We start from the raw sequence: 72,089 nt of genomic DNA, 5'->3' as shown, positions 1-72,089 counted from the left end.
AGACAAAGATACAAGCATTCAGGAAAGGAAGTTGTATTAACATTCAAAAGATGACATGTCGGCCAAAGCTTACAATTGTTCCAAAAAGAAGAAAAACAAAAGTACAAAATACAAAGGAAAAGGACATCAAAATTAAGACTCTTTGGCAACACCAGATGGCTGGATTTGAAGTTCAAAAGACTGCTGGGAGGACATCTCGGCATCCTTCTCAGCCGCGAGCTCGGCATCTATTTCTTGAAGGGTTTGATCGAGGCTCTTGTCGGCGAGAGGCACGTCCGATGATGCCTTCTCAAGAGTAGCATCCTTGGGAACCTCTTCACCCTCCTCATCTTGAGTCAAATCCAGGACTGTCTCATTTGGAGTAGGGGACTTGGCCCCAACAGCTTCCTTTGACTTCCTCACCAAAACTTCTTCATCAGACTCAGAATCGTCGTCGGATTGGCTTGGAGTTAGAGGGAATGACGGGGCGAGGACGTCAGTGTTCCTGAGGGGGGAGTCCTCGAGGATTTCAAGCTTTTTCAGCAAAGTCATCCAACCAAGGGTGAAACCCTTGTTGCATGCCTGCTTCACCTGTTTTTCATAATCCGCCGTGACATTGGCCACCCCCTCATTATATCCCTTCTCATCGGCGGCCTTGAGCTCAGCATCTTTCGTGGCCAAGGCATCCTGCAGCTCTTTCTGGTCCTCGGCCATCTTTTCTTTGGCCTCCTTCTTCTGGGCCACAAGAACTTTGTTAATGGCCTCAGCGGCATCCACTTTTTCTTCGGCATCATCCTTAGCTTTGACAGCAGCCTCAGCCTGGTCTGTCAAAGTCTTCATTTTTTATTATAAATTTTTATTGGTCTTTTGCAGTCTAATAGCCTCCCTAGTCTTGTCGACCAACGCCTTCCTTGTCTCAAAAGATTGCATTGAGAAGGAGTGCGCGTGCTGGATTGCCTAAAAAGCAATGGACAGAGCAGAAGTTATTAGAAAATTTTCTAAGTATAAAAAAAAAAGAAAAAAGAAAAAAAAGATACCAAGCGTGAAGACTTACTTGAACAGAACACTGGAGCATCAGTGCAAAGTTTTCATACTCGCTCATCTCGGCGTTTCGGTCGAGATCTCCAGAAAGGAGCAAAGCTGTGCTAAGGGCAACACCGATGTTAACGTGCACTATCGCCAGCTCTAACTGGTCTGTCCTCCAGTGTGATTTGGGGGGCCTAGGGGGAGTCAGACTTCATGGAGCCTGAAGCTATTGCAGAGGACGACCTTGTCCTCTTTGATCTTGTGGACTCGGATGGTTGGGCCTCGGCAGGCCTCTTCTCAGTGGCAGATGGGGCCTTATCACTCTCAGCCAATTTGGAAATTGGCAAGGTGTCCTCAGTATCAATCTGAGTCACCGTTGCCTTTGGCTGAGCCTTCTTTGTCCTTTTCTGTTTTGGCTTTGGCTGAGATGATGTTGGTTTAGCGTCAATAGTGGTCGGGATGTTGGCCAAGAGGTCCTTAGCAACTGTTTTCTGGTGGCCCATCTCAGCAGCAAAAACTATTCGGCGTCATCGACGGCGTTGAGATGGCGGGATCAACTGTGGAGCCGAGGTAGATGGTTGTTCAGTTGGATCTGAGGTTGACCCCTGATCTGGTCGAGATGAAGAAGCTGTTGGAGGAGTTGTGGCGGAAGGAGGAGACTTGCTTTTCTGCTTCCTTGGAACGTCGGAAAGCACTGACTTATAGGTCGGGATGAAATTGAGCAGTAAAGGAGCTCTCCGCAGTTGGACAGGCAAATCCAATAGCCTCTTCAAGTCTTTGCTGGGAAAGAGGGACTGGCGAAAATCTTTTGGTGGTTGAGGAAGAGTTGCAAGAAAAACAGATATTAGAACATATAGAAAGAAAGAAGTATTAAAAGCTTGAAAAAAATAACACTTGGCTCTTACCATTACCCTCTACAAATACTGTTCAGCTGAGAGAGTACAGGTGAAGGTCGTCATCTGGAGCAAACTCCCAGTTGCCCGAGACAATAAAGTAATCATCCCCGGCTCTCTTGTTGAAGTCTGGAAGGTCGGCAACCAGTTTGTATTTAGTAGACCTTAGTTTGAGGTAATAGACATAGCCTTTTTCTAATTTAAGGCCACACATGGTGTAGCAATATTGGATGTCGGCTAAGGTCACCCTAGCATTTTCTCGGCGTGCTAAGGCTATGATACCGTTAATGACTCTGTATGAGTTAATGGTTAACTACATCAGGTTAAGCTTGTAATAATAGAGGACTTCTCAAAAAAGGATGTCTAGCAGAAACCTGAGTCCACACTTAATGAAGACAACAACAGGGAAAGGCATGAGGTTTACATTGGGTATAATGGAGTCATTTTCCCCGGCCAACCTTAGATAAACGTCGGCCGAAATGTCAAACTCCAGCCTGAAGTGCTCTAGTTTGGTCGGGGTATCTACCCTATGCTTCCACATACCCATGACGTCGGCTTAAATTTCAAAAGTTGGATTTCAGAAAGAAGATGTTTTATAAAAGATTTTAGGAGACCTCGGCTAAAACCTAAAAAATGCACTATGATCAGAATTTGTGGGGATTCTAAGGGGAACTCGTTTTGATTTTTTCTGAGGTTTGTGGGTTCTACAAGCAAAATCCCAAACCTAGATCTATGGAAACAAAGATTGAAGGTACGAATCTGGAAAAGACACAGAAAACAGAAAACAAAGAACGTGTTTCAGAATCAAGAACAGTGATGAACTATCAAGAACACTGTGATGAAGTATGCACAAGGGTGTGAGGCCAAGAACAGCGGCAAAAGTGAACAAATTTGTGAGCAATATGTGTATTCAAGACACGAATTGGGCAAAAGCAAAAGCATAAAATAAATGTGCCCAGATACGTGATTTATAAACCAAAAAAATTGAGTCGAACAGCAATGGCAACAAATAATGAAGCGAAACTTCTTGAAGAGCAACGAGAAATTGAAATAAAAGGGAACTGTGACTTACCCAAGAAAAATGAAGCCGAAGTAAATTTTCGCCGGTAACCGGAAGCAAGGAAATACGGCAGAAACCTCGCCGGAGGAGAGAGTCAGGCTGGTCGCAGAAAGCTTCGTGAAAGCAGCATTGGAGGACTTGGAAGAAAAAGCTAGAGAGAGAAAAAGCTTCAGAAATAACGATGTAAAGTGAAAAGACGAAGAGAGAGGACACTGGTTTTGTCAAAAACCCAAAAAGGCGGCAAAAATGGAATTGATGAGCCTAGAACGACGAATATGTCAGACGGCGCACGCAGGCGCGAGACGACTTACAGGTGCGTATCAAGTACGATCCAATGAGGAGAAGACGCGTGACAAAAACGGTTGATGTATTGTGCATAACAGCTCACACGCGTGATAAAACTCTTGGAGTTCTTGGTTTAATGAAGCAATGACATCGGCTGATAGGAAAATCTCGGCTAAATAAACTTGAATAAACTTGGTTAAAAATTCTGAAGCCTTGATATGACAGACTACAGGACCTGGTTGTGAGGAGCCGGTGTACTGTGACCTCGGTAAATTTATGATACAGCCAGATAGCCGACATGAACGATATAGGTTCCATCACCTCAGGATGCCGAGGTAATAGAACCTAGGGGGCAGTTGTGGGAATATATTTTCTGAGTACCAACACGTGGCCAAGGTGACGCCGACGTGTCAGCCGAGATGCCACGTGTCCTGGTCATGACGCCAATGTGATCTCTTCTAGGCTGAGGTTATCTCCGAAGCTATCGGAATCCGGGATAAGCGGATAAGGGACAAGAGTTCTAAAATGAGGAAGGACTTCAGCCTGGATAAGGATAAAGTTCTTAGGGAGTTTATCTTTATCTATGGGAGAGTCCAAGATAAGCACTGAGTAGAAGTCCATTGAAGCTAAGCTTCTATTCAGACTAAGATTGAGTTAACTATAAAAGAGAGGCATCCCCATGGGTCTAACATATGCAATTTATATTTTGAACAGGGAGTTAAGTACTTGATTTATCTTTGAGAGATAACTGACTTGATCGTCGGAGTGCCCCCGGGTGGACGAACCACCGCTGGAATCTCTTCTTTCTATTGCAAGTTAATCAGGCGCCATTTATTCTGTCAGTGCTCTCCAACTGAATATTGAGTTGACAGTGTGGTCGGAAATCGACATTGACACACAGTATGTATCATTATTGATCAAAAGTGAAGGCTTGAGGCAAGGGTGGGGGAGGGAAACTCATGAAAGGTGGTGACTCAAGAGGTTTGACTGTCACAGGTGGTGATCGATTACAACGATAAGCAGTGCTGGAGATATGGGAGAAGAACAAATGAATGAAAAATTATTTTTAAAATAAAACAATTTTTTTATTTCTTTTGAATTTAATGAGTTTTCTATACTGCTTTTATTTGTTGAAGACGATAATAATTGTCAAACATGTAAATAAACAAAAGAAAATAACTATTACGATTCCAAACAGCACCTTTCTAGAGCTGGTTTTTTTTTTTTTTTTGGGTGGGAATTTGACTATTTTGGTTGACTTTTTGACTATTTGACTATTTTAACTTGGTTAAAAAAATTATGTTTGTAATGATAGTTGGCTTCTTTTTTTTTAGTTGATTTGATAATTGTGTGGAAAAAAGTAAAATGATTATAATTTATATATGACATTTTATTTTATTTACTATTTTAACATCTTTTGTCTTTATTAACTATTTTAGTAAAAAAAAAAACCCCAAAAAAAACTACATCCCAAACAAGTTTGTGAAAGTGATTAAAAGTAAGCGTTATTTTATTTTATTTTATTTTATTTATGTAAAAAGATTATATTTTTGCCAACATTGTATTTGTGCATTATTATACACTTTTGTGTTTGTAGAATTATCTTAGTGATGAAACAATCTTGGCAACTATAGGTTTAGGCCTCCAGGTTTTTTTTTTTATTTTATATAATTTATTTATTTATGCCCAGAACACTCCCAAAACAGGATCCTTAAAGATCTACCCTTACAAGTCAAACTGGAGAAAACCAGACGATCCACCTATACCGTTAGACTTCCACTTGAATAATAGGGAATTTGAACTGTAATCAATGAGGAGGGGAACAAATTCTCTTACCAACTAGGATGGCCCCTTGCTGATGGCCGCCAGTTTCCATCTGGATTAGAAGTGTTGTTTTGGCTCTCGAGGTTGATTACGGATTTTATTTTGATGATTTAAATTATTTATTTTATAAGACTCTTTGTTTATATAATCTATGAAAATAATTAGGTCGATCCTATAATTGTAATTGGTTTATTTTATCGCATTTGACTCTAACAAAATGAATGACAAGTGTTTTTTTTTTTAAAATAAACTATTCATTTTTTTTAGACGCAATAAAATGAAGATGTTACGATTATCAACTCAACTTAAATTTTTTCATGGACATTATACATGGAGAGCCTTACAAAATAAACTGATTAATTGAATTATAAAAACAAAACTCATAGTAAACTGCATGGGTTCAAACAATACTCTCCAATTCAAATTATAGAAATAAGCCCTAGGAAGCACGAATATGGCGATACGAAAAATTTTGAAAAACTAGGATACGGGTACGGTGGGGATACGTTCGTAAAAAATATTATTTTTACAATTTTTAGTAATATAATATGCATAAAATAAAACCTAAAGCAAAAGACAACTTGATAAAAAAAAAAAGAAAAGAAAAAAAAGATTCATATAAAGCTAAGAGTCTTTAAGGTCAATAGCTTCAACTTGTTCCACTTGTTGAACCTAAACTTCCCGTAATGTAATATGCATAAAAATAAAACCTAAAGCAAAAGACAACTTGATAAAAAAAAAGAAAGATTCTTATAAAGCTAAGAGTCTTCAAGGTCAATAGCTTCAACTTGTTCCACTTGTTGAACCTAAACTTCCCGTACCTGAACTCATTTCCTAAAATTTATAAATTTGGTAAAGAAATCAAACAAAACATTAATGTAGTTATCTTTTGGCATGAACATTAAAAAAAAAAAAAAAAAAAATCAGCAATTCAATTAAATCTCTTAAATCTTTAAAGAGATAATCTGTAACAAGTTACTGAAGGGAAAACATAAATTAACATTAAGCAGAAGATGCAACACAGGTATAGAAAAAAAAAATTAAGAGTAAATTTTCGGTTACTATTTAACAGGACTGGAATAGAGTAAATATACCTCGGATTAGGATTTCCTTTTAGCTTAGCTGCCAAAAAAAAAAAAAAACGAAAAAAGAAAAAAAAATAAAGAAATTCAAAGGGGTCAAAGACAGAAAGAGTAAGTGAGATTGAGCAGGAGGGAGAGACAGAGAGAGAGAGTGAGTGAGATTAAGCGAGAGGGACAGAGAGATCGAGCGAGAGGGAGAGAAAGTGAGATTGAGCGATAGGGAAAGAGAAAGAGAGAGAAAGAGAGCGAGAGGACGAACCTTGTTCAACTCCTCCTCCTCCTCTTCCTCATCTTCGCTACTATTCGTGAACCTTGCGATAGAGACAATAAAGACTCCTCCTCCTCCTCCTCCTCCTTGTTGTTGTTCAAGAGCCTTGAGCTAGGGCTTGGTTGATTTTTTTAATTTATTTATTTTTTTTATTTTAGATTACCTTTGTTATTTTACATTTTGACCCATTATAAGTTTTTTAAATTATTTTTTCGCCTCGCCGTATCTCGAAAGTATCCTAAACATATCCCTGAAGTATCCTCGTGTATCCCAAACGTATCCAAAATTCAAAAAATTAAAAAAAAAATTGGGATACTTCTTTGCCGTATCTAATACGTATTTCGCCGTATCAGATGTGTATTCATATCTGATACGTATCCGACACACGTACGGGGGCCGTTTCAGAGTATCCATGCTTCATAGAATAAGCCCAACCTATGTGTGGATTAACCCCTTATCATTTGGAAATAGCTACATATTTATAGACTAAAGTGCACCATTAGGCTTATGAACGATTTAATGAAAAATGTTAAAATACCCATGTATGTAAGTAACATGTGTGTAAATTACGGATATTTTTGTCATTTGCTTAGGAGACAAAATTCACTTTAAGCTCCTGTACTTAAATTATTTCATGTGTGATTTATCTCTTCAAAATTTGAAAATGAGTATATAATCCCCTTATGTCCAACCTATGTTTTACACTTACTATTAAGTTGGACGGAATGTTTAACGGTGTACTCTAATCCATAAATCACTAGAGGACTATGTGGATTATTTCCGAATACGATGGAGTAATCTGTACATGAGTTAAATCATAACGAGATAGAGCGAAATTTGCCCCCTTTTCTTCCGAGGTCAAAAACAAATAACAACTTCAAGCAAAAAAAGAATGTAATCACGCTTTTGTTTATATGTAATATGTGTTAACATATATGGAGATGGAAAATAAATTTGACTTTTGGCAACAAAAACATAGAAAATAGTAGTAATTAAGGGCACGAGCATCCCCACCTACAATGTCAAAAGTCAAGCTAAATCCAACTCACTCCACAACTACCAAATAGTACTACTAAGCAAATCTAAAACTAGAATGCTTTGCTAACAATGAGCTGGTTTTCATGAAATCTATGACTTCTATGTTCCTCACGAGCCTATTTAAGGCACTGTTTGGTCTTTAATTTCCAAACACAAACCCTTACAAAACCACATATATACATTCCTCCACAACAAAAGCAAAACCTTCAAAATGTCCACTACTCTCCTCTTCACGGTCATCCTCCATCTCCTTCTCCTTCTCTCTCCCCCTTTGGCCTTGTCACGTCCAACAAACACCGCGTCTAGGGTTGTTGCTGCCACGAGGCCTCTGGGGTCGAAATCTCAAGACTATGTGGATTTCAAGCCTGAAACAAGCCATGGACAACATGACTCCTTTCAAAGTAGAGATGTCAATGGTTGCTTGCCTAAAGGGCTACGATACTCTTCTGCACCTAGCCGGAACATAAATTATCACACTTTCGGGTCAAACTTGTGTTCTTCAGGTAAACACATGACTAAACCATGAGAAATATTTGTATTGGGGTCAATTTGGAGGGGTTGTTATATGTTAAATGAAGATGTAAGTCTTCATTCTTTTTTTCCTTATTTTGTTTTTATTTTTTTCTTAGTGATATATAGAAGTCATAAGTGCAAGTGTAAGAATACTTTTAATAGAATGAAATAAGATACGTGAAGGATAATTATTTTCTATAAAAGTTCCAATATAGCATTATAAAAATTCTTCATTACGTTGCTTCAAGCTACAATGTTAAAAAATAAAAATTAAAAAAAAAACAAAAAATATAATTACATCAATCAAATGCATAAAATTCTGAAATAAAATAAAATAAAATAAAATTGCAATGCAATGTAGTTTACCACCTCATGGTTTATTAGACCTTAAGCCATGCTTGTTTTAATTAAATTGTTGTAATGTTTCACACACAACTCAAATAGTCTATATGAGTCAAAGTTAGGGGTCTGAATTTTAAAAAATGAATTGCTGGTTAAAAATTTAATTTTCCACTCTTCCTTAAAATTGCCTCAGAATTTGGTCCCAAGAATAAATCTTGTAACATGTGGTGGGATTCACCATTGTTAGTAGTTTGCTTTTTAATTGAATTTTGTGCACGTAAATTACTGAATAAATAAAGAAAAAGAAACAGTTGCAAATTGGGTTCTAAATCTATTCAAGAAATTTAAGAAACACAAAAAGGTAATTATTTATTTTTGGAGAAATTACCCCCTGAGTTGTAACTTCAAAAAATTATTATATTTACGCTATGTTTGGTTAAGGGATTTGAGGAGAGATTTGGAAAGAGAAATAGAAAAGGTAAGTGAAATGTGAATAAAACATGCCTAAATTTTACTTAGTTTCACACATCTTTTCTCTTTCCCTTTCTAAATCGCTTCCCAAATCCCCCAAACCAAACATAACATTAGTAGTTAGTTATTTTTGTTGACAATACTGATCAGTTATTTCCCCTTTATTTTTCTTTGGTGCTTGGGTGCACCTATGTAGTACGTATCCCAAGCCTTGGCTTGTTGGGTAGCTGTATATCAAAAGGTTAGTGGTAACATAAAAACCTAGATTCATGTTCATTAATTGTGGGTCTAATTCTTTTTATCACTATGTCGTTTTGAGAAAATGTTTGCAGATCTCTTTCAAATCCTCACATTTGAAGGCCTCTCATCTCTGACATCGCAGTGAGCTTATGACTACGTTTATGCTAATGCAATGTTCATCTCTTAATTTTTCTACTAAATATTCATTCACGTGTAATGTTAAATAGTGGTTCTATTTATAATATTTTTTTTTTATTACTTTTTAATAATTTACACATCAAAGTATATATATCTCAACTAACTAGGTCTAACCTAGTTGATCACCATAACTTTTTTAACGGTTTAATCCTTAAAGAGAGGTCGTGAGTTTAACTCTTCTTAGAGGGAGATGAATTAAGAGGGCAAGCACTTGATGCTTTGTGTTGGACAATAATAGTTTTTTGACAATTTTGTTCGAAATTAAAATGGGATCCAACTACTGTTTGAGGAGGGTCTGAGTAGTTTTGTATTCTCTTGAGTGAAAATGTTACAATATAAAAATAATGAACCAAAACCATTAGATTGTGAATGAGAATTGTCTCATAAAGTGAGCATCAATAGAAGTTAGTTTTGGGTATGGCCCTAGGCTTGGACTTAGACTTAGTCTTAAGCCTCCTTTGGGAAGAAACTATTTTAGTAACTTTTTGACGTTTTGGCTAAAATATGAGATAAAAAATAAAAATAAATAAAAAAACTAGTATGTTTGGAATGAATTTTTGATTTTTTACGAAAATATGTGCAAAAAGTATAAAGAAAATGAAATCTTTGACTTTTTGGTATAGATTCTAGACATTTTGATTTTTTTAATAACTTTTTAACTTTTAGGTTAAAATAAGCCAATGCTAAACGAGGCCTCAGTCTTAGTTTGGACTGTAGTATAAAGAAAATGAAATCTTTGACTTTTTGGTATAGATTCTAGACATTTTGATTTTTTTAGTAACTTTTTAACTTTTAGGTTAAAATAAGCCCATGCTAAACGAGGCCTCAGTCTTAGTTTGGACTGTCGTAGGCTTGTATAAGTGCATATGTTGAACTTAGTCTTGTGCATGAGTCAGGTTATGCTATGTTAGATTGGGTTTGTCTTATGCATATGTTTTAGACTCGGTTTAGATCAGGTTGTGCCCAACACCTGTATCAGTTTTGCAACCCATCTAGTTGGATTGTTTAAATAGCATTATATATATAATGCAAGGGAGGTTTTCAACCTTTGTAACTCTCATAATTTGATGAAGGAATTGATGATCATATTAATGGTCATAAGTTTTTAATCTTTGTAACTCTAGCCCTAATGGTTAGAGTTGACAGCCTTAGTTAATGACAATTTGATGATCCTATGAATGTTTGCCTTCATGGCTAAGGTTTTCACCTACAAGTATAAAAAGAGGCTTTCCCCTCCAACTTGGTAGGATAATCTTGGAGAAATTTTTGATGAAAAATGAGATGGTGTTTTGAGATAATAAAGTTGGAGATGATTTTTATACAAAAGAATTGTTTTCTATTTTCTTTGTGCTAGCCCCTTCTTTAGTTCTTGTTAGAGAGAGAGTGTTGTCATTGTCAAATTCGCCGAAACTATTCAAAATGTGTTTCTGCATGAGCTAGCTTCGACCATCATATCTTGGAAGACAAATGCTGGCATACCTTCAACACCTATCAGGAGGCGGTGAATCTGTTTTAAGGAAATTATGATATCACACAGGTTTCGATTTGCGTCTCTTATATTTTGTTCTTCAAACTTTTAGATTTAAAATATTTCTTGTATATTATTTTGTATGTCTATGTGGATCAGTCTTGTAATATGTTTCATGATGTAATCTAGTTCATTCCTATATTTTTAGTTTTGTAATTTATTCTGTATTTCATTCTTTAATTAAAAAAAATATTTTGTTATTTCTATTTAATTTATTTTATATACTTTTTTCTAGTATTATTATGGAAAAATGCCAACACTTTGCAATGGGTGGGGAGGCTTTCTCGCATGCTAATCTAACAACTAACAACTAACAACTGACTTTCGCCGATCAAAAATAATATATACATCCCAATGAAATGATCAATCCATTCTATCTCCATTTTAATAAACCGAACACCACCTCCCCCCCCCATCATTTTTTATCAAGCAAAACCTAGCCTATGTGTTAGGGTTAATTATAATTTTAATCTTTATAATTTGATTTAAATTTCACTTTAATTCTTATTATTTCAATTTGAATAATTTCGTCCGGACACTTTGAGTCGAGTTTCAATTTAGTCCTTTTGTCTAAATTTTTATCAATTTTGTCGATGTACACACTTTAGAAATTGACAAGTGTCCTAAAATTATTAATTTGAACCTCTAATTTGAATGGAAATACCAAATTGAAACAGCACTTATGGTGTAGAGACTAAATTATTTAATTTTAAAATTATAGAGATTACAATAAAATTTAAACTAAATTACAAGAGTAAAAAATATAATTAACCTTATGTATTTATATTGGAGTATTCCCAAATCCTTGCAGTACAAATACTATTGACATTCAAAAATTAACGAGTTAATACATGCATGATCAATAAAAAAATAAAATAAAAAAAGGAGAGTGGGTGTGTGTAGCGGACAAGTACACGGATCATGAGCCATCACACAATAATCAATCAAAACGGCAGCCGTAACCACTACATTTACCTAATCAATAATTTTGAGTTTTTTATATTGTGTTTAGATTATAAATTTAAATAAAATTTAAAAAGAAAAAAAATATAAAAAAAATGTGTGAAATGTAACTGTATTTAATTCATATTTTATTTATATTTTCTTCTTCTTTTTTTTTTTAAATTTATATCTTAATTCATAAACTAAACACAACACTCATGATGTGTACTGGATAATAGGAGTGGGCAACGGATATTCCGATCCGCCCTAGCTGACCAAACAGAACCGATCCGCCGTATTTTGGACGGATGCATGATGATGAATGGACGGTTGCGGATTGATTTTTTTCAATCCGCCTAATTTTGTACGGATGGCAGATTTAAGGTTCCTTTCCTCACAACCGAACCGCCAAACAGCGACCACCTCTAATAATTTGTAAAACTTTGTGTTTTCAATTTGTTTAGATATTTTATTTATATTTTTAATTGAAAAAGTGTTTAGATATTCTGTTGTGTTTTTAATTTGTTTTCAATTTAGAAATTCTTTTATCAAATAGCAAATGTTAATATTTTGTATTTTTGTCAAATTACATAGTTTTTAAATAAAAAAAAAAGTATGAAATGTTTTGATAATGCATGGTTTTTATTATTGGCATTTGACAATTTACTTGATAATCTTTTAGTTATATTGAGTTGAATTGTTATCCAAAACAAAATTTTGACAAGTTGTGGTATTATATTCAAAATTTGTAAGAGTTTAAACCGCCAAACCAATTCACATCCATCCGCCAATCCATTTAATCTACATCCGTCCATCCAATGGACGGATGCAGATTGATTTTTTTTCAATTCGCCAATCTAGTGGACGAATAGCAGATTGGAAGTTCCCCGACCGCAACCAAATCGCGACTACCCTTACTAGAGAATGCTCGAGTAGTATAGGCTTTGTTCTACTATAATAAATCCTGGAAGTGGACAAGTCTACCCTTTCTTCATGGGGGGGAGACAAGTGACCATACTTCAAAAGTGACTCTTCTAGGTTGGGAATGTTATGCGAGGGCGAGTCCAGATCCTCTCCAGCTAGTGTCTCCAGCCATTCCTCCTGTCAACGGCCAAGATTTGGCCACGTCACTTTGGGCAAAAGTTACAGCTCAAATCAGATGCTTGCTAATAAAAAAAATAAAAATAAAAAAAAAAAAGATACCAATGGACGACTCGTTGCTGGTTCACATAATAGGAATGAGTTTGTCGTCATCAATGCTGAAGAGATTGGACAAGTAAGTGCCCTACTAAATCTCTTTCTTTTTCTGCTAATCTACATTAGCTCTTATCTCCTTTTCAATTTCATTTTTGGGTTTGGAGAGCTTGAAGATGTAAATCTTCTAAAAATCTGATCTTTTTTTGCTTTTCTTACTGGCTCTAGTTTTGTTTTTTGACTCCATTTTCAGATTTGGAGTAGACCCAGTTGCTCCTTTTCAGTTTATATAATTTGGGTTCTATTTTTCACTAAATTAATTTTAGTGTTTTTTTTATGAAAATGAAAACAGTGAATCTATTTTTTTGCTTATTGGTCAGTGATAAATCTGAAGTCATTGTTAGAGTTTAGGCTATTAGGCATAGATTTCTGTTGTTTTTGTGGGATTTTTCTAATTTTTCATTTGAATCTTCAGTTCTTCAGCTCTATAGAACAAACCCATTTCCAGATTTAGGACCTAGTCAAAAAGACTCCCATTGCTTGCAAATTTTCAACTTTGTCTGTGCTTTTTCTTATTTAGAGATTTGAACATCTGAGCCTATGCTGCTTCAGCTCTCAGTTGGGTTTGTTGATCTGATGCAAATTTACATTGTCAATAAGATAGAGGGAGAGAAGGAAAGATCGTCGATGTTCACCGCCGACTTGGATTTGCCGCTAATCATTGTTCACTAGAGCTTCGAAGAGGGAGGGAAGAAGTAAATAGGAGGGAAGCTTTTTGCTGTGTTGAATGAAATGAAATTCAAATGTTTTTATTATTATTATTTTATTAGCAAGCATCTAATCTAAGCCGTAGCTTTTGCCCAAAGTGACGTGGCCAAATCCTGGTCGTTGATAGGAAGAATGGCGGGAGACACTGGCTAGAGAGGATCTGGACTCATGCGAGGGCTACTTTGGAAATTACATGAGGTTATTCAAAATTTATTCCATATTTTTAAAGTAAATCTAGGTTTGAATTTGTCTGCTTAAGTTCGAATTGAGCATAATAATTAAATTCAGGTTAGATCTTAACTGCCCTAATTAACAAAATTGTCCATATATTTGATCTTGTTTTTTCTTGGCACCTAGGCTAATTAATTTGTCAGAGTTAGATCATATTCACCTTATTTTGGTTCTAATTTTCTGAGTTCAATTTTCTAAAAATTATATTTTGTATTTTTCATATTTTTCTCATTTTTAGTGAATTTTTTTAATATTTTAAGAAATTTTTTTACTTTTTAGATACACTCAATATAAATACAATTAAATAGTAAAATATTTGGGAAAAAATCTTTAAAAAAATCACTAAATACCAAAAATACAAAACAAATATGAAAATTCAATACATTTTCCTATTCTTGTGTATTTATTAATTTATTTTTGAATATCTAGAAAGTAAAAAAATTGCTTAAAATATTAAAAAAAAATCACTAAAAATAAAAATATATATATATGAAAAATTAAATTCAAAAAATTGGAACCAGATAAGTCAAATTTTTAAAAACATAAAAATAAATAATTTATATGATGATAGAAAGAGATGGGGAGGATAGAGAGCGACGGAGAGGATAAAGAGATAAGAATTGAGGAACCATTGTTCTACTACAGTAATTTTTGTTATTTCAAAGTGAGAAAATAAATGTTAGGTTTTGTGTTGTATTAATTGTGCATATGATAAGTGAATATGGCTTGATGACCCATATTATTTTAATATTATCGGATGATGAATAATTTATATGCATATTTTATATTTTTACACATACAATTCGAGCTTCGAGCTATCCGATATCTTTATTCAAGCCCGATCTAAATTTAATTTCATCTTTTGATTTTTTTGATTTTTTTTGATTTTTTGCCATATTCACATGAATTCAAAAACAGCAATGGTTGGTGGCTCGAAATTCAGTGACTCGAATGGCTCGAAACTGTCAAAACAAGGTCGTTTGGGCGCAAAACAAGCCAAAACAAGTTTCGAGCCGAGCCACTGATTTTATAAACCTCAAACATTTTGCATTCAAAAATATACTATCCAAATCTTAAAAAAATTTAAAGTGCAGTCAAGTTGCTCTGGTCAAGTCGGTCCCAATTGCACACATTAATCAACCTTCTTGCTGGACTGAATCATGTTGGAAAGCAGTACCCAAGGCCTGCCCTGAACTGATCATGTTGAAAAGCCCACCAAGTCTCCATTTTTCCAACATCCAGCCCAAAACATGGCCCAATGGATCAAATTCAACACTACCTATTGGTCCTGTAGCCCAATATCATGTTAGGGATCGGTAACATCTAGCCCAAAACATGGCTTAATATCATGTTTTATGTAAAATTTGGATCTAAGTTTGTTATAAACTAAACGTGGTTTATGTTTTTGGTATAAAAAGGAGCAAATTACACGTAATCCCTCTCATGTTAATTTAGGAAAATGATTCCAAATAATTTACTAAATTTTTTACCAAACCTCTCACAACATCCATGTGTGTGTCTCACACAAACACACATGGATGTTGTGAGAGGTTTGGTAAAAAATTTGATAGATTATTTGGAGTTCCTAACATCCCTCGTTAATTTATTCTTTATATTTTTTTTTTATATAAAGGAGCGGACTAAACTCACAGCCCCAACATGCTGCAGATCTTGCCACAAAATGGATCGACATAATTGCATTAATTTTGTCTACGATTTTTCAAATTGTATGAATTTAGTCCAATTGTTATTGCTTTGATCAAAATAAAACCAAAGTCAATGAACAAAATAATTTATTCTCTCTCCTAAAATGTAACTGAGGGGTTGTGTTCTAAATAGAGTGTTGCTATTAGCACTCCACTTATTATTTTGAACCCCTCATTTTTTTTATATATATATTTTAATTACAATAATAACCTCAAATGAAATTATTAAAAAGGACATCAATTATTTTAGGACATCCCATCTTACAATTAAGCCCACATACCCACTTAATCATAAGATAGGGTGTATGAGAGTACACACCTTCATCACCACCCACACACTTCAAAACCTTCAAAACTTGCCCACCCTCAAAATCTTAAGAATCCTCTGTGTAACACCTCAAATAATTCCATGTGCCACAACCATATTATTATCCAATTTTGAATGTCCTAAGTCAAATTAACTATCTTATTACATAAAATACCTAAAGTGAAGCTTAGAAATGAGTACTAACTAGAAAGTTTTGAACATGTGAATTTTATTGTTAACTGTTCAGACTTAGGAAGTAGTCACCTCTTCAATTTAGAAAGTAAACATGTGCCAAATCAGAAGTATTTATACGTGACGTGGTTGAATACTTACTGTTAGGTTTTATTATTGGCAATCTTGTTTGACAAGGATTTCTTTAAGAAGTTGATTTTCTTCTAAAATTAGGATTACTTTTGGATTTCTATAAGTAATTGGATTTCTTCCAAAACTAGGATTACTTTTGGATTTTCTATAAATAGTTGGTTTTCTCCCAAAACTATTTAATTCTTCCAGATCTTCTTTTTGGTTCTTAAGGTTTATATCTGGGGATATTTTGTTAGTTTTCTTTGATATTTTGATTGAGTATTCAACTCATGTTTTAAAGAGTATACATCAAAGGTTTTGTTTGTTCTACAAAAGAGAGAGTTGTTTTTCGGTGGATTCTGAAGAATTCGAGCCTGAAGCTTTGGTGGATTCTAGGGTGGCTCATCGTAAAGGCAAATCCGAGGTGAAGACGGGTTGGAAGAGGCACATAGAGGTTGGTTCAATTAGACGTGGATTCGCTAGGTAATTGAGAGTATACCTGTGTAATTCCTTTAAATCTTCTTAGTGGATTGTTTTATGGCTGTTGCCCGTGGTTTTTTAATCACAGTTGGAGGTGTCCAATTGTGGTTTTTTCCACGTTAAAATCGTTGTGTTGATTTGTCTTGATTGTTTGATTGGGATTGTTATATACTGCTTAAAATTGTTACATAATCACAAATCAATATCTAGGAGATTTCTAGATTTTTCAATTGGTATCAAAGCAGGTCGTTCTATTTTTTTTAAAAAAAAATTCTTTTAGAACGAGATCTTATTTGACTTGTGATAATGGATTCAATTCGTGAGGGAAATTCTATGGTTCGACCATCACTACTTGACGAATCCTCGGAGAGTGATGATGAAGAGCTTGAGCAAGCTTATGAAAAGTTGTATAAGGAGTCTCTTAACTTATTCAAATTAAATGACAAACTCACAAAGAAACTCAAAACATGTGAAAGTGAGAATGTCAAACTTAAGGAGGAGATTTCCGAGGCCAGGATTGATGCCATCAAGATAGCTGATGATCGACAAACTCTTTGTGCAAAACTATTGACTTGTGAGACAGAGAGGAATGAGCTACAGCAAATCTATGCAACATATGAAGAAAAAATTAAAACTCTCAAGATGTCTCAAGTTGCTTTGGAAGAACTAATGATCAAGAAAGAGAAAGAACTGAAGTGTGCCATGGTTACCATTGGTCTTTGGAACAAACGATCAAAGACTTTGGACAATATCATTGGGTCTCAACAAATCTGTTCTGACAAGAGTGGCATTTGCTTTGGTGGTAAGAAAGAGCAAAAACAGAGTGCTTCAACATCTCATGATACAAGAACTCAAGGAAAGGGAGAACAAAAAATTCAACGTAAGGATAGACTTCTCAAACTTCCTAGAGTTGGTAAGGTAAAAGAAAAGAAGGTATACCCTGTTTTTATTTGTCATCATTGTGGTATGCATGGTCATATTCGCCCTTATTGTTATAAGTTGCATGGGAGAGTGTCTCATAGAGATGGAAGAAATTCTAACATCTCATGGGGTATGAGACACTTCATTGGTCATAAGGAGGTTAAGGGTCATAATAAACTTTGCTATTTTGATTTACTTGAGACCAAACATGAACAGAGGCTGTGTTTTCCTAGACTTAGGAATAAGAAGTTAGAAACCATGTCAAGACGGGTTCTCATTGAAAGCAAAGGGAACCACAACGTCAAAGCATCACCCAAGAGCCGCAATGCTTACAACTTTGTTCATACTAAAGCGATTTGGGTGAGAAAACTTGACTTGTGTTAATTTATTTATTTGTTTTAGTTTTTGGGTTTCTGTGTGTTTTTTTTAATGAAAAAAAAACTGTGCATGTTTTTTTTTTTTTTTTCAAAAGTTGAATACTCAATCAAAACATCAAAGGTTTTGTTTGTTCTACAAAAGAGAGAGTTGTTCTTCGGTGGATTCTGAAGAATTCAAGCCTGAAGCTTTGGTAGATTTTGGGGTGGCTCATCGTAAAGACAATTCCGAGGTGAAGACGGGTTGGAAGAGGCACATAGAGGTTGGTTCAATTAGGCGTGGATTCGCTAGGTAATTGAGAGTATACCTGTGTAATTCCTTTAAATCTTCTTAGTGGATTGTTTTGTGACTGTTGCCCGTGGTTTTTTAATCACAGTTGGAAGTGTCCAATTGTGATTTTTTCCACGTTAAAATCGTTGTGTTGATTTGTCTTGATTGTTTGATTGGGATTGTTATATACTGCTTAAAATTGTTACATAATCACAAATCAATATCTAGGAGATTTCTAGATTTTTCAATTGGTATCAAAGCAGGTCGTTCTATTTTTTTTAAAAAAAAATTCTTTTAGAACGAGATCTTGTTTGATTTGTGATAATGGATTCAATTCGTGAGGGAAATTCTATGGTTCAACCACCCCTACTTGACGAATCCTTGGAGAGTGATGATGAAGAGCTTGAGCAAGCTTATGAAAAGTTATATAAGGAGTCTCTTAACTTATTCAAATTAAATGACAAACTCACAAAGAAACTCAAAGCATGTGAAAATGAGAATGTCAAATTTAAGGAGGAGATTTCCGAGGCCAGGATTGATGCCATCAAGATAGCTGATGATCGACAAACTCTTTGTGCAAAACTATTGACTTGTGAGACAGAGAGGAATGAGCTACAGCAAATCTATGCAACATATGAAGAAAAAATTAAAACTCTCAAGATGTCTCAAGTTGCTTTGGAAGAACTAATGATCAAGAAAGGGGAAGAACTCAAGTGTGCTATGGTTACCATTGGTCTTTGGAACAAAGGATCAAAGACTTTGGACAATATCATTGGGTCTCAACAAATCTGTTCTGACAAGAGTGGCATTTGCTTCGGTGGTAAGAAAGAGCAAAAACAGAATGCTTCAACATCTCATGATACAAGAACTCAAGGAAAGGGAGAACAAAAAATTCAACGTAAGGATAGACTTCTCAAACTTCCTAGAGTTGGTAAGGTAAAAGAAAAGAAGGTATACCCTGTTTTTATTTGTCATCATTGTGGTATGCATGGTCATATTCGCCCTTATTGTTATAAGTTGCATGGGAGAGTGTCTCATAGAGATGGAAGAAATTCTAACATCTCATGGGGTAGGAGACACTTCATTGGTCATAAGGAGGTTAAGGGTCATAATAAACTTTGCTATTTTGATTTACTTGAAACCAAACATGAACAGAGGCTGTGTTTTCCTAGACCTAGGCATAAGAAGCTAGAAACCATGTCAAGACGGGTTCTCATTGAAAGCAAACGGAACCACAATGTCAAAACACCACCCAAGAGCCGCAATGCTTATAACTTTGTTCATACTAAAGCGGTTTGGGTGAGAAAACTTGACTTGTGTTAATTTGTTTATTTTTTTTAGTTTTTGGGTTTCTATGTGTTTTTTTAATGAAAAAAAAAAGTGTGCATGTTTTTTTTTTTTTTTTTGGCTTGCTTTTTTTTAAAAAAAAAAGAAAAAAAAATCCCAAAATTTTTTTCGTAGTATGGTTTTGCAAGCTTGAAATTTTTGAGTGGTCCTTGTTGCATATTGGAATTGATGAGAATATCCATTACATGTTAATATATGTATGTTTTCTGTGGTCATTACTCGTTTTGGAGTGTGTGTTTTTTGATTAGTATGTCTCATTCTGTACACACTCTTGGATTAGCAAATTTTGGAGTCTTCCACCTTAGTGATTATTTTTTCTCTATGGACTTCTGTCATTGATCATTAGCGTTTCTAGAGGATTTGACCTATACTAGCATATCATGGGTGATGTTGAGTTTCTTAACCACCTACCATCTTTTTGCATCTCCACGGCTTTCCCCTCTATTCTTTGTAGTCCAAGCATGAGAAAAAGGCTACCTCAGAGTCACCAACCAGGCCATCTTTATTATATCCATGCTTCTCTGGTTCGGTTTCCATACTCTTGAGCCTGTCAGCCGCCAATGAGTGTGAAAAAGAAAGAAAAAAATGTGCAAAAGAAAGAAAAAAAAAAAGATGTGCAAAAGAAAGAAAAGAAAAAGATGTGGAAAAAAAGGAAAAAATAAAGGATTCATTGATTGAGGGGGAGCCTCCGCCTTTACTCACCAAATACCCCTTGATTCCTAGTGGTTTGACTTTCCTTTGTTGTGCTTAGATTCTCTTGTCGGAGGTTCAACTTTCAGATCACTACTAGGATTGAATCTAATGTTTGTCGAACTCCAAGAGTCACACACACACTTTTATCATGGGATCTATACTTTTCACATAATGCATCACTTTCTTTTATGAGGAATCTTCTAGAGACTGCGCACATTGTGTTTTCTTGTAATGGTGCTTCTTGGATAGTCTTGTGTGTTTTAAGGTACTAATCTGAAATTTCTGGATTGCTCCACCATATTATTTTTGTCGTTTTCTTCTTGTTCATTGTTTTCAGTGTTTGTGGTTGCTTTTAGTGAGGGGGAGTTTGGTTCATCTTGACTTGGGTTGGTTTATGATCTTGCTTTTGTTGTTGGCTTATGATATTGCTTTTGTTGTTTGAGAGTTGTTTTTCATGAGTCTTAATTTTCATCTATTCATGTTTTCCATCTCATGTTTCAAGATAATCTTGTCCAATGTTTATTGTTTTTTCTTATATTCTTGTGGGACTAATAATTGTTTTGGAGATTGTGGCACTAATAGCTGTTTTGCAGATCATGACCTTAAGAAAGAAGTTGGTTTTTGTTGGCTGTAATGGGTTGGGGTGTTTAGGATTTTATTTGTTATGTGTGTTTTGTCACGGCATTGCCAAAGGGGGGGATTGTTAGGTTTTATTATTGGCAATCCCGTTTGATAAGGATTTCTTTAAGAAGTTGATTTTCTTCTAAAATTAGGATTACTTTTGGATTTCTATAAGTAATTGGATTTCTTCCAAAACTAGGATTACTTTTGGATTTTCTATAAATAGTTGGTTTTCTCCCAAAACTATTTAATTCCTCCAGATCTTCTTTTTGGTTCTTAAGGTTTATATCTGGGGATATTTTGTTAGTTTTCTTTAATGTTTTGATTGAGTATTCAACTCATGTTTTAAAGAGTATACATCAAAAGTTTTGTTTGTTCTACGAAAGAGAGAGTTGTTCTTCGGTAGATTCTGAAGAATTCGAGCCTGAAGCTTTGGTGGATTCTGGGGTGGCTCATCGTAAAGACAATTCCGAGGTGAAGACGGGTTGGAAGAGGCGCATAGAGGTTGGTTCAATTAGGCGTGGATTCGCTAGGTAATTGAGAGTATACCTGTGTAATTCCTTTAAATCTTCTTAGTGGACTGTTTTGTGGCTGTTGCCCGTGGTTTTTTAATCACAGTTGGAGGTGTCCAATTGTGGTTTTTTCCACATTAAAATCGTTGTGTTGATTTGTCTTGATTGTTTGATTGGGATTGTTATATACTGCTTAAAATTGTTACATAATCACAAATCAATATCTAGGAGATTTCTAGATTTTTCACTTACCTTGATCTAATTACCTTACATTTGATTAGAAGTAGAGATACAATTTGTTAAGACAACAACTTAGAAGATGAATATAACAGATAGACAACTTAATAAGTGTATATGTTAAGAATAGAAAATTAGAAGCAGAGAGTATATTGTAATAAAAAACTTAATGCCAAGCGCGAATAAAAGACCTTAAGAAAGAGTACCAATGATGAAGAACTTAGGAATGCTTATGCCTAGATAAGAAACTTTGGTGTAGAATTTTGGAAGAACATTTTAGAGATAGGGGACAACTTTAAACTTGAATATTGAATATCTAGAAATCTTAGAATCCTTAATTGAGGAGATTAATGGTTTTAATTTAATGAATGGAGCCCTTTGAACACTTTGTTAAAAATTAAGTGAGGTTAGCGTAAGTTAAGCGAGATTAACTAAGCCTAAGCGAGACTAATTAGGCTAATGATAATTAAGAACTAAATATGATTAATTACAACTAATCATGATTAATTAAGCTAATGGAATAATTAGTGAAACACTTAAACCAATTAATTCATATAAAATAAAAGAGAAGAATAAAGAGAGCTAGAGTTCGTGAGAGGAGAAGGAGAAGAAGAAGAAGAAGAAGAAGAAAAAGAAAAAGAAAAAGAAGAGAAATCAAAAGAACTACTAATCTACATCATATATTTATGTTCTAGCACATCATATAGCAAGATTTGAGGCTTTAGGATGGAGAAAATTAAGTTAGAACATCAAGAACACCTTCAACCCGAAGTTCTGCTTGATGGCCGCACGTGCAGCCAAACCCACCGTATGAGTGGCCAGAACCAAAACAACACTGCATAAGTGAGGGTGTCGTGCCTTTTTCGAGTCTAAGGCATGCATCCCATACCGACTTACTTTGACCAACAAAGAGTCACCACTTAATTTTAAAGGAGAATTAAGAAACTTTTAACGATGAAAACTAAATTAAGACTTAGTCCGTCATAACCAAAAAAAAAAAAAAAAATTGGGTTCGAGAGCTTAGGTACAAAAGAAAATGGTCATTTACATGGAAGCATCCCATTTTGCCTAATCTAAAGATTGGCCTCTACTCACTCTATGTTTTATGATTTTAGTGGTTAATTATTCACGTAAATTCATTTTAGGCCCTAAAACCTTTAACTAACCTAAAACTATGTTATTGAAGTAAAAATTAATATCATATATTTTAGATTGAATTAATAAAGCCATATTTTCACAAGCCGTGATTTTTCATTAAAAATGGATTTTAACAATTCATGGCCATAAACATAAACTAAAATACACAATATTCATGAAAACATATAAAATACACAATTTTGCATATAGACTTTGATTCTTTAAAGAGTAATGCAACAAGGACATGCACATGCCAAGGAAGAAGAGATGAACTTACCCGGATGCCCACTTACGCGTCTCATATGTGATACTTGAAATAAACATAACCTAATCATGCAACTAATATATACAAAATGAAATCCTAAGCCTAGTTTGAGGCTACTAACATGATTACTATGCAAAAAAGACAACTAACAAATACTACATGATGATCAAACCGGGCTCGTGCATGAACATTACATGATTAAATAAAAACTAGAAAACATGTGGTTCTAACAAGATAGAGAGAAGAACATGAGAGAATAACTGAAAAAATGGTAAAACTAATAGACTACATGAATGAGATAGTAAGCTAACGACCTAACAAGAATCAAAACTAAAAAGTAAAGAAAAAAAGGTACTGACATAAGAGAGGTAAAGATGTTTTACCTACTGGTTTAATCAACTAAAGAACTCACGAAAAAGAATGCAAGAAAAATCAAGTTCCTTGATTGTAAGCCTTCCTCAAACTTTAATTCCAAGTTAGGGTTCAAGAGCTTCAGTCTTTAGGTGTTTTTAGAGGCTTAGAGTTGCTAGGAGAGTGAGGAGATTTCATGGCTAAGGCAAATAAGGAAAAAGAGAGGGTGTTTGGCTCACTAAAACTCAAGAATCACTCCAAGTTTTCAACCCCTTGAAAGAGAATGGGAGAGGCTCTATTTATAAAGCTAGAAGGAGGCTCTAGAACTCTTCAAGGGTTTCATCACCTCTCCCTCCGTTGTTCCCTCCAAAAATGCACTAAGATTGAGTTTCCATACCTGGCTCTCCAACGCTTTGATGTACATATGCACTAGTCTCATGCACACGCACAACCAATGTGTACAAGCATGAATCTCGTGGGCATGTACAGCTAACATGAGCACACATCAATTTCCTTGGTTCACGTGCCATACAAGCATGCACAAGCACGAGGTCCTATGCCTTTGGCTTGCTTGCAGAACAAGTAAGCCCGAATTGCATTCTGATTAATATTTTTTTTTATAAAATCGGCCACTAATATTGGAAAAAATGATTGATCGAAGCACAACTAGACTTCTCTCTTTCTCGGGGTTAAAAGGTTGATTTTCAGCCAAAAATGAGCTCAGGAGTAAAATGGTCATTTTTGCAAAAAGTCTATTTTTGGTCAAAACAAGTTTATACAACAACTCCAAATATCCTTGAACATTCTAAAGATGAAGTAATTTACCATTTCATCATCGGGAAGTCTACAAGAGCCCAAAGTCTTAGGGTCAGTCAAAATGAGGTGTCTATAGTTGCCCCTCTTTAACAAATCTCAAACAATCATGAAGTGATGAGAAACAAATGTCAAAAATTCGAGACCATCTCAGTTGACATGACCCTAAGGCTTTAGGCAGTGCCATACATTTATGCAAGTGATTGAACTCGTAGGTTGCCTACATATCCTTGATTACAAGGAATCAGATTAGTGTAGTTCAAGGGCAGTTGTGCAACAACATATACATAAGTGAGTGTGTGCAACAAGCACTCAATCATTTATCCAAGCATGCATTCCAAATAGAGGACTCACTCATCACTCTTTGAAAGTGATAAGTGAGTCCTATTATGAAGTACATTTCATTATTTGAAGGTCAAGATCAAAGTCCACAACCTCTAACTATCTTTTTGCTTTCGTTTGTATGAATCCAAAATAGGTCCATTGTGGTTGTTTCTTCATGGAATGACGATGAACGAAAGCAGTTTGTGCAGGATCATTATAAGTTCATTTGGAGCTTGTATCGGTAAATAATTATTCTTCTAGAACCAAATGTAAAGCTGACTGATAAACCTGCATAAAGGTTACAATTATTAGTCATTTTGTAGTAACTCCAAGGATTTTTTGTCCCCTAGGGACTTCTCAGGGGCTTAGGTCTGTATTCCTTCCATAGATTCCAGTTCAAGTCTCCTTAACTGACCTATCAAAAAAAAGTTAACTCTGAAGATTTTTGCTTCCAAAGTTCTTGTAAAGGCATGATAACTTTTATGTTTGGATTGAAATTAGTTTACTTGATTATGGCAGGCAAATGAATGTTGCATCGTATAAAAATTATTCTTTAAATCAGAAATCGTAAGAAACTATTCTCTAATCAGCTTTATGCTACACTTTGCGGACATGCTTTACCATTTAGATTTTTTCCTTGGACTTGGGTGGATGCTGGCTAAATCTACATGGGATGAACTCTCTTCAAAGTGGCCAAAAGCATATCCTTGTGGTGTATTGAGTCATAGTTTGTTGTTCATTGAACATTTTCTTTACATAAATTTTCTCTTATTGGGATGATTGGTTAAGGTTAAAAGAGACTCACAAACGTCGACTATTTATTTGTCCAAAAGTGTGCAAAACATATAATTTTGAAGAACATGTATGTACAATGTTCAGAAGTGATTTTGTACTTTGTGAAATAACAAAACTCACTCAGCAAACTTAAATATTTTATTGTTATCATTGTTGTAAAATTTGAACCATGTTGTTGCTCAAAATATTGTTCTAAATTTATGTTTTTTAGAAATTTGGCATGGTATAATCCTATATCATCACTACACCGGGATACAAATTTATTGTTGAATATTGACTCTTAGTTATTTCTCACACACATACACCATGCATGCACGCACCCACACGCCATCTACATCCATGCGCTACCTTACCTTGTTCACACATTTCTTGACAAAGTAAATATATGGTCGTATTTCCTCTACAGCAATAATCCTCTTTAAACATTTTTTACTTTAATGTTAATTATTATTCACTGTTTCCTACAGCTATGGTTTTCTAACAACCTTGCTTGTTTTTTTCTTACTCTGATTTCCTTGTAAGGTTCTAGTTTGGGGCCAATAATTTAAATAATATCTTGAGCCAATTAAGCTAAATAGTGTTAAGGCATGGGAGCTTTTTTAATTTTAATTTTAATTATTATTATTTTAATTTTTTAATTTTATTTTTTTGCATACAAAATTTGGTTTTAGTTTGTGAACAATTCTTACAACATTGATGATTTTTTACTTTTGCTAAAAGGTTGATTGGAAGTCAATGGATCTGAACTACCTGATGGAAGTATAAGATACATTTGAAAATGGCTATCTGAGGTGAACTCAAAATTTAGTATATTTATGCCTTAATTTTTTAATTCAGGACAAGTATGTTAAATACTTTGCTGACATGGTTAAAAATGTAAGATCTGCCTGTGGAACTGATAGTGGTATGAAAGAATGTAATATAGATGGTGATGTGCTCATTTAGTACAAAGACGAGATAGATTTTGAACACACTACATGTCAATTTGGCATTTTTGAAGAATGAAAGGTAGTGCAACTTTCAATTCATTTATCTAATAGTAAAAACCGAGTGATTTTGTTGATTGATTTTTAGTATGGATTTGAAACACGATCTATTAACACTTGCACACACCTTGTTGGTTCTTAAAAAATGGCTATGGTACCTTTTGTTTAACTTCATTTTCTTCACCAAATATAGAAAATCTTAATATTGAGTCAATGGTGTGCTTGACTAATTTTGTAAGACAATATTTGGATATATGTATTTTGACTTTGTGAATTAAGCACCCTTTAATGAAGTTCTTATTTCCTTTTGAATAGAATAATTCAAATAATGTTCAACTTCTCTCTCTATCTTTCTCATGCTTTGATACGTTTTTTTTTAGAGATGTAGAATTATACATTTGTTTAATCATTAGAGAATGAAGGCCTTTTTCACACATATACACAATATGCTTGTTTTGATGGTAGTCTCATTGTTTGAAATTATTTCCCCTTCAAAGAAATCACAACCATTGTTTTGTGTCCTTTCCTAGGATGGCATGCTAAGAACAGTGTACAAAGGAGTAGCTATTTTCCGATATCAAAGCCCAAAGCATATATTCCTTGTTGGCCCAAAATCTCTCTGACATCTTGGGATTTAACATGCTTAGTAATGATTGAGGTTTAGTGATTGCAAGCCATATATATTCATAATGCAATCTTAAGTTATTATGTTTTGTAGAATCAATTTGGAACAGAGATCTAGAGTATAAAAATATAATGTGAACTGATATCCATGAAGGTCTCTCTTGTTAACAGGTTTAGTAAATAGTTAATAGTTTTTGAATAAAAACACAAATGACTAAATTATATTCAAAAATAAAAACACAACCCTAATATTTTATATTTAAATTTGAGGACGTACATATATAACAAATTGTAATTGTACAATATTACAAATGACTTAACTCCTATAACAAAACCATAACAATCTTTCTTGCTTCTCATATACAACTTTCTATGAGCATCCTTACTGATAATATTGATCAGGCTTTCCAAAAAATCAACCAGCTGCAGAACAACATCATTAACTCCAAGATCCATCATCGAGAGATAATCCGCAACCTGGTTAGATTCACACCCTGAATGAGACATTTTGAATTGGTTGAACTTGTTTAGAAGTTGCCAAATGTGGTCCAATCCGTTATTAATTGTTGAATGAAAGCATTATTGCTCTTTCTTGATTGTTTTGACGACACTCAACAAATCAGATTCAATCCAAATTGATTTTATACCCAGGTTGAACGCAAGCATGAGACCTCTCCATATGGCCCATAATTCGACTACAAAGATATTAAGTACATCTTTAGGAGGAAGAACTGATGAGACATAAGCACAAATGGGAAGACCATTGTAACCATGTAGAAGACCACTATAACTCATGATCCTAATATTATTTCGACCACCACATATAGATCCGTTAGTGTTTAATTCAATCTAGTCGACTTTTGGCTTTTTCCATATACACTATTTTTCTATTGCAAGAGAGTGTTGAAGAAACTTAAGGATGATCAAAAGTTATTCATCTTCAGTAGGCAGGAACGTAGGTAACATAGGTGTGGGTGACCATAGAAGTGGAGGTGTAGGTCTAAGCAACCACGGAGTTGTCGTCTCCATATCACTAAACCCTAATCCACCAAACGAAGATGAGGGAACCCAAGTGTGTGACATCATATTACTAAAATGCAATGAAAAACAGATACACCCAACGAAGAAGATCACCGAATCTAAGTGTATGATATCGTGAAGACTAAAAATGAATGAAGTTACTAACTATGAAGACCAAGAATGAAGTTACTAAAACTGAAGCTGGGTATCTATATGTGTGTGTGTATATATAGTAGTGTAAATCCTAATCTGGATGGATAACCAAGAAAATTAATTCTCTAATCAATAACTAGGCGCAATAATCAGACGCGCTATTGGACTCCCTTCAATCCTTGATCAAACTAGGTCATCCAGTCTAGTCTAATGGACCGATTTTAGGCCCCGCTTCGATAATTTGAACCGTTCACATTTTAGGATTCATCGAATGCATTATCTCTGAAAAAAAAATTAAGTTAATTGGATAACGGTGTATGAATCGTTTATTTTCTCACCAGTCATTGTTTTCATATAAAACGTATTCGAACACATGGTTTCCATTATCTGATCAACACGATTTTTTACAGTGATGATATACTCGACAAACCCTAAATATGAACAGTTCAGATTATAAAAACAAGTCTCAAAAGTGAGTCCACCGGGCCCAACAATACCCCTCCACTCCAATGGAGGAATGAAGGGAATCCAATCTCATTGCCCAATCCAACAGAACAAATTCAATGATCAAATGAATGGAGCTAATTTATTAGTAGACAGAGGATTGTTTGATTGATTGGATTATCGCATAATATTGAGATTATTAATTCATAAATTTCAATATTTGGTTACAATTTTTGTTATCTAAATTAGTTTTCGATAGACATTCTATCAAATAAAATTGAATATATTATTAGAATTATATATTTTCACATTCATTGTAAAATAAACATGAACAAAACAATTATTCATCTCAATAATCCAGTTGGATAACCAATCATTCACTAATTACATATATTGATAATCCCTCACTATCAATATTAATCATTTTAATCAAATAAGACCATAATTCCTTAACGGACCAATCATGATGGAGATTATTGTGGTAATGGTACATGAGTCTCATAATAAAAAAATGAAACCGAAAGTTCTATATAAATTAGTAAATTTTTTTTAATCTTAATATTTTATTTAATTTTGAAATTAGGACACTCTTTGGCAAATATGAGAGGATATTAAATTAGTGAGTAAATAAAATTTGTTTCATTTGTTAATCTCTATAATGTATGTCAAATAAAATATAATAAAATAATAAAGTTAATACTTCGAGAATTTTTTTTTAGAGATATCAAATTTTGAAATACTAATTTACTATAAACTTTCAAATAAATTTAGCATCTCTAAAGTTGAAGATTTAGGTGAAAATATTAAACACATCCAAACACACCAAAAAAAAAAAAAAAAAAAAATACATAGAGATTTACATGGCTCAGTAGAAAGTATAGAACAAAAACCAAAATTTCATATAGCTCGAGTTTTCCTTACCTAAATTGGCTCAAAATCAAGGTGGACATACATCTCATCAACCCAAGCCACCTCATCAAGAGCCTAATCATCAATAAGTATAGAAATTATAAATTAATCCTAAAAACTTGGGGAAAAAAATTACAAAAAACATAAATAGTTATTAAAAAATTATATTTTCATATAAACTTAGAATTAGTATTTATATGCATTTAATTACATCACTAAGAGCTAAAATAAAAGAGAGTTTACATTATATTTCTGAATTAAAAAGTGAGTTAGATAGATTAAATTCTTTTTTGACTATTGCCTCGGGACAATCTATAATAAATTATAACCAAATAGTTGCAAGTATTAAAAATAAAATATTTTTAGAAAATGCAAGTGTAAATTATCAACAAAAGTTTTTGCAAGAATTAATATTAAATTAAATCTGCAAACCCTCAAAAGAAATTGGTATTAGAGTCCAGTTTCTCTGCCTTGCCAATAACATTTGTATGAGTATTAAATATAGTAACGAAGTAGAATTTGATAACTTAAATAATAATATTTCTTCACAAATAGTAATAGAACAAAATAATACCTTAATTAGGCTATTAAAAGAAATTAACAAAAAACTTAGAACTAATCAATTAAAAATAATAAACAAAATTAGATATTTTATACAAGATCCAGAAAAACAAAAAGAATTAGATCTATATCCCTATCCATATAAAGGAAATAATCCAGAGGTTGAATTAGTTTCACCTACAAATCAAAAAGATAATGGAGTTAAGTAACTATAGCCTAAAACAATTAAAAGAAATAGTTGAAAAGGAAAATGATAATAAAATAAAATACAAAATTATATTATAAATAGCTAAACAATTAGATATGGTAGATGAAAAAATAATAGAAGAAATAAATGATGAGATAATAAAATTAGAAATGAAATTATTTAGCATGTTATAAGTACACCTTAAGTCTAAAATGGTGGTGTTTGATTTCCAAAGGAACACCTTGAGTCTAAAATTCTGAGTTGAATATATATTATATAGCATGTTTTCATCATAATGGAAGTGAAATTATCCATGGTCACCCTCTTTTCTTATTTTTTTCTCTTATTTCAAGCTTTGCATCAAACACTTGTGGTTTTGCTTCTGAGGGTGGAAAATAGCTTGTAGGCCATCCCCACTCCTCACCGGCCATGGCTTGAGGCCACCGGCCTTGTTTCTTTGCCACCGGCCATTGGTGATGGCCGGTCGGCACTATTGATGGTCGGTCAGCATTGTGTTTGGTCGGCCGGCCACTGTTTCTGATCAATCGGCCACTTTTCCTGGCCGAGATCTTTTCTTGAGGGAGCTTGACCCTTTTGAACCCTTTTTTAACTTCTTGAGGAAGCTTGAACCTTTTAGCTTCTCCAAGAAGCTTGACCCTTTTTTGGCTTCTCCAAGAAGCTTGACCCCTTTTTTAGCTTCTCCAAGAAGCTTGAACCTTTTGACCTTTTTTTAGCTTCTCCAAGAAGCTTGACCCCTTTTTGGCTTCTCCAAGAAGCTTGACCATTTTTTTAGCTTCTCCAAGAAGCTTGAACCTCTTGACCCCTTTGCCTAGCTTCTCCAAGAAGCTTGGCCCTTTTGCTCCAAGCTTCTAAGAGAAGTTTGGCCTTTTTGCTCAAAGCTTCTAAGAGAAGCTTTGGCCCCTTGGTTTCTCTATAAAAAGAGGGCCTCTCCTCCCCTTTAGAGGGTTAGAAAAATCAGATATATATGATATATATCACTCCCTCTCTAGATCTCCCTCTCTCTCTACATTTGTGTGGGTTAGAGGGTCCAAAAGGGTCTTGTTCTTGGCCTATTGCACACCACTTCATAGCCACACACTTCCATCATCACTTGGAGGTTCTTGGAGCTTGTTTTCAGAGGTTGAGGGTTGTATTTTTGGGTCTAAAGGCTGCTGGTTCTTGCTGGTCTTCAAAGGTAACCCATTTTCCCTCTTTATTCCCCGTTTTAGCACACCCTTTTAGCCTATCTTGCTTATGGATTTGGGCTTTGTGTATAATATAAAAAATTTCTATTTTTTGTGTTTAAGATACTTCATTTAGGTCACTTTTATGTTTGGGGTCGTTTACCCCCTCTTAGGCCTTGTTTGTCCCCATTTTGTGCTACTTTTGGTGAGCTTCGGGACCACCTTGTTTGGGCCTCCTCACCACTGAAATCTTGAGGGATTTCAGTGGTGAGGATGGTGGTTTAAGGTCCTAAGAAGGAGAGGGCCATCCCCTCTCCTTGTTGTCTTCAAAAAGTGCCATTTTAGCCTCATGTGTGAGCACCTTTTTTTAAGTTCATGTTGGCCATGTCTTAAGTGTTATTTGTGCTTATTTTGCCATGATATAGCACTGTTTTTACTTGGTTTAGACACACCATGCTTGCTATGCATACTTGTCTTGTAATGCCATGAATTGCCTTAACATGTTCTTAGCATTTAGACCACTATGCTTACTTGTTTTGGCTTAGCTTTGTGAAGCTTTTGTGCATGTTTTAGTGTGCTTGAGGTCTGTTTTTAGTCATTCGGGTCATCCATGCTTTGCTTTGTATAGCTACCATGTAATCCCCCTTGGCTTGCCTTGTGTTTTAGACCATTGTTGCATACTTAGCTTGTCTTGTTTACTTGGTCTTGCACTTTCTATAATATGATTTTAGAGCTTTCTATGCATGCCATGTATCCATGTTTATCCTCTTTTAAGTGCGCTTAAAAGTTGCTCTTTGGTGCCTAAGTGTTGGACTTTGCGTGCATGCATGCTTGTATGTGTTTTGGCCCTCATTTCCATGGCATTTGGCCACTGATTTGGGCCTATTTGAGAGCTGCCCATTTTGGTTTAAGACCATTCCTACATGTCATTGCATGCTCATCCATCTTGCATGCTCGTTAGTTTGCATAACTTGCATGCTTGTATGTTTACATTGCTTGTCCTCATGTTCATGTTGCATACTTAGCCTCCATGCCTAGGTTGCATTGCATAGAGCATGCATGCTTTGCCTCTTGAATTGAGAATGATAGAGGTTGGGCTTTATGTGTTTAATTGATTTGCATGTCATTTGAAATCAAAATGCACAACTTGGTTTCTTGGGCCATCACGCATTGAAATGCGCGATTGGTGGTCCGAGGGTCAAGCACCATCCTTCTTTGAGTCATAAACATGATAAGGAGTGTGGTTGGTGCAAACATTACTTGAAATGCATTGCCATGCCATGTTTTGCCCTCTGTTGCTGTCAAAACAGATTCTGCAGGAAGATTTGGCCGACCGGCCATATGCAGTGCCGACCGGCCATATGCAGTGCCGACCGGCCATCCATCCGTGGCCGATATCTCAATCAGAGGCCGGTGGTCATTCTCCATGGCCGGTGGCAAATCCCCTTAGCCGGTGATGTTCCGAAGCATTCAGAGAAGCAACCCTGGGACTTGTGCAGTCTTCAGAGGAGGATAACAGTCAAAGTGGAGGCAACTTGTGCATGGCTGTGACTTTCCGAGCAAAACCGCGCATACATTGCATGAGGCCCTCTTCCCAAGGTTGTTTACTGTTTTCCTAGATTAGTTAATTTGCTTAACTAGTTAACGGACTGTAATAATTAGTTAGCTCGTAGTTAATTAATTGTATTATTCTTTTGGTCCCTCCGAGCGATGGCAAATTTGTAATAAGTGTGGGTGCGTGTGTGCATGTCTTCTAATCCCCACTTCTTTCTCCCTTTTACTTACCTGCTTTCGATGGTTAGTATTAGGGCATATTTAATTTAGCATACCTTATGCTATGCATGCGTGCATCCATACATTTGTCTTGCATGTATCGGGCTCGACGCATCATACTAACAGCATTGTACTTCAATTCCAAGTTGAATACGTGTTAGTTGTATCATCATCATATGCCATTTTAGAATAGCCGAGCCTGTCTAGATTGCATCTTTGCATGTGTTGCACTAGCCATTTTTAACATGAACTAGAATCATGCATGTGATTACTAACTAGTTTCTGTTTTGGCTTAGAGTACTCTGTAAGTTCTATGCTTTAGCATCCTTGCATGCGTGTGAGTGTTGCCATGACAACATGATTACCGTGAGGCTAGCTGCTTATGTGATATAACTGCTTGAATGCCTGTGGGTGGAGGTTGAATTACCTAAATTGGAATAATGCATTAAAACTGTGAGTTTTAAGCCCACTAGATAGTGGCAAAAACCATCTTTTCTAAAAGCCCACTCGAGGGTGGCAAAACCTGCATTTTAGCCTACTTGCGAGTAGCAAACCATCTTCAAAACGAACATGTAATGTTTTGTTCCAATTTAGGCGATTTGGTCTATACTTGTTTGCTGCTCGCATAACATAGTAATTCTAGGCTAATAAATGGAATAAAAACTCATAACATTTTCAAAACTGGATATCATGGTTAGTAGAGGCCGATCTTCGGATCGGGCGAGAGGGGGTGCTCATAGCTGACCTTCCCCAATCGTACCCAAGTTCCCGAGCTGAGGCAACTTTGGTGATGACGGACACGTGGCCTTTGGCACCGAGTCAGGGTTTCCTAAATTCCCCCATAAAAATATTTAGGTGGCGACTCTGTATCTGGCAAAGAAGTCCATGTTTGGCACTTCTTTTCAAAAATCTGTTTCTCAAAACAATTTGCCAGATTTGGACTCTTTGGTTCAGACTAAGAACCGCAAACAAAATTGAGTCTGAACTGTAGTGAGGCCCACGGGCGCGTCTACACCCACTTGCAAAAAATTCTAGAAAAATGCAGAAAAATCTCCTTAACCTTATTTTTATGTCAAAACCTTCCTTTATGTGTTAGCTTTCATGGAAAAAAAATTTATCAAAAAAGAGTGAGCGGTTTGACAGAAAATTTGATTTTCATAACAGTAGAGGAAACTGGACAGCGCTGGAGTATTTCTTAAATAACTAAAAATATAGGAAAACTATGCCACTTCTGGAAAATGTTCTGAAAATTAGATAAAATTCTCTACAAACCATGGAAAGGCCAAGTTTAGGATAAATCTAAAAGATGTCTCTTTAATTGCAATCTTTAAAGTGTGCCAAATCTGATCTAAAAATTTACTTTTGTTGATGAATTCACGTTCTTAACTCCATGGATGTGCTTATTATCACTTGTTCATGTCATGGTATGATATTTGCATGTGTTATGGTTATATTCTTTACTATATTCTTTTGTTGATGAATTCATGTTCTTAACTCCATGGACGTACTTATTATCACTTGTTCATGTCTTGGTATGATTTTAGCATGTGTTATGGTTATATTCTTTACCATATTCTTTGTTGATGCCCATGCTTATGTAGAAATTATTGTCTCGATATGCTTGTTATAACCTTAAACATCTAACTCAATAGGAAAATTAATTGGGGTGGCAATTAGGTTTCGATCACTTGAATAATAATGAGATGATAATGGATTGATGGGAAGTGTTCTCCAAATGAAGGTTAAGTCTTGCACAAGTAGTTGTTTCGGAAACCTTGAATGGATCAGTTGTATTCGGACCCTAAGTACTTATGATAAATAAGGTTAGAGGCGGTTATATATTTTTACCGTCTCTTTGAGGTCCTTGGTTGGCGCTACGCGGTATGTAATCGTTATAGGCATCCGAGATAAATTCTGCAAAGTAGCAAAAGAGAGGGCATACCAAATAATCCGAATCCAATTCTTGCGGTTGGGAGGATGAAATCTTTGATTGATTTCTAGATTACTAACATCTAACATTGTAACTGTTTACTTGTATGTCATGCTTCATTACTTATTATGACTATGGTTATGTATTAGATTAGGAAAAAAGGACAGAGTATGTGTGCATTTACTGGGCATTCCAAGCTCATGGCATTTCATGCCAAGTTTTGACGAAATTTACATAGATGATAGCGAAGCAGAAATATTTGAAGACATATGGCTATCCTAGAAGATTAAGATTAAGAATTTGTAATCATGTTTTGGAATTGTAAGTGTTAAAACTCTTATCGTAATTAAGAAATGATCATGTAACTATTACTTTGCCTATATATCTATATATATATATATATATCTTTTGTAGAGTTCCTTATTTTCCGTCAACTCATGTAGATCCTGTGTTAATATCTTGTTAAGATATGTCGAAAAGGTAATTTTGCTATCTAAGGTGATTGGACTTAGAAGTGAGGCTATTTTGACTCTTTTGATCTTTGCTGGAATCTTACTTGATTATTGACCAAAGGACTCATCAGTGACATTTCTTAGAATCATAATGTAACGCCCTGAAAATTTCAGCAGGGTATATCTATTTATGCAACAAAACCCACCTGATAGACAAATACATATATGTAGCTAACTAATCCGTACGCCCATTTGCATTAGATCCCAAATGCCAAATACATGTTGTTCACACCTCAATGCCCAAGTTCTAATCCCAAACATGCATTTTATAACAAGTATGAAATGGAAGCCAAACAAATAATAAGTGCCCTACAGGCTTACAAATTTATTTAAGAACATTCTTGGTTACACAAAATGGAGTTTCAACTCAACACAAATACAGCCCTGGGCTTACATTCAACAAATACAATAAAACAAAAATGAAGTCTCAGCTCCGAGTCCTCCTAAGTCAATCCTTTGGCGGAGGCATATCACCTGTACCTGAAATGGTTTCCCTTATAGGGTGAACCACAGCCCAGTAGAGATATACTACACAACATATGAACAATGACAAGACTAAAGAGGAGTATGCTCATGCCATGCCCATGATAAAACAGCTTATCTCTCTTTTTATAAAACATGCAATGCTGAGATGCACAACAAATATAAAACCATTTCCATTTTAAACCATATCTGTTACACGAATACGGGCCTTGTGAATCTCTACGAGAGTGTCTGCAAGTAGGCCCTAATGCACTACCACTGTCATTTTTACCAGCAAACTGGAAGGCTCGACACCTAACCGCGCGGTTCTACACCCCCTACCCAGATTCACCAAGTATTCATCTTTTCGTAAACAGATACATTTCCAAACATTTCTCAAAAACATATATATTTCCAATGAAATGAATGTAATGTAATGTCCAATGCAACAAATAAGGAATGTGGTTCAATTTACCTAAGTCTCATGTATTTCTACAACAACCATGGCTATCCTCCACCGATAGTCCAAAACAGATATTTCTAAACAGATATTTAAATAATTAAACTCCAAAAATTCTGATAAATACAATCTATTCCACATCTCATCAAATATGAACAACTACACTAGTTTTCATATCACAATCACATCCGGTAACCTCTCGAGGTTCATTTCTAACGGTGTCGGTTTTATACCAATAGATACATTAAGCAAAATAATATCGTTAATGCCCAAGAAAATATCATTTTCTTTCCAAACTCATTCTCCAAACATTATTCAACTATGACATCCTATTTTGATCAAAAGCTCCCAAAATTAAATGCAATTTCTTTGTTTTCTTTAAAAATGCTCTTTTGGTCATAAACCGGTAAAAATTTCAAAACCAATTGAATTGAAGTCCGTTTTTGTTCAAATTTAAAACATAGCTCTTTCATAACCTTACAAACATATTCCAAGTTTACACTTTCGTAATTTGGGCATCAACTCTTTATTTTTGTCAAAATTTTTCCTTTAAGCAAATAAATCACGAATTTTTCAAAAATTCTAATTAAATTATATGCAACTCTAAACTCCATATAATCAAGTAAAAGTGTATAAAGAAGTGTAGGAAAAATCCTTACCTCAAGTATGAAGAAAAGTTAATCCAAATTTTCGATTTTGCCAAATTTTAATCTCCACCGGTCAAAATGTTGCTCTCACTAAACTCTTCACTTTGGCCTAAGAACAAGTTAAAGGAGACACCACTTCCATAGTGTCATTCCCAAGATCCTTTCCACCCATAGAAAAAGCGTTCATACATGCCATGTAGGTGTTTTTATCCAAAAATGATGCAAGCTTTGTTGTCCATCACTCTTAAAAGCAGTCCTACCAACTGCAGCATAGAACATTCCCAAGGTCATCACTGCCAAAACACCAGAAACATCAGCTCCCTCTTGAGCAGTGAAGTAAGCAATGTAGCTCATGGTAAGTGTCAATGCAATCTCTATCATAGTGTCATTGAAAATAAATCCAAGCCACAAAACAGAGGCTATTCCAAATCTAGACCAATGCCTACAGTTCCAAGAGAAACTTGGGTTAGAAATTTTAGGACAGAGCCCACATTAAAGCTCTGCCCAAGGACCATCCGATAGAATAGTTGATAGATCACTACGGCCGTCCCGTCATTCATCAAGGATTCTCTTTCTATTATAACAGAGCTACAACAGCCACAGGATCAGTAGCACTAAGAAGTCCCCCAAGCAGCAAAGACATTTTCCAACTCCATTGATATGGAAAAGTAAGCTTTAAAGCAGCGCCAAGACAGAAGGTAGAAATGAGAACTCCAGGCCCGGCAAGTAGAATCATTTGTGCCATACATCTCTTTATTTGGTGCACTTCCATCGTAAATAAACTCTAAAAAAAAAGAAGCGCAGGAAGAAGAATAGCCAAATTCGGTAGAAGCACAGGCCCAGAAGAACCAATGAGATATACAAACCACAACAGAGTCAATGCCACATGGTGTATAAGCACCAAAAGCACTATCTGTCACTGTTGCCCAAACCCAGATCCTCATCTCCCACAGATGGCCTGGCCTCAACAGTTACATTAAATCTACTATAAGGTGATTCGTCATTATCTGGAACCATGTTGTTATTAACTTCCTCACTGCCCTCAACAAGCTCGCGCACTATATCACTGTTTAAGCCTTTCAGTGCTATAGATTATATCTGCAGTGGTAGCATTACAGCTGTTCAAAGCCTTTGCAATCTCGTCACAGCAATTAGCCAGCGCATTAACCTCCTATGTTTGAACCCCACACCAGCACTCACTTCTCTCTTCTTTTATCATTGCTGTCTCCCCTTTCATGATGAAACCTCCACCCCCTCTTTTCTTTTATATTCCTTCACGTGAAGGGAGAGTGGTTTGGTTTTTTTTTTTTTGGGTCATCACACATAACCTTAGATAAATCCTGTATTTATTTGTTAATATATTCTCTGATATTCTCGATTTTTGGGACGTCACAAATAATGTCCTAGATAACCTCGAAGACATAGAAAAAGAAGGTAATACCTTAAAAGGATTATAAGAGACTAATAATTTTAATGATATTGATATGGTAGTGGTAAAACAAGAATGGAAGTAGCTCCGTCTCACCTAATCCAAATCATTCAAATTTTAGAAATTTTAGTAGGCAACAACTGAAAGATGACACTATAAATTATGACCATAGAAGAAGAACAGGAAACTGCAGTTATCTAAATAGAGGATTATTTGCTAGGGGAACTATGATAACCACACCATGTATATCCTTTATTGCATTTATTTAATTATGTAGAATTTACTTTTACACCAAGGATCCTCTAGAGTATTTTTTTCCTAAAGTTTCCTAAAGTGGTGTATTGTGTGGTTGAGATTTAATGCTGAAAAATTGATGTGACTTATCATTAAATCTTAACCACACAATGCACCACTCTAGGAAACTTTAGAAAAAAAAAAAACTCTAGAGGATCCTTGCTCTTAATTTTGATTGGGTTTATGTGATTGATTTGAGAATTATCTATTAGGAACCTTATTCTAAATCTGTAATTGGGAACCTAAATTATTTGAAAAAATCAAAATTGATGAGCTTAATTAGTTTAATTTAATAATTAGAGCTTTTTAGGGAGTTTAATTAAAATTTGATTCAGATTAGTAAAATTAAGATTTGATTAATTAGCTTTAAAACTAGATTAATTAGACTAATATCTAGTTAGTGTTAAGTTAATCTAATTAAATTTACCTATGTAATATACGAAGAGATGAAGAAAAGTTTATTCATTCATGTTTTACTAGAGAAGTTTTAGAGAGAGAGAGAGAGAGAGAGAGAGAGAGCTCAACTTTAGAGAGAGAGAGAGTCCAAGAATTGAAGAAGAAGAAAAGAGCTAAGGAGGGAATCATCTATAATTCTGAAATTCAAGCTCTAGATAAGGATTTGAACTTTAATTCAAGTAGAAAATCTAATTCATGGTTGTATTCATGAAGAATTTGAGATCATACAAGAGTAATTTGGAAGGAATTAGTTTGAAGTTGATGATAATTGAACTAGATGTACATGCATGGGGAATTATGCAATGTTTCATCATTTTGAGTATGATTTTTATTATCTTTGTTGAATTTGAAAGTTAATTACAAAAGCATCATTGATTTCTAAAGTTTTGAAAGATTAATTTCATGAATTCATGCATTCAAAGCTCATGTAAAAAAAAAAGAAAAAAAAAAGAAGAAAGAGTTTGAAATTTCTACATGTACCGAAATTAAGTTTCAATTTTGTCAAATTCATGAAATTTTGAACAAATGGTTTATAACTTGTTAATCAAGTTGTTAATTTTAATAATGTCTAAAATATTATTTGATAAATTGTGATTTTTTTAATAATTTGTAATTTTACATAAATTATAAAAATGTATTATATCTTTTTGATACATATTGCACCGAATTCAAATTTATTTTATAATCATTTGACACAATATATTCTATACAACGATTATATGTATATATATATATATAATATATTAATTATAGGCGTGGAAGGGCAATGTTGTTCATCATACTCTGCATATATATTATTAAAATAATTTGAATCAGCTTGCATCATTTTACGTCATCTTTTATATATATATATATATATATATTAATATAATATAAAAGGAAAAAATTGTAAAGTTGCAGTACAATTTTCTTGCTAAAGTTTGACTTCAAGGAGCACTATAACGATGGAACATTGCGTTGTCTCCTTGTGATTTGAAGGAGCGTCTATCGCTCCAATAGATATATTTTTATATATAAATAAAAGTGTTTTATATGGAGAAAATTAAGAACTTGAAGAGAAAAAAATTTGTGTGTTTCAAAATTGTTATTGTATTTTTCACTCTGCTTTTTCACTTTCATATCTAATTATTGTCTTTATTCTTACACTTTCATATCTACTCTTTGGAAGAGAATTATTGTAAAAGAGTGTTGAAGTATCTCTTATCCTTATTCATTATTTTGTGAGGAAATTTCATAAGGGTGAGGCATTTATTATTGAGTGAGACTTAATAGATAAGAGTAAGACTTGTATAAAATTCACAAGCTTGGTGAAACTTTGGTGTTGTATTGATTCGTTTTGATAGTGGAGAAATTCTCAAGGATGATCCTTGAGGAGTGGACGTAGGCCCGGCATGCCGAATCACTATAAATCTCTGTGTTTGATTTTCTCATTCTATCTCCTTTAATTTTATATTGATTATTATTGCTTTGTTCTTATTTGTTAAATTTGAATATTTTGATTATTATATTTAATATTGTGAAATTATTTTTAATAACCCAATTCACCCCCTCATGGGTTGACTCCCTGGGATAACAAATGATATCAGAGCAAGGACTCTAGTTTTTGTGACTTAACTATCTTGAAGTAAATTATGGCAACTCCTAGCTACTCTTTATATAAGGAACAAGCATCCAATAAACCACCATTGTTTAGCGGTACCAACTTTAATTATTGAAAAACTAGGATGACCATAAATATACAATCTAATGATTATGAGTGCTGAAAAATTATTTGTAATAGTCCAAAAATTCCTACCAAAACTGTAGATGACTAAAAGATACCAAAATCTAAAGATGAGTGGACTGAATTTGATACGAAAATGGCTCAAGTCAATGTTAAAGTCATAAATATGTAATATTGTGTCTTATATGCCAACGAATTTAATAAAATTTTTACATATAAGACTACAAAAGAAATTTGGGATAAACTTATAGTGACTCATGAGGGAACAAATCAAGTTAAAGAGTCCAAAATTAGCTTGCTAGTCCATAATTATGAGCTTTTTAAGATGGAACCTGATGAAACTATTACTCAAATGTTTACTCGTTTTACTGATATTATAAATGGTTTAACTGCTCTTGGTAAAATATATACTAATGCTGAAATTGTAAGAAAAGTGCTCAGGTCATTACCAAAAAATTGGGAGACAAAATTCATTGTTATTACAAAAGCCAAGGACTTATCAAAACTAAGTCTGGACGAGCTAATGAGATCTCTTCTCACACATGAGCTCATCATGAAAGAAAGAGATGAAGAAGAAGACAACAAGAAAAAGAAAATAATAGTTTTCAAAATCACTTCCATTCGTGAAGAAGAAGATGAAGACAACTCAAAAATTGATGATGAAAAAATGGCTTTCTTAACAAAAAGGTTCCAGAAATTTATGAAAAAGAATCAAGGAGAAAGAAGTTTTTTTTAATGAGATTTTAACAAAAGAGAATGTAGTAGAAAATATTTTACAAAAGGATAAAACAATAAGAAAACTGAAATCACCTGTTATAAGTGTAATAAGTCAGGTCACATCAAAGCCGATTGTCTTGAAATCAAGAAACAATACAAGAAAGACAAAACAAGAGCCATGGTTGTTGCATGCAAAGATAGCGATGAAAGTAACTCAGAAAATGATGCCAACAACAATGAGGTTACCAACCTATGCCTAATGGCACTCAGAAATAATGATGAGGTAAACAGTGAGTCTTATTCTTTTGATGAATTACAATCCACATTTGAAGAATTGCATAATAAATGTCGAAAACTTGGCATAAAAAATATTGCTCTTAAAAATTGCTTTCAAGTTCAACAAAAGAAAATAAATATTTATTTAATAAAATTGAAGTATAACAAAAAGATCTTTTAAAAATAAAAGAATGAAATGAAATTTTAAAATAAAAAAAAATCTCCTTTTTTACAAAATGATTTTTTTTTAGAACAAAACAGCCACATAATATTATTATGACACTACTTGGATATAGTTACATAATTTGCCAGTTTGAACTACATTTCTTTCTACTTTAGTAATACAACCATAGTTCAAGCCCTTAGCATAATTTATAATATCATTTAAAATAGTTGCAATCTTCCAATCGGCTTCCCTTTCTTTCTTTTAAAGCATCCTCACCATGACCTGGCAATCTATTTGCACTATTATGCGTGTCATTCTCTGCTGCACTGCTCATCTAACCGTATCCAGGCATACATTTGCTTCTGCCAGCAATAGATTATGTAATGATGTCTTCACAATAGCTTGTTGTTTGATCTGTTACATGTTGTGATCCAAACAAATCTTTGCTATTTTCGTATTTCCTATAGTTGATTTCTATAGACACCCCATTTTTTACCGCCTTTAAGACTTGGGCGCTACTGATTGTTTCCTTGGTGATGAAAGATGTGCAGTGCAAAGATTCGATTTCTTCGGCAAGAGGAACTTCAAATCCTAACCTTACACTCCATTTTTGGACCAAAGCCTTTTGACCAAAAGATTTTAGACCTTAAAACCCTCTCTTTCAAAATAATTTTGAAAGAAGTTTCTACGATGTTCCAACGCTCACATTTTGTTAAATGTTGCGCTTTTCGATAAACCTGGCAAGGATAAAGTGGAAATGAATGAAATAGAGGTGAACTCTTTGAAAAATCTTTCAAAACACCTTATTTATGGGTTTGGAGTTGAAGAAAAGAGGAGAGGAAAGAAGAAAACTAGTTTGGGAGAAGTTCGGCATGAATCCGGGTATGATCAAAACTGAGCAGTCTTCACTAAAAGAGGCATAACTTTTTGTACACTTGGAATTTTGAAGTGAGGTTGCCACCATTGGAAACAAGACTTCCAGGGATTCAATTTAGGCTCAAGAATGACCTGAAAAGAAGTTCAGATGAAGGAGTTATGTCCGGTTGAAGTCGGGCCCAAAAAGCAGATTTTTCTGGCCAACCAGAGGTGGAGGTTTTTGACCATGAATGGGTTTTTCTGGCCATGTGCTGGCCATGAATGGCCAATTCTGGCCCCCTTCCATCCAAGAGTGACCCCTTCCGGCCATGGATGATCAAGTGCCGGCCATTGATGCAGAAAGTCAGTTTTTGGCAGATATTTTTGTTCCAGCTGTTCCAGCTGTCCCTTTTGGGATATTTTCGACCCAAGGCTCTCTTGTTTCTATATATGGAGGCCATATCTCTTGTTTTTAAAGGTTAGAACATTTTAGGAAGAGCTTTGGGAGCCTCTCTCTGTACAATCCTCTCTCTAGATTTCTCTCTCTCTCTAAGAGCTTTGTGCTTAGAAGCTTGCATACATCCATCTTCAACCTATCAACCCTTAACAAGAGTGGTTCATCTTTGGGCTGAGGTTGCTTGAAGCTCTCTTGGAGCCTCCTTGGAGCTCCTTAAGGTGGTTTTGACTTGGTTTTGCGCCTCAAAGTTGTGCTTGGCTTCAAGAGATATAACCATCACCCTTTAAGCTTGTTTTCATACTTGTCTTTGCCATCTTTTTTTGTTATTTTTGGGGTGATTTTGAACTGTAAAAAACTCTATTTTTCAGTCCTAAAAATGGTAGTTTGAGCCTATTTTGAGTTAGGGCGTTGTCTCCCCTTTTGGCTCTTTAGCTTGTGTAGCTTTTTGTGCCATCTTTCATCATCTTTCAAACCAATTTTTTTGGCCTTTTAAACACTGAATTCCAGGGGACTTTCAGTGGCAAAGACCAAAGTTTGAGGTCCAAAATAGGAGGGGTTGGCCTCCCCTCCTTGTGTCTTGTTTGCATGTGTAGATGGCCTAGTATTTGAGCATGCTTTTCAACCTTTTTGTAGCCTAGTTCAAGCATGTTTTTGGCCTTATTTTAACATGTTATAACTCTATTTTTGGCTAGTTGGAGAACCTCTTGTTTGCATCTTACACTTGTAGTGTAATTTTACTCACTAGCCTAGCATGCCTAATGAGTTAGCCTATCATTCTCGCTTGTGTTAGCTCAACTCCAGCACATTTTTGCTACTGATTTAGCATGCTTTAGCTCTGTTTTGGTGGTTTTGGTCATATGTGCTTTTCTTTGTATAACTATGGTATAAATGGCCTTTACTAGCTTTGAGTTTTAGGGCCTCTAGCATGCTTTGCTTGAGTTATTTGCATGATATAGCATCATTTTACATGTGATTTCAGAGCATATAACACTGTCACACTCTCACATATTCCACTCTTTCATTGCTTTTTAGAGTTGTGCTTTATGCCTTACTTGCAAGCCAACATGCAAGTATGTTTTTCTTGCCTTTTGGGCCTAAATTTCAGCATGTTTTAGCTACTGATTTGGCATGATTAAGCTCTGTTTTGAGCTGGCTTGATCACATGAGCTTTGCTTTATATACTTGTAGTGCAATTGTGCTAAATTGCCTAGCATGTGCTATTGTTTTGGCCTCTTAATATAGCTATTCTTAGCTTGTTTCAAGCATGTTTTAGAACTCTATTTAGGGTGTTTTAGGACTTTTTTGGACTGTTGGTCCCTTTTGAGCTTTGTGTTGCATGCCTCTAGTGTTGTGTCCTTCACTAGTTTCAATGCTTTGGCCCCTAACATGTTGTGTATGTGTTGCTTGCATGTTGTAGCATTATTTATCATGCCATTTCAGCACTAAAATATCTGCCATCTCCCTCATTTCTTCACTTTTGATTTGATTTGAGGGTTGGTTGGCCTTAAGGTTGTGTTTAAGCATGAGTTAGAGTTTGTGCTCAAATGACTTTAACTCCCTTTTGAGGGTTCCTCCTAGTCAAAGGCATGATCTCTCTCATGACTTGAACCATCCTTTGGTTGACCTCTTTCTCATTAGAGGATTTTCACATTAGACTTAGCCGGTTAAAGAATGACTTGGTAATGTAAAATATGTAAACAAGAATTGAGTCAAGTAAAACATGCCAAGATAAACATGTTGTGTTTGCATTGCATTGTGTTCAATCTGACGTTATATTGAACACAAGGTGGATTGATCCATTTCATACTCAAAGTGATGAAAATGAGCCAATTCCCTTTGTCTCCATTGCCTTTGATCATCCATGATAAGGTAGTGGTCCTAGAGTCTTGTTTGTGTGCATTTATTGAATGTGTACAAGTTGGATCTTTGGTCATCATGCATTCAAAGTGCTTGATTGATGGTTTTGGATCCAATGGTGCCTCTCCTTTGATGTTTTGAGATGACAAGGAGTGGCACAGTACATACATACCCTTGGGAGACCCTTCATTTTCTTCTAGTTTGTGCTCTGTTGCAGAATGGTGATACAGCACACCAGTGGCCGGCAGTGCCTCATAGATGGCCGGCACTGCTTCATCCTTAGCCAGCAGTGCACATCCTTGGCCGGCAGGTGGCCAGCAGCAAGCTTCCATGGCCGCCAGGCCACTGGTGCATTCCTCAGCTATGAGTTGGTAAGGCAGAGCAGGAAGTTCTTGGAGACACCCTGCAAATAGAGCCTCTCAAGAGCAAACTGGAAGGCGTTTCGGGGCGGGAAACCGAATGCATGCATGCATCTTCTTCAAACAGAGCTGAGGCAGTATAGTTTAGTGCTTTACTTGTTAGCTAGCATTTGATTTGTAATTTAATTAATTTGTTAATTAGTTAAGTGTTGTAATAATTAGTAAGTAGTTTGCTAGTTATTTAATTTGTTGTGTAATAATTAGTCTAATTAGTTTAATTAGATTAGTTGTTTAGCTTAGCTTAGTTTAGCTTAGCTTAGCTTATTCATTCGGACCCTCCTTCGCGAGGGCACAATGTTATAATAAGTGTGCGTATGTGTGCATGTCTTCCAACCCCACTTCTTTCTCCCTTCTACTTAACCGCTTTCGATGGCTAGTTTAGGGACATTTTCGATTATCATGCCTTATGCCTTGCATGTTTGCATCATTCATTTGTCTTGCATGCACCGGGCTCGGCATATCATTCAAACTGCATCGTATTTCAATACTTATTTGAATACGTGTATGAAATTGTCGCATTCATATGCCATCTTAGATAGCCGAGCCTATTTAGTTGCATTATTACATGCGTTGCATTAGGCATTTAGCATAGTTAGGAATCATGCATTTTTTCTAACTAGCTTTTGTTTTGGCTTGGAGTACACTGTGAGTGTTACGCTTTAGCATACTTGCATGAGTGTGAGCATTGTCATAATAGCATGCTTGCCATGAGGCTATTTGCCTACTTGATTAACTGCATAAATGCCTGTGGATGAAGGCTTGATTGCCTGAATTGGAACAACTCGATGATTGTGAGTTTTAAGCCCACTTTGTGAAGTGGCAAAATCATGTTTTCAAGCCCACTTGATGGTGGCAAATCCGCGCTTTAGCCTACTTGCGAGTAGCATTTTCAAACAATTTTCAAAAACAAACATGAACTGTTTTGTTCCAATTCTCGTGATTGAATCTATACTTGTATGTTGTGCACATCACATAGTAAGTATGCTAATAATCAGAATAAGAACACATGCATTTATAAAACAACATATCATGCTTAGTAGAGGCTGATCCTTTGATCGGGCGAGCGAGGGTGCTCATTTCAGGACATTCCCCTCTCGTACCTAAGTTCCCGAGCCGAGGCAACTTTGGTGATGACAGACATGTGGCCTTTGGTACAAGTCAGGGTTTTCTAAATTTTCCAAAAACAAAATATTTATGTGGTAACTCTGTAATCTGGCAAAGCAGTCCAGCTTTGGCATTATTTGATCTAAAATTAATTTTTCAAAATGATTTGCCAGATTGGACTCTTTGGTGTTTATCAGTCTCACATTGCACTTTGTGAGATTAGATTCAGAACCGTGACAAGAATCCGAACTATAGGAGACCAATTCGCGCCCTCTCCAAAAAGGGGGCGCGTGAAGAAAGTCGGATCTACAATTTCCATGATCCGTTAATGATGAGCGTCCATGACTCTGTGTCGTTGCTGTGATCCCGTCCATTCTGTAAAATACACACATTAGATGTATTATTCAATATATGACATAGATGATTAGAACACGTACCAGATCCACATCTGGAGGTACTTTAAACCATATCAGACAGCGTACTTGCTTCCCCTATTATGCTTTCAATAGTTGAAAAACTGTGATTGAAAACCAGCTTGTTCATGTGTAACCATAAGGTCTATAGAATTGCTACCGATTGAGCTATAATTTGTACATCTTTTACTTGCTCTATCCATCCTATAAACCATTGAAAGAAGGACAGTGGCACGCCTATACTGAAATTCAAACCAAATGTTGATCCTTTTCACACCCTTTGCACCCATTCACATTCAAAGAACACATGTTCTAAAGTTTCATCACTATTATTATAACGAGCACAGCAAGTGCTAACAGACACGCCATGTTTTTTCAATTCCCATTGGACTGGAAGAATGCGATGAAGGCATTTCCAAATGAACATAGCCCATTTATGAGGTAAACCTAAGGTCCACAACTTTTTCCATACCCCTTGTGTAGAGGCAGTTATGTGAAACATCGAAAAAGTTTGAATCAAGGCTTGTTTATAACTAGATTTAACTTAGTATACTCCATTTTTAACAGGACTCCAGACTAGTTTATCTTCACAAGAATAATTTGGAATGTGAAACCCTGTAGTAGCTCTTATGCATTCTGCCGGGAAAACAATCTAATCAGATCCTTTCGCCAGCAACCCTACTCCCTATCAATGAAATGTTTTACCCGCATACCTAGAAGAAGGCTATTAATCTCCCTCCCCTGTAATGGGTTAGGCATAGACGGTATCCATTGATCCTCAAAAGACATGATTTGTTTACCATTCTTCACTACCCAATGAAGACTTGACTTCAATAGTTCCCTACCCTGTAAAATACTACACCAACCCCAAGAAGCATTAGAACCCCTTTTAACACTTAGGAACAGTTGCTTATTACAATACTTGCTCATCAGAACCCTAGTCAACAAACCATTGGGATTAATGACCAACCTCCATACCTATTTTGCTAATAGAGCTTGATTAAAACATTTTAGATCCCTAAATCCCAATCCCCTCCATTCTTTTAGGAAGCACAAATGAATCTGTCACACCCCGTATTTTTATTACTTGTATAACATTATCAATATTCATTAATTAAGTCCATTTACAAATGTCAATTCATCCTTTGATGAAATGATGAATAATTAAATATACGTGTTCCCTCTCGTGATACAACAATGACATTTTTACATACAAACAAAAGAAATTCCCTAAGGCTTACAATAAATAAGAGAGCGTTGTCCATTACAAATCATAGAGCTCAACCAAAGAAACAATTAAAAAATACTATAGCTCATCACAACTTTATAACCATGCCACGTGTTTGATCCTCAAACCCAAAAATATTCCCTGTACACATGTACAGGTATGGGGTGAGCAACCACTAGCTCATCAAACAATCTCATATTATAACCTTAAAGATATACGGTTACCAAGATACTCATACATATAAGTGAAATCATATCATCTCAAAAACCATATGATTTTATTACATAATCTCATAAATCCAATTTATTTAATTAACCACAACAAGTTAACTTAAATAAATAAGCATGTTTCAATAGCCACAAGACATCTCTTTCAATTTATTCAATTACCTCATTGTCAATTGAATCAAATAATTAAACAATTCATAATGACATCTAACAAAGTATCAAATACATTTTTGTTAGACTTATTTATTTTGATGATTTATTTAATTATGTTTTAATTTATTTGAGAGAGAAAAATAGAATCCAAAATTTATTTTGATGATTTATTTAATATATATTTTAATCAAAATTTATTTTGATGATTTATTTGAAAGAGAAAAATAGAATCAAAATTTATTTTGTCCCATTATTTCTCACCTAAACCTTTATCCTAAATGTTCTTAGAATGTATTTAATATTTGATTAAATCAAGAGTTCAAACAGCCCAAAACAAGGATTCAAATAGCCTAGCACAGCAGCAGGCCAAAAGGTTCAAAAGGTTCAAGTGAAAGATATTCAAATTAGTAATGACAGAAGTACAATTGTTATAAACTGCTATAAAGGTTCAAAAGGCCAAAAGGTTCAAGTGGAAGATATTCAAATTGGTAGTGATGGAAATACAACGGCTATAAACGGTTATAAATTCAAATGACTACAACGGCTATAAACGGCTATAAATTCAAATGAATACAACGACAATAAACGGATATAATTTTCATTATATATACCAAAGCCTCTAATGTAAATAAGTTACAAAAAAAAATTTGAAAATATTCTTTGATCTATAATCACTCACATTTTTCTCAGAAATTATACACGGAGTTTTATAGCTTTAAGCCTATCTTTCATGTGTGAGATTTATAGAAAAATCAAAGCTTCATTTTATATATCTATCTTTGAGAGATATTTATTGTAAGCTTTCTTTGAAAGCAAAAATACCATTTCATCTTGTAAAAGTGTTGCAAACACTGTGTTTTTGAAATCTTGAGAGTGATTGTGAATCACCTAAGATTTGCAAGGGTTTGGGCTTGTGAAGTCTGTGTAAAATTCGTGGAGAATTGCTCCATTTGTAAAGAGGTTGCTATCACCCCTGTGAAGCTAGAAGATAGTGAAAAATCTCAAGTGAAGCTTGAGGAGTGGATGTAGGCTTGGTTAAAGCCGAACCACTATAAATCTGTTTGTCTCATCTTCCCTAATCTCTTTACTTTCATACTACTGCTATAGCTATCTAATATTCATGTGTTAATCATTTGATTTACCATGTATGTTAGTTATACTTCATTGTTATTTTGCTTGATCATTTACTGTTAAGTTCATCATTGTGCTTATTAATAATTTGTTGGACTAGTAGTTAATTTTATTGTGGTATTATTAATTTTATTTTGTATAAACCTAATTCACCCCCTCTTAGGTTGCTTTTTGGGTAACAATTGGTATCAGAGCCTGGGGCTCTTGTTTAGATTTAACAATCTTGAGTTTTTTGATCCATAGCAACCATGTATTCTACTTACTCTGTTGTAGGACAAGCTAGCAATAGGCCACCTCTCTTTGATGCTAGTAATTACATTCATTGGAAAGAAAAAATGACTTTGTATCTTCAAGCTACCAATTATGTTTTGTGACTTATTATCACTAAAGGTCCTAAAATCCCTACCAAGGTAGTAGACCATATCAGTGTGCCTAAACTTGAGGATGAATTTGATGAGCGTGATTATAAAATCCTTTAAGCTAATGCTAAAGCCAAGCTTATTCTTGTGTGTGGACTAGATGCAAATGAGTACAATAGAATTTCTGGGTGTATTACTGCTAAAGAGATTTGGGATAAACTTGAAATCACCTATGAAGGAACTAGCCAAATAAAAGAGTCTCAAATTGACATGCTTATTCATGATTATGAACTCTTTACTATAGAATCATTTGAATCTATTTCTGAGATGTTTTATAAATTTACCAATATTATTAATGTTCTAAAATCTCTTGGTAAATCTTATACTAATGATGAGCTTGTAAAAAAAATACTTAAGTCTTTGCCAGATGAATGGGAAGCTAAGGTAGCTATCCAAGAAGCAAAACACCTAACAAAATTAGGTATTGAAGAACTCCTAGGCTCACTCATGGCTCATGAACTTTCAATAATGGATGGAAGTAAAAAGAAAGCCATTTGGAGAGAAAATGATGGAGTAGCCAACCTGTGTCTCATGGCTCTTGGTATAGCGACCCCGGTCTTTTCTCTTTAGATTATTGTATCCGGACTTAGGCTCCGTAGATCCTGTCATTATTTATTGGTTGTTGTTGTCCTTTAATCTCTTTGAATTTGAGGTATAGGTTGTGTTGGACGGGTCTGGTACAGGTTGGTTGAATTTTGATGCCAATAGGTGATGCCCAGATTTTGGCCTTCACGCTCGAGCGGAAGTTTTAACGCTCGAGCGGTCCCTTCGTTGTTGCTTCTCCGCTCGAGCGGGAATTTTGACGCTCGAGCGGGATTTTCCATCTCCCAGTATTTTTTTCTCTGCAGTTCTTCCGCTCGAGCGGTAGTTTTTACGCTCGAGCGTGATCCCTTGTTTTTGCTCCTCCGCTCGAGCGGGGTGTTTGACGCTCGAGCGGGTGCAGCGCCTGCAAAACTTCTGAAAGGGTGCAATCGACGCTCGAGCGGCTTTCTTCACGCTCGAGCATGATTCTGTGTCTTACGCTCGAGCGGGGCTTTCTACGCTCGAGCGTAGAGTCGACTACATCAGTCCGTGATTTCACTTTTCTGATCACTTTTTGACCTACTTTTCATCTCTTAACTTTTAAAAACCGCCCCTTGAGAGTTTCTCTCTCTACTCTTACCTTCTCTCCAAGATTTGATCTATTTCCGGTGGTCTTCTACCCTAGTTCCTTTGGAAGAAATGTAGAGCTTCGCGAGAGCTTTGTTTTAATCTGAGAAACTTGGGATTTGGAGCACGTGGGTCTTTGGTCTTCATCTCCGTCTTCTCCATTCGGGTTATTTTCTTCGAGGTAGGGATTTCCTACTCCAATTTATAAGTTTTGTTCTAAGTTTTGGTATAATGATATGTTGGGGTTACTTTGATAATTTTGGGAGAAGCCCTAGTTGTGTTAATTAATTAATTTGTATAATTAATTTAAGGGAATTGGGGAATTTGGTTAAATTCATGAAATTGGGAAAGTTATTGGTTAAATGGTGTAGTTGGATAATGTAAATCACTCGCCTATTGAATTGATGGTATATTTATTTCCAAATCTAGAAATAACTGTTGTGGGCTATCGGTGGAGGATAGTCATGCTTGTTGTAGACACTGCATGTGGATTAGGGATAACTGAAACTAATCATTGATTAAGTCATCAATATTGACTGCTGAATTAATACAGACATTATGTGTATTGATTGCGTGTTGTATATGTTATGTGTGTGCATACATTGTTTTGTGTGGGAGGAGATAGGGGATGTACTCCACGGTTTAGGGGAAGATAGGGGATGGACCTCTAAACCGGATTTTGTTTGGGAGGAGATAGGGGATGGACTCCATTAGCATCACTTTTATGTGTGCTTATTTTTATTGAAGTGTTTAATTGATACAGCACTAAAATGTGTATCAAACTGGAAGTATGAAGTGTTTTGATTTGAGCCTGAGTCTCAATTGTTTGTTGACATTGGAAGAATGTGAATATGATATATATAGTTCACTGTTGTAAGTTTGGCCAGGTTCTGAGCCAGATTGATAATGTTGGAAAGTAAAACGTGTTTTAGACATTAGTGTCATGAGACTGGATAGTAATGTAATTGATTATCTTGGTTAACCATCTATTAAATACTAATGCTTTATTCAATGCTTATATTTGGTTTAGTATATTTCTACTGGGCTGTGGCTCACCCTTATGGGAACATCATTTTCAGGTCCAGGTGATAAGCTACCTCCCAGGACTTAGCTTGGAAGGATTTGGATTTTGAAGACTAGCTTTAGTTGTTTGCTTTTATTTGATGAATAATCAAGCCTAGGGCTTTATTTGTATTTGAGTTAGAACTCATATTTTGTGTCCAAGTGATGGCTTGGAAAGATGTAAGCCCATAGGGCATTTAATTTGATGTTACATGTAATGTTTTTATTTAGTAATACTCTGATGAATGAATGAATAAATTGTTTTCTTTAAATAATGCATGTCAATGATATACATATAATGGGTTTATTTTGAGGGCGTTACAACTTGGTATCAGAGCGTACCGGGTTCGAATACTTTGGGTACGTGGGAAGTGATTAGTATCACAATGGGTTCGTCTCGCTTGATAGAGACTTAGATGTACTGTTATGTGCTTATATGATAGCATGTTTATGTGATTATGTGGGTATGGAACGTAGTTTCTAGGATGTTAATTGGACCCTTGAGTTTCTAGTAGTCTTGTTGGAAAGGCACTTGATCAATGCTGTTTCCAACCGGAACTATAGTAACGCTTCGGGACTATTATTATCCAGGAATGAAATTCGTAGGTGCTTATGTGGTTATGTGCTTACGTGGAATGAATTATTTTTGTCCAATGCATTAGGATGCGAGTGTTTAGTTTCGGCACATTTATTAATGTGCTAACGTCTTTGTTTGTTTCCTTTATTAGGATGTCAGGGCGAGGACGAGGACGCGGTAGGCGTGGTAGGCCGGGTAGGCAGGAGGTACCGGTGCCAGAAGAGATTCCGGCAGTTCATGAGGGAATTGGCCAGGCCAATGTGGCCGAGCCAATAGGCCAGCAGGCTATGGGCGCTTTAGCCCGAGAGATAGCAGGGGCATTCAGGGAGTCAGTAGGCATTCTTAGGGCTGAGAATCAAGCCCAGGTTGTTGTTGCGGATGCAGGACCTTCCTTTCTGAAGAGGGAGTTCTTCCGGTCTAATCCGGATGAATTTGTGGGTGATCCTAAAGAGCCGCTTAAGGCAGACGAATGGCTCGAACAGACAACGAAGACGTTTGAGATGCTTGGCATCGAAGACGAGGGGTTGAAGGTGACCTTGGCATCATTCCAGTTGAAGGGGGATGCGGGTCAGTGGTGGAAGTTCACTAAGGGGCGTATAGGAGGTACATGGGAGGCTTTTGTGAATGCTTTCCAGGAGAAGTTCTTATCTCCAGCAGTTAGGGAGAAGCTGAGAGACCAGTTCTGCCAGCTTAAGCAGTCGAGTTCTTCAGTGGCCGAGTTTGAGGCTGCATTTACTAGTTTATCCAGGTTTGCACCTGAATTGGTGGCGTCTGAGGAACGCCGTTGTATTGAGTTTGAGAGGAAGTTGAGGCGTGGCCTCAAGCTGCGAGTTGGGGGAACTATGATTCGGGATTATGGGCGTATGGTTGATGCTGCAGCCCATATGGAGATCATGATGCAGGAGGAGGAGGAAGGACAGAAGGGCTCCAAGAGGAGTCAGGATGGTCAGAGTGATGGTAGGAGACAGAAGGGTTTTAATCCCCAACAGTCTCAGAGTAGCTTTTCTAGATCGACTTTTCCTGTGCCGAGTGCTAGTTCGGGGAAAGGCAGTCAGGGAGACATTACCTGTTTCAAGTGTGGCCAGCTGGGCCACAAGTCTCCAGTTTGTCCTCAGAGGGGAGGAGTGCAGAGAGCAGCATCATCTTCGGCTCGATCTCAGAGCCAGAGTCAGGGGAGAGGCCAGCCACTCTCGTGTTATCAGTGTGGACAGCCAGGGCATATGAAGAGGTATTGCCCGCAGTTGGGTGGCACACCTGGTGCATCTAGTTTGAGGCAGATTCAGGGTCAGCAGCCAGCTCAGTCGGGTCAGGCCTCGAGGGCCAATCAGGGGGCTTCATCGTCCCAGTCGGTGCAACAATCTTATGCTCCTAGGGGTGAGCAGGTTGATCAGAGGTCATCTGGGCGCGTGTATGCTGTTACCGCGCAGGATCTTGTACCGGCTCCATCTGTTGTGAGAGGTACTTTCTTGTTTTGCAACTCGGTTGCTAATGTTTTGATTGATACGGGTGCATCTCATTCCTTTGTGTCTGCTGCATTTGCATCTGTTTTGGAGTTGGAGTTAGCACAGTTAGCATCTCCTATTTGTGTAGTGTCGCCTCTTGGGGGTGAATTGATTTTGAAACACGGTGTTAGGGGTTGTGATATAGAAGTTGATTACCATAGAATCCCATTTTCCTTTGTAGTTATGCCTATGAGAGGTTTCGATGTTATTTTGGGTATGGACTGGCTATCGTCATACCGGGCAGTTATTGATTGCTACCGCCAGAGGGTCACTTGTTGTACCGTGAGCGGAGAGTATTTTCGTTTTCTGGGGGACCGGGTTGGTAATGTATTGCCATCAGGGTATGTTCCGCGAGGACGGAGTGAGCTTAGTGGTCTATTTGCCAACCTTTCGATTGGTGAGGATGATGAGACCCAGGTTGTGTTGCCAAGGGTGGTTTGTGAGTACTCGGACGTTTTTCCCGAGGATCTTGTTGGTTTGCCACCGCATCGAGAGATTGAATTCTCTATTGACCTAATGCCCGGCACGGCGCCGATTTCTATGTCACCTTATCGTTTTGCCCCAGCCGAGTTAGTTGAGTTGAAGATTCAGCTCCAGGAGTTGCTAGATAAGGGCTTTATACGTCCTAGTGTTTCACCATGGGGGGCACCGGCTCTCTTTGTTAAAAAGAAAGGTGGTGCTTTGAGACTTTGTATAGATTATCGGAAATTGAATCGGGCTACAGTTAAGAATAAGTACCCTATGCCTCGTATAGATGATCTGTTCGATCAATTAAAGGGTTCCCGTTGTTTCTCGAAGATAGACTTGAGATCGGGTTATCATCAGTTGAGAGTCAGGGACGAGGATATTCCGAAGACGGCATTCCGTACGCGGTATGGCCACTATGAGTTTTTGGTGATGCCATTTGGGCTCACCAATGCACCGGCAGTATTTATGGATTTGATGAACCGGATATTCCGGGAATTTTTAGATCGTTTTGTAGTCGTTTTCGTGGACGACATCCTTATCTATTCACCTTCAGAGGAAGAGCACGAGGAACACTTGAGGGTGGTGCTTGATTTACTTAGAGCCCATAAGCTTTATGCTAAGTTTGGGAAGTGTGAGTTCTGGCTAGAGGAGGTGAAGTTCTTAGGCCATGTAGTTTCTAGGGAAGGGGTGTCTGTTGATACATCCAAGACAGAGGCAGTGCAAGATTGGGTACAGCCTAAGAGTGTGTTTGAGATCCGCAGTTTTCTGGGATTAGCTGGGTATTATCGCCGGTTTGTAAGAGATTTCTCCAGATTAGCTTCGCCTTTGACTAGATTGACTCGGAAGGGAGTCAAATTTGCTTGGAGTGAGACTTGTGAAAAGTCGTTCCAGGAGTTGAAAGTTAGACTGACCACTGCTCCAGTCTTGATTATTCCGGAGAGAGGGTTGGGTTATGCAGTCTATTGTGACGCCTCATGAGAGGGTCTTGGTTGTGTGTTGATGCAAGAGGGGAAAGTGGTTGCCTATGGCTCACGTCAGTTGAAAGTTCACGAGAAGAATTACCCTACGCATGATTTAGAGTTAGCAGCTGTGATATTTGCCTTGAAGATTTGGAGACATTATCTTTACGGTGAGAGGTTCGAGGTATTCTCGGATCATAAGAGTCTGAAATATCTGCTCACACAGAAAGACTTGAACTTGAGGCAGAGGAGGTGGATGGAATTTATTGAGGATTATGACTTTGAATTGCATTATCATCCGGGAAAGGCCAATGTGGTGGCAGACGCCCTTAGCAGGAAACCTGTTGGTGACATAGCTGGTATAGCCATCCGGGAATGGGAGATGTTGGGTGCACTTGGAGAGTTTAATTTCCTTCTGGGCGAATCTGTTGAGGCTGCGGCCTTGTTTTCTGTTATTGCACAGCCTACACTTGTGACTCGAGTGTTAGAGGCTCAGAGGGGCGACCTTGAGGTAGAATCCCTCCGTGAGAAGATTTCTGGTGGGAAGGTTGAGAAAGGTTTGACGGTGTATCCCGACCTGAGTGTGAGATACCGAGACCGTCTGTTTGTGCCGGAGTCTTGTCGAGAGGAGGTACTCCGAGAGTTCCATCATTCACGCCTTGCGGTGCATCCGGGAGGCACTAAGATGTATCGGGATTTGGGTCGCCAATTCTGGTGGCGGGGTATGAAGAGAGATGTGGCAGTTTTCGTATCTAAGTGCCTTACTTGTCAGCAAGTGAAGGCCGAACATCAGAGGCCAGCGGGTTTGTTGCAACCCTTGCCTATTGCCGAGTGGAAGTGGGAACATGTCACTATGGACTTCGTTGTGGGTCTTCCGAGGACTCAACGGGGTAGTGATGCTATTTGGGTAGTTGTGGACCGGTTGACTAAGTCGGCGCATTTTATTCCTATGCGTGTTAGAGATTCAGTTGATCATCTGGCCGATTTATATATTCGGGACATAGTGAGGTTACACGGGGTTCCAGTGACGATCGTTTCAGATAGAGATCCTCGTTTTACTGCCAGGTTGTGGCAGAGCTTGCAGAGTGCCTTAGGCACTAAGTTGACCTTTAGCACAGCTTATCATCCTCAGACTGACGGGCAGTCCGAGCGTACTATCCAGATCCTTGAGGATATGCTTCGGGGTTGTGTTCTTGACTTTGGTGGGTCGTGGGAGAGGCACTTGCCTTTGGTGGAGTTTGCCTATAACAATAGTTTCCAGTCTAGTATCGGTATGGCACCATTTGAGGCCTTGTATGGCCGACCATGTAGATCTCCTGTTTGCTGGGCCGAGGTGGGTGATGCACCTTTGTTGGGTCCAGAATTAGTGAGGGAAACGACGGAGAAAGTTGAGCTTATCCGTGAGAGACTTGTTACAGCCCAGAGTCGTCAGAAATCTTATGCCGACCGTAGGAGGAGACCTTTGATGTTTGAGGTGGGTGATCATGTTTTTCTGAAGATATCACCAAGGCGTGGATTGATGAGGTTTGGGAAGAGCGGGAAGTTGTCCCCTCGATTTATTGGCCCTTTTGAGATCCTTGAGAGGATTGGCGAGGCTGCTTATCGTTTAGCTTTACCACCGCAGTTGTCCGGAGTACATGACGTGTTTCATGTGAGTATGCTTCGGAAGTATGAACCGGATCCATCACATGTATTGGATTGGACCGATTTAGTAGTTGACGAGGATGTCTCGTATGAGGAGAGACCGGTTAGAGTTTTGGATAAGCGGGATCAAGTCTTGCGAGGCAAGACCATTCCTTTGGTTAAAGTTTTGTGGAAACATCATGGTGTGGAGGAAGCCACTTGGGAACGTGAGTTGGAAGTCCGCGAAAAATATCCGGACATGCTTATCGATTTGTAATCTCGTATGTAGATTTTGTAATATTGTCGAACTTTAGAGCTTTATATATGTATGTCTTAAGCTGTAAAACATTGTGAATGTTTTGGTTAATGGAAATATTTTGGAACTTGTCTCGAAAGGGAAGTTTAATGGAACATTGTATATGTTGAATATATTGAAAATCCTTGAAATTGAAAGAAAATTGCATAGTGTTAATGCAGGTTGAAATATATGTTTGTTTTGCATATTGTGGCATGCCTCTTAGTTAAGAGATGGAATGGCCGGTGTTGGGTCAAGTTGTTTATTATTGAGTTAACATATTGTTGGAATTTGAGAAAACTTGTTTTTTTTAAAACCTTGTGCTTAATTTCGGGGACGAAATTCTTTTAAGGGGGGGAGGTTATAGCGACCCCGGTCTTTTCTCTTTAGATTATTGTATCCGGACTTAGGCTCCGTAGATCCTGTCATTATTTATTGGTTGTTGTTGTCCTTTAATCTCTTTGAATTTGAGGTATATGTTGTGTTGGACGGGTCTGGTACAGGTTGGTTGAATTTTGATGCCAATAGGTGATGCCCAGATTTTGGCCTTCACGCTCGAGCGGAAGTTTTAACGCTCGAGCGGTCCCTTCGTTGTTGCTTCTCCGCTCGAGCGGGAATTTTGACGCTCGAGCGGGATTTTCCATCTCCCAGTATTTTTTTCTCTGCAGTTCTTCCGCTCGAGCGGTAGTTTTTACGCTCGAGCGTGATCCCTTGTTTTTGCTCCTCCGCTCGAGCGGGGTGTTTGACGCTCGAGCGGGTGCAGCGCCTGCAAAACTTCTGAAAGGGTGCAATCGACGCTCGAGCGGCTTTCTTCACGCTCGAGCATGATTCTGTGTCTTACGCTCGAGCGGGGCTTTCTACGCTCGAGCGTAGAGTCGACTACATCAGTCCGTGATTTCACTTTTCTGATCACTTTTTGACCTACTTTTCATCTCTTAACTTTTAAAAACCGCCCCTTGAGAGTTTCTCTCTCTACTCTTACCTTCTCTCCAAGATTTGATCTATTTCCGGTGGTCTTCTACCCTAGTTCCTTTGGAAGAAAGGTAGAGCTTCGCGAGAGCTTTGTTTTAATCTGAGAAACTTGGGATTTGGAGCACGTGGGTCTTTGGTCTTCATCTCCGTCTTCTCCATTCGGGTTATTTTCTTCGAGGTAGGGATTTCCTACTCCAATTTATAAGTTTTGTTCTAAGTTTTGGTATAATGATATGTTGGGGTTACTTTGATAATTTTGGGAGAAGCCCTAGTTGTGTTAATTAATTAATTTGTATAATTAATTTAAGGGAATTGGGGAATTTGGTTAAATTCATGAAATTGGGAAAGTTATTGGTTAAATGGTGTAGTTGGATAATGTAAATCACTCGCCTATTGAATTGATGGTATATTTATTTCCAAATCTAGAAATAACTGTTGTGGGCTATCGTGGAGGATAGTCATGCTTGTTGTAGACACTGCATGTGGATTAGGGATAACTGAAACTAATCATTGATTAAGTCATCAATATTGACTGCTGAATTAATACAGACATTATGTGTATTGATTGCGTGTTGTATATGTTATGTGTGTGCATACATTGTTTTGTGTGGGAGGAGATAGGGGATGTACTCCACGGTTTAGGGGAAGATAGGGGATGGACCTCTAAACCGGATTTTGTTTGGGAGGAGATAGGGGATGGACTCCATTAGCATCACTTTTATGTGTGCTTATTTTTATTGAAGTGTTTAATTGATACAACACTAAAATGTGTATCAAACTGGAAGTATGAAGTGTTTTGATTTGAGCCTGAGTCTCAATTGTTTGTTGACATTGGAAGAATGTGAATATGATATATATAGTTCACTGTTGTAAGTTTGGCCAGGTTCTGAGCCAGATTGATAATGTTGGAAAGTAAAACGTGTTTTAGACATTAGTGTCATGAGACTGGATAGTAATGTAATTGATTATCTTGGTTAACCATCTATTAAATACTAATGCTTTATTCAATGCTTATATTTGGTTTAGTATATTTCTACTGGGCTGTGGCTCACCCTTATGGGAACATCATTTTCAGGTCCAGGTGATAAGCTACCTCCCAGGACTTAGCTTGGAAGGATTTGGATTTTGAAGACTAGCTTTAGTTGTTTGCTTTTATTTGATGAATAATCAAGCCTAGGGCTTTATTTGTATTTGAGTTAGAACTCATATTTTGTGTCCAAGTGATGGCTTGGAAAGATGTAAGCCCATAGGGCATTTAATTTGATGTTACATGTAATGTTTTTATTTAGTAATACTCTGATGAATGAATGAATAAATTGTTTTCTTTAAATAATGCATGTCAATGATATACATATAATGGGTTTATTTTGAGGGCGTTACACTTGGAGAAGAAGAATCCACTCAAGATGAGGTAATTTCTAATTATGTAGAACTTGAAAGTGCTTTCAATGAATTACATGACATATTTAGAAACATTTGTGTTAAGAATTATAAATTAAAGAAATTAGTTATTTCTCTTTCAAATGATGTAAGTGTTTTAAAAATGGAAGATACTACTTTGAAAAATGGCTTTACGTCTATTGCCAATGAGAAAAATATTTTGAAAAACAATGTTAAGGATTTAAACAAAACTCTTGAAAATTTTGTAAAAGGAAAAGAAAACCTCAACACGCTTCTTGGAAATAAAAGATGTGTTTTTGACAAAGTAGGGATTGGTTTTGATTCTCCTAAACCTTTTATGAGATTAAATGTTCTTGAGACTAATCCCCATGGACCCAAGAAAGTATAGGTCAAGAAAGAAATCAAGATATTTTGTAGGTGGAATCTCAAAGAATACCAAGGACTTCGAAAGGAAATGCACAACAAGAGTGTTCAATCTAAAGAGCAAAATTAACTCCTACAAGAAGAAGAATGATGAAATGAAAATCACCAAGATGAACAATAGATGTAATGTATGGGTGAAGATTCCAAAGAGGTAAATGAAGGTATATCTCCTAACACACCTTTAAGCTTAAAGTTCTATATTCTTTAAGGTGTGATTTGTGTACAATAGGTTGTGTCTAATCATTGCTTCCATGTAACCTAATTGTACTTAGTTTGCTAAGTCATGTTCTGCTAGTTTCTTTCAAACATTCATTGAACTAAAAAATGAGAATTATATTATTTTGATGAATGCCTATTAGAATATGAATAATTCATGTATTCATTAACATTTTATATCATGTCATCCATAGCTATGAAAAAGAAATAAGAAGTGATAAATTTTTTTGTGAGCATACTTTTCACATCTTACATATTACTTCATACTAATATGTTAATTTCTTTTTGAGTCATATCTTTGTAGAATCAATTTTGATGTCATAGCATGTTTTTGAGATGTATACTATCTATATTTTGAATTCTACATTTGGGATCTCAAAAATATGCTCAATATGAAAATTTAATGCTTATATGCTTTACATTGGAATATTTGAATGAGTTATGAAATTCGTTGATTATGATCCATCAACAATGTCTAAATGAAAAGAAGTATCATACGCTTGTAGAGACATTGTATCTATCATATTGAATATCTTTTGAATATGGATTATATTGGCATACATCTCATGAAATGTTTTTGATTGAAAAATTGTTGAATTAATTGTTTATAGCATTCATGTTGTGTTTCACATTGAGTAAAATGTTTTATCACACTTGAGTACGTGGATTGAATTGATGTAAATGTCTCTTGATAATGTTATGTGATTAAATGAGATTGTTGCATCATTTTTAAAATAAAGAGCATAACACTATTTTCTTATGCATATTATGCTATGTGCTACAACTTGAAAATTCTGAAAAATAGCATTCCAAACTCTTGTTGGATCATTGAATTATTTTTTACTTTTTGAGTTTGTGATAAGAAGTGATTTGTGCTGTATTTTTATTGAGTAATAGTAATTGTTTTATGAATGCTATATTTACACAAATCACATTAGAAAAGGATAGCACCAACTTAGGGGGAGAAATCATTTTGCTAACATACTTGTTAAACCCTTTTGAGATGAATTCCTCATGAAAGAAAATTGAAGATTGAAAAGCTTCCATCTCTTGAACCTAACGTATGCCTCATATACTCTCTTAAGCTTTTGAGGTAAAAATTCTATCTTATAGCCTTTAAGCTAATACGATTATTACTTTGATATGAAAAAGATTGATTATGCTTCATATGATTTGCAATGTTTACTCTTTGATGATGCACTTGCCTAAAATCATGCCTATGCTTAAAATTTGTGCTATATATTGAAACTCATGATTTTTCTTGATATATGGATTGTTATACCTTGAACATGCTTCATTTTTGGATTTGCATTAGCTCCATGAGATTATATTGAGTTTAACCTATTATGAGCAATATTTGGTATTCTACATAATGCTTGAGCTATGATTGTTAAATCTTCTAGATTGCATATTAGTATCCTTGGCAGATTGCATGTTCGTATCATTTTGGCATCATATTTGATATTATTGATGAGAACATTTCAATTATGAGCTTTCATTTATCGTATCTCTTATTGATTTTGCCAAATGAAACAAGGGGAAGAATTTAAACTCGATTAGTTTTTAAAATCCCCTCAGTTTTTATTATGTTTTTGATATCAAACTTATGGGCTTGCACCTTCACGTGTTACTATTTTTTTTGCCCATCATTGTCAAATGGTATAAGCTTCAATTGTATGATCATTATGTGATATCATTTTTTTTTTTGGTATCATAGAGCTACCTTGATATGGATGATTATTTGTGCTCTAATGAGACTTACATTCTTTCATCCTATATATTGTACCATACTCCCTCCTTGTGCTTGATTTTGTTGAAAATGTCATCGGGGGAGAAAAAGAGACTTGATTGTTTTAGTATCTCTGATTATTTTGGTATCTCAATGCTTTTGGTATCTTAATTTTTACAACATGACCTTTGAGCTGATAAGTTGTTGATAATGTAAGAGGAAGATCGTTTTCCTCAAGGAAGAATGACTTGAACTTTAGCTCCATATTTATGCTCTTGCTTGGAAACCTTGTTTAATCTATGTACTGTTATGTCTATTATAGTCTTGAGATTGATATGCTCTTGCTAAGAAATTGAGAATTAGATCATGCTCAAATACTTCTCATATACTTATTAACAATTTGGTCTCTCATTATTGGACTTAATTTTCTTATTTTTTTTCTACTTTTTAATTTCATTTTTCAGTACTTAAATATGAAAACAAAAACAAATAAAAATAAAAATATTTACATAAAAAAAAAATGCCCTTCATTTTTTTTTTGGCCATACGCTGATCAACATACACATATTTACATTTAAAAAAAAAAAACGTTCATTTTTTTTTTTACGGTGTATGGTCTTACTTACTCGCCTATTCCACCGCTCTCTTCTTCTTTTTATCACCTTGGGCAACCCTTGACGCCCCTGCCTTCGTGCTTTCGTCGAGAACAACGGCTCATCGCTAACTATCAAAGGCCAAGAATGATGTTGCTCCAAATCAGGCCATGGAGGCGGTCTGTGCGCCTATTTCTACTCGTGCATCCTTGTACATGCACTGAAGTAGAGAGAGTTGGGCATTGACCTGATGGAGCTCACTCGTCCTATTCTGCAATCAGTGAGCCAATTTTGTGACTGCAGTCACCGTCTCCATACAGGACGTCAGTGTGAAATGATTGGCTTCAATGTCTGATTGAGCTGCCATTATTTGCTCAATAGACATCATAGGAAGGTTGGGTAGAGTGGGAGCCGGCGCACTTGGCCCAGCATTACTTACGAGATCATTCATGTTTGGAAAGAGAGTAAGGGAACAGGATGAGGCCATGTAGTAGGAGAAAGAGATGTACTCGAAAGGAGGGTTGTTTTTGGCAGCCTTTCTGCTCTGCTCAGTCTCTCTGTTCTGTCTCTCGAGGAAGAAGAAGATCGAAGAGAGTGATGCAGAAGAGATAGAAGAGAGTGAGGTGAAAAAAAAGAAGCAAATGAGTGTGATTAAGAAGAAGGTTGAAGAGAAGAGGTTGAAGAGAAGAAGAAAATGAGGGAGAGATAGCCGAGGCGAGCAGCAATCGAGGAAAGCTTCTTTTGTCGGCCAATGAAGCAAAAGCCAGGCCGCGTGACAACCGCATTTTGCGAAAAACAAAGTGACGCGGGAGAGTTGTATATGTAATATATATATATATATATATATATATATTTGTTGATTGACCGTTGATTGATATATATATATATATATATTTTTGCTATATATATGTATATTTTTTTTTTTATGCCATTTATCCCTATCATTTTTCTCCTCCTCCTCTAGATTCTGACCCATGATTTCCTTTTGATAATGTCACAGGGGGAGAAAACTTATGATGTTATGATGTTATGTATTATGGTATTATTTTCAAATTATGGTATTATTTTCAACCTAATCTGATGATGTTATGATGTTATGTATTATGGTATTATTTTCAAACTAATCTGATGTTATCTTAGTCTCATATCATGTCTCTAATTAAATCTTATTTATTACACATGTGCTAACCTATGTATTTAGAAATGAATTCAGGGAGCATGACTTGATGGGGAGCTTTTCTTACTTCCAAATTAAATCAAAACATCATTGTGTGCCATCATCAAAAAGGAGAAGATTGTTAGACTTATTTATTTTGATGGTTTATTTAATTATGTTTTAATTTATTTGAAAGTGAAAAATAGAATCCACAATTTATTTTAACGATTTATTTGAAAGAGAAAAATAGAATCAAAATTTATTTTGTCCCATTATTTCTTACATAAACCTTTATCCTAAATGTTGTTAGAATGTATTTAATATTTGATTAAATCAAGAGTTCAAACAGCTCAAAACAAAGGTTCAAACAGCCTAGCACAGCAGCAGGCCAAAAGGTTCAAGTGGAAGATATTCAAATTAGTAATGATGGAAGTACAATGGCTATAAATGGCTACAAAGGTTCAAAAGGCCAAAAGATTCAAAAGGTTCAAGTGGAAGATATTCAAATTTATAATGATAGAAGTGCAACAGCTATAAACGGCTATAAATTCAAATGACTACAACGGTTATAAACGGCTATAAATTCAAATGAATACAACGGCTATAAACGGCTATAATTTTCATTACATATACCAAAGCCTCTAATGTAAACAAGTTACAAAAAAAACCTGAAAATATTCTTTGATCTATAATCACTCACATCTTTTCTCAGAAATTATACACTGAGCCTTATAGTTTTAAGCCTATCTTTCCTATGTGAGATTTATAGAAAAATCAAAACTTCACTTTATATATCTATCTTTGAGAGATATTTATTGTAAGCTTTCTTTGAAAGCAAAAATACCATTTCATTTTTCATTATATATACCAAAGCCTCTAATGTAAACAAGTTACAAAAAATACCTGAAAATATTCTTTGATCTATAATGACTCACATCTTTTCTCAAAAATTATACACTGAGTCTTATAGCTTTAAGCCTATCTTTCCTGTAAGAGATTTATAGAAAAATCAAAGTTTCATTTTATATATCTATCTTTGAGAGATATTTATTGTAAGCTTTCTTTGAAAGTAACAATACCATTTCATCTTGTAAAAGTGTTGCAAACACTGTGTTTTTGAAATCTTGAGAGTGATTGTGAATCACCTAAGATTTGAAAGGGTTTGGGCTTGTGAAGTTTGTGTAAAATTCGTGGAGGATTGCACCATTTGTAAAGAGGTTACTAGCACCCCTATGAAGCTAGAAGATAGTGGAAAATCTCAAGTGAAGCTTGAGGAGTGGATGTAGGCTTGGTTGAAGCCGAACCACTATAAATCTGTTTGTCTTATCTTCCCTAATCTCTTTACTTTCATACTACTGCTATATCTATCTAATATTCATGTGTTAATCATTTAATTTACCCTGTATATTAGTTATACTTCATTGTTATTTTGCTTGATCATTTACTGCTAAGTTCATCGTTGTTCTTGTTAATAATTTGTTGTACTAGTAGTTAATTTTATTGTGGTATTATTAATTTTATTTTGTAGAAATCTAATTCACCCCCCTCTTAGGTTGCTTTTTAGGTAACAGTTTTTTTACAATCTTATAAGATGAATGCATATGCCATGTCATACTCAAAATATTTTTCTCATCTTTTGAAAATCTTGTGCACAATGCCAATTTGAAAACACATTAATCCAACAATTTCAATAAAATTTCAAGGTGGTAAATACAACTCAGGTAATCCCTAGGCTGGTGTCTGCAAGTAGGCATATTGAGCACTACCAAATTCCCACTTTACCGGCCTCTCACCGGAAGGGCAGTGGTACCTCATCCGCACGTGTTTTCGATCTTTCACCCTGGACACTCAGGCCAACTTAACCAACATCAAACTACACCACCTATCCGAACTTACCAACGTATTTACCCAAAACAAATCAGAATGATCTTGTTTCACCAAAAAACAATTCCTTTTTTCAATTGCAATTCGAAATCCATGATAGCAATGAAATGGAATGGCAATGCAATCTGTAACAATGTATTAGAATAGTTCCAATTTCAATTCCACCACACAATGCCCCATTGTGATCAATTTTCATATCTCTATCAATGTAATACCATGATACAATCCCAAGAGATAATATAATAATGTCAATGTTCATGTGTTTACCACATGTAAATCAACAACTACCAACTTAGTCTTTTCAAGACAATTCAACAATATTCTTTATACACAACAAACTTCCAAAAGCAAACATTTTCTTACCTTTCCAAGAATCTCCTCATTTAAGTACCAATATGGTAATTCTCTGCCGGTTACCAAAGCCAAAACTTCTAAACAATAGGTTCATCAATTTCTAACTCACATATTTTATCAATGAAATGTAATTACAGTCTTTCCAAAATTCATTACCATCCCAAACATTGAATAGAATCAAATTCTCATTTTTCTCATGCACGTAAAATCTCGGGATCTTCAAGTTAAGTTATAATTCTTAATAAGCATAAGTGAATATTCCAACACTTAATCAATTATATCAAAATCTTCTCTTGACAATAATTATAAAATATAACATGAGTGTTCACTTTCCAATTATCAACATCAACGCCATCAAATTAAACCAAGGAAAATAATAAATAACTAAAAGTTTTTGATAATTCATTCTTGTTTTTAATCCAATTCATTCATTTTCTCCAAACAAGCTAAAATCATATTCTTTTCTTTTCTTGTCAAAGACCGCCAAAACAATTTAAATATCTCATAAGAATTTTGGAGTACGAAATTATTATTATAATATTACTCAACTAGTAAAACTAAGAACCCAATACTAAAATCACCTCAACTTAACTAATAATCTTAGTTCGACTTTGTTTCACACCAAACAACTCCATCTCACTTATTTTCTCCAAATCTCATACTTATGAAATATTAACATTTCCATCCTACTATATTAAAAGTTACGGTATAATCTCAATAACACACTTTTAACCATAAAGGATATAAGCTTTTAACCAAAATCATTTAATTCGCTAAATTAATAATTTTATTATGTTCACATTTTTCCAAAAGAAATAATACCAAACATAACTTAACCCAACACATCTTTCAAACATAATCCTATTTCATGCCAAGCTACTCAAATAGCCAATCTTTCCCAAATTCTCTGCAAACAACAATTTTTCACAACCTTTGTAAAGTTAACTAATCAATATGATATTTATGTCAAAAATTTTGAAATATGTCCAATAGTACACTTTTAAGATTGAGAGTTCAAAAGTCCTCATTTCATACTTTCATTTTCTCAAAAATGAACAAAAATTAAATCATCAACACATCACTCTTCATAAAATTTCAAGAATATAACACTTGTAGAGTTTTTAATCCCAAAATAACTATAATCCCAACTTCACAATTTACACAATATTCATAAACATCAATTTATTTTTTTCTCAAAAATAAATTCCAAAACTCAAAGATGAAACAAATATTTCAACATTATTTTCTCAAAATAAATTATATAACCCTAATGTGAGGTAGATACAACTCATACAACTATTAATTTCATTTTCAAATTTTTTTTAACAAATATTACTAACACAAAGATGATTTTTTTTTCCCAATCAATTTCAAAATGTCAATGTTCTTATCATTTCAACCAAAATTTTCTTCCAAAAATTACCAAACAAAAATCTGAGAAATAAATATATGCAATACCTCTTATAATGATAAATTTTCTCAACATAACCCTAACATAGCTTTAAAGTAATAATATGAAGAAGGTCTCTATCTCAAAATATAAAGAAAAGCAAATCTGAAAATGCAAAGCTCACCCGATCAAGAATTCGAGACTACCATTGCAAAGATCACGACGAGCTCTCCAACTTTCATTGACAAAATTTTTACAAAATCTCACTCTAAGAACTTCCATTTGAAGCTCAAACGCTAAGCTAATAATAGAGGCCGAGAGAGAGAGAGAGAGAGAGAGAGAGAGAGAGACAGCTCTCTGCTCAAAAGAAAGCAAAGGAAAAGAAAGTGGAAAAAAAAGAGTCTGATGGGAAAAAGGGAAGGGGCATGGGGACAACCCCACGTGGGTTCACTTCCCCATGGAAGCTCACCAACTTAACATCATATAAATTAATACAAAATATATGACCATAACACCTCCAAAATTTGGTAACATAATTTATAAAATGATATAATGTTTCTCACAATAAAAATATAATTTAGTCACTTGCGTGCTTTTGGTTGTAAATGTTTTGTATTGAATAACAATAAAGATAACTTAGGAAAATTTGATGCTAAATTGGATGAAACTGTATTTCTTGGTTATTCGAATTCTAGTAAAGCTTATAGAGTATTTAATAGTAAAAAAAACTTTACTTATTGAAGAATCTGCACACGTTGCCTTTGATAAATCTGACAACATTGTTTCCAAGAATCTTGTAAGTGATAATACTACAAAAACACATCTAAGAATGGAAAGCATTTGCACAGTAGAAAATGAATAAAATCCATCCTTTAAACATAAAGAAGAAATAACAATGAAGAATTTTCAAGAAAAACATGCTTGTCCAAAAAATGAATCAAATCTACCAAAGGAATGGAAGTATGCTCATGGCCACCTTAAAAACCTTGTCATAGGTGATGCAGTGGAAGGTATAAAAACTCATTCCTCTATTAGAAATGTTTGTGGTAATTTAGCATTTGTTTCACAAATTGAACCAAAATCATTTTTAGAAGTTGAAAATGATGAAAACTGGATTTTAGCAATGCAAGATGAATTAAATCAATTTGAAACAAATGAAGTTTGGTTTTTAACCCCTCGACCTAAGGATCATTTTTTTATTGGTACAACATGGGTTTTTCAAAATAAAGTGGATGAATCCATAGTTGTTACTAAAAACAAAGCTATATTGATAGCCCAAGGTTATAATCAAGAAGAGGGTATTGACTTTGAGTCTAGATCCTCTCATTGGCTCCTTACTTGGTGGGCCATTGGGCCCACTTTTCGGGCCAATTTCGATGATCTAAATCGTTCACATTTTAGAATTTGCCGAGTGTATCATACCTGTAAAAAATCAAGTTGATCGGATATCAGAAACCACGTGTACGGATCATTGAACTAAAAATTGTTTATTAAAAAAATTTGGTAAAAATTTTATTTTTTAATAAAACGTTTTTAGTTCGATGATATGAACACATGGTTTTCGATATCCAAACGACTTGATGTTTTACAAGTATGCCATACTCGACAAATCTTAAAATGTTAACGGTTCAGATCATCGAAATTGAGCCCAATAGCCTACCAAGTAGGGAGCCAAGTAAAGATCCTCCAAGGAGAGGATCTAGACTCATTGATTTTGATGAAACTTTTGCACCGGTTGCTAGAATTGAAGCTATTAGAATGTTATTTTTTTGTGCATGTTTTAAAGATTTTAAATTATATCAAATGAATGTTAAAAGTGCTTTTTTAAATGGATACATTTCGGAAGAAATCTATATTGAACAACCTCTCGATTTTGAAAATCGTAAATACCCAGATTATGTTTTCAAACTTTCAAAAGTTTTATATGATTTACAACAAGCTCCTAGAGCATGGTATGAAAGATTGAGTAATTTTCTACTAGACAAAGGTTTTTCTCAAGGAAAAATAAATACAACCTTTTTTTATAAAAACCAAAAATGAGGATATGCTAATTGTTCAAATTTATGTTGATGATATTATTTTCGGTGCTATTAATGAAGATTTGTACAAATGGTTTGCTAAAAATATGCAGGGTGAATTTGAAATGAGTATGAGAAAGGAGTTAAATTACTTCCTCGGTCTATAAATTAAACAAACCAATGATGGGATCCATTTAAATCAAATAAAATATATCACGGATCTACTCAAAAAGTTTGAAATGGAATCATCAAAGCCTCCAGCAACTCCAATGAGCACATCAATAAAAATCGACAAAGATGAGCAAGGTAAATCGATAGATAAAAACAAATATCAAGGTATGATCAATTCCTTACTCTATCTTACTGCAAATAGACCCGATATAATGCTTAGTGTTTGTATGTGTGCACGTTTTCAATCCGCACCTAAAGAGTTACACATCACTGCAGTCAAACATATTTTCAGATATCTTGTTGGCACTCCAAATTCGGGATTATGGTGAACTCTATATTTGAACTTTTTGGTTACTCGTGCAGGATGTAGACTTGACCGTAAAAGCACTAGTAGCACTTGTCATTTTCTTGGACACTCACTCACTTCTTGGTTTTGCAAAAAACGAAACTTAGTGACTCAGTCAACTGCTGAAGCAGAATACATTGCTGCCGCTGGGTGTTATGCACAATTGCTTTGGATGAAACAACAACTTCAAGATTTTAGACTTTACTATAATCATATTCCCATAAAATGTGACAACACAAGTGCCATTAACCTTTCAAAAAATCCTATTCAACATTCACGCACTAAACACATTGAAATACGGCAACATTTTCTAAGAGATCATGCACTCAAAGGTGACATTGAACTCGAATTTGTGCCTAGAAATCGTCAATTAGTTTACATATTTACCAAACCTCTTAATGAAGAACAATTTTGTTATATTAGAACTAAACTTGGTATGATAAATACTCCTATATAATGCTTATATATATAATAATCATAGAATAAATAAATAAATTAAAAATTAAAATAGAAATTTATACTTTTATAAATCCTCTCTCTCTCTCTCTCTCTCTCTCTCTCTCTCTCTCTCTTGTCTGCTCTCATTCTCTTTCATCATCTAACACCATCTTCATCACCATCATCATCCGACACCATCATCCACTATTTCCAATCTACCAAATTCCATCTCCGATCTGCACAAATCCATCCTAGATCTACACAAATCCGTCCCCGATCTACACAACATCCATCCTCGATATTCGCCCTCTTTTCTGATCGTCACAGATCTTCATCATCGTCACCAATTTTTATCACCGTCATCAATCCTTACATCCACAAGCATTATTTTCCTATCAACATATTAAAATTGTTTTTGCACTGTGTTATATTTCTTATCTGGTTGTATGTGCTTCAAACTCTCTTGTATTTAATAACAATTGCTTCTACCTGGTATGAAGAAATTGTTTTTATTTCAATTTTCTCTTTTTATGTTAGTGTACTCAGTGTAGTTGTTTATGGCCGGATCTTAATGGCCCTTACTATTATAAATTGGTAATCTATTTCTTTCAATTTGTGTAATTTTTAGTGCATTAATTTAGGGAGGCACTCATAGTATGTAATATTTTGAGATTAAAACAATCAAAGAAACACAATCTTAAGGGGAGTTTGTATATTCTACGCATAATTTCAAGGGGAGTATATATAGTTATCAACTTTTTTTTTTTTACTCCTTATCTGCATAAAAAATTCTTTTATAGCAAAGACAGACAATTTTTTTTCAAAGAGAAATGCTTGCAATTTTATTT

At 35.4% G+C, this 72,089-nt stretch overlaps 2 pseudogenes across 1 annotated transcript; one reads left to right on the top strand and one right to left on the bottom strand.

The window, feature by feature from the left end:
* Window positions 1–12,894: 12,894 nt before the first annotated feature.
* LOC114267574 (alpha-1,3-mannosyl-glycoprotein 2-beta-N-acetylglucosaminyltransferase-like) lies at window positions 12,895–26,344 on the top strand (annotated as a pseudogene).
* Window positions 26,345–37,231: 10,887 nt separating this feature from the next.
* On the bottom strand, window positions 37,232–38,208 carry LOC114314559 (sodium/hydrogen exchanger 8 pseudogene; annotated as a pseudogene). Its single transcript, XR_014339143.1, has 2 exons — window positions 38,167–38,208; window positions 37,232–38,104 (listed from the first exon to the last, which is right to left on the bottom strand). The product of XR_014339143.1 is annotated as a sodium/hydrogen exchanger 8 pseudogene (transcript).
* Window positions 38,209–72,089: the final 33,881 nt, after the last annotated feature.

This window comes from Camellia sinensis, chromosome 8 (assembly GCF_055761805.1).
Source record: "Camellia sinensis isolate YWXY chromosome 8, ASM5576180v1, whole genome shotgun sequence".
Taxonomy (NCBI): domain Eukaryota; kingdom Viridiplantae; phylum Streptophyta; class Magnoliopsida; order Ericales; family Theaceae; genus Camellia; species Camellia sinensis.
The sequence above is the reverse complement of the archived record's forward strand: the minus strand, read 5'-3'. Positions and strand labels throughout refer to the sequence as shown.